This window comes from Protomyctophum parallelum (genome assembly GCF_964188405.1).
Source record: "Protomyctophum parallelum genome assembly, chromosome: 19".
NCBI lineage: Eukaryota > Metazoa > Chordata > Actinopteri > Myctophiformes > Myctophidae > Protomyctophum > Protomyctophum parallelum.
In genome coordinates, this window is record NC_139717.1 from 8,546,308 (window position 1) to 8,608,007 (window position 61,700).

The 61,700-nt window shown below is 43.2% G+C and overlaps 2 protein-coding genes across 2 annotated transcripts; one reads left to right on the forward strand and one right to left on the reverse strand.

Annotated features, from left to right (window-relative positions):
- Positions 1-4,227: 4,227 nt before the first annotated feature.
- On the forward strand, positions 4,228-6,706 carry LOC310876547 (E3 ubiquitin-protein ligase TRIM21-like; the record flags this gene model as incomplete). The annotated part of the gene is made up of 1 exon (XM_083790112.1): positions 4,228-6,706. One exon carries the CDS (start codon positions 4,228-4,230, stop codon positions 5,863-5,865), a length of 1,638 nt encoding a protein of 545 aa, XP_083646238.1. The 3' UTR covers positions 5,866-6,706.
- A 28,998-nt stretch (positions 6,707-35,704) lies between these two features.
- LOC310876606 (homeobox protein Meis2-like) lies at positions 35,705-58,467 on the reverse strand (the record flags this gene model as incomplete). Its single annotated transcript, XM_083790188.1, has 11 exons — positions 58,256-58,467; positions 57,733-57,874; positions 57,448-57,498; positions 57,040-57,090; positions 56,645-56,791; positions 52,095-52,209; positions 42,901-43,040; positions 39,109-39,185; positions 37,074-37,132; positions 36,387-36,476; positions 35,705-35,763 (listed from the first exon to the last, which is right to left on the reverse strand). Exons 1-11 carry the CDS (start codon positions 58,441-58,443, stop codon positions 35,705-35,707), a joined length of 1,119 nt encoding a protein of 372 aa, XP_083646314.1. The 5' UTR covers positions 58,444-58,467.
- Positions 58,468-61,700: the final 3,233 nt, after the last annotated feature.

The window sequence follows — 61,700 nt, forward strand, 5'->3', positions numbered from 1 at the left end:
TGAGGAACAACACAGGGGGTAGAAGTGGCCTGTGACAGGGGGGGGGGGGGGGGGGGGGGGGCTAGCAGTGGCCTGTGACAACATAACCCACTTTGGTGACGATGGGGACAGGGTGCATCATGAGCTGCCTGTAGGCCCACACATCCCTTTTGCTGCGTCACACTAAAGTGGTGTAGCGTTTCCTGCGTAGACGAGTGACCTTGAAACACAAGAAGACCCGAGCAACGTCCAAACAAGGGCCAGACCATGGCCCTATAGGGAATCCATGCAGGATACTTCCTAAAAACTTCTTCCCTGGTTTCTACCGCCCACCCAAGCTCCCAACAAACAGACAGACAGTTAGAGATGCTTGGGATTCTTGTCCAGGTCTCAGAGTTCTTGTCTCTCTCACACACTCACTCTCTCTCTCTCTCTCTCTCACACACACACACACACACACACACACACACACACACACACACACACACACACACACACACACACACACACACACACACACACACACACACACACACACACACACACACACACACACACACACACACACACACATGAACCCACCGACCTGTTGGAAAGGTTCAGTGCAGTGGTTCTCAAGATTTTAATTTAACACAATATAACTCTAACTCCTAAGGGTCCATATTTAGTTCAATTTGTACACTGAGTTACAGACCTGTACGGTTCCCTCAAAGTCGGACCCCACTTTGAGAAGCACTGTGACAGAAGAGAAACAGAAGAGAACACAGCGCAGCCATGTGGTTTGTGTTGGCCAGTGCAGTGGGGTTCTATCATTCCACCCAAACACTACACCAGGTCCGAAGTAGACTTTATGACGGAAGCATTTGAAAGTTGTGAGTCAACAGTCTGTCAGATTACTCTACTCAGACAGCATATAAATTGACCTAAATGCACCTCCCCATATTCCTCTTTCAGACACAAAGCTCCTAAATTGCTTCCTACATCATTATTATGCAACAGTGTGTCTAGTCTACATGTGATGGGATTACAGTAGGCTATACTGCCATCGGGAGTAAAAAGCTTTAAAATTGCTTGTTGTGTTAAAAGGGGGGGGGGGGATAAACCCTTAATATTCATGCATCATGCAGGGGAGGGTTGACCATCATTGTTGTATCATAGCATATCATAGCATTATTTTAAAAAACTAATCCCAGTTCTGCCAAGAACGCTAGCCTGCACGGCCATTAAAAAACTCTGGAACGCTAGCCTGCACGGCCATTAAAAAACTCTGGCCATTCAGGTCTGGTGACTATAGGCCTACGGCAGTCTCGGTTGTTAATCTGATACTGCAGCTACGGCCAATCAGCACTGGTTCAACTCCATGATGTCAAACAACAAACATGGCTGCCCCCACTGTGGTAACTTGCGTACGTATCAATCGGACTATTAAATCGCCCTATGATAAATCGTTTAAGGCCTCACTCACACCTAAGACACACTTGAGTCCTGTGTCTTGTGTGTGTCATGGCCGCCTCAATGCATTTCCAATGGGAGTCACACGGTTTCATGACACAACCTTGTTGCATGGCTGTCTTCTGCCCCCCCCCCCCCCCCCCCCCCATGCAACAAGGTTGTGTCTTCAAACCATGTGACTCCCATTGAGGCGGCCATGAAACACAGAAGACACAGGACAAAAGTGCGTCTTGACTCTTGCGTGTGTCTTAGGTGTGAGTGAGGCCTTACAGAAAAACGACAGGTTTTAGAAACATCATCCGACATATTTTACCGTGTTTGTTTACACTTTACATGCTAGTAGCACTGGTTGGCCGTGTTTGTTTGGTTAGCAACCAGGTTAGCCACATTGACAACGACGTTGTCTGCTTTGCTACTATTTTGATTGGTTGGTGTGAACCAATCACCTCAACTGCCGCTTTGGCAACGCCCATCCCAGAAACGACTTCCGTGGAAAGGGCTTTCAGTCTGATTAATGAAGTGAAACGAAATGAATATTCTGAGAACTGCACTTCAGCTAAACCCTGCTCAAAGCTACTGCTCTGATGTTTGAGTGATCTTCTTTAATATCAGACTCATAAAAAATGTATGGACCTGCTGTCTAAAGTTATTTTCGTCAAGGTCCGATGGCCATGTCTTTCTTTCGGCCGGGTGATGTCTGTCAAAATACAGCCAGACAACCATGTAAACAAAAAAAGCCTTGGCGAGCTACCAAGCCTCACCAAGGTGGCTACATGACCTTTCTATAATCAATGAGTCTAAATATTACTGCAGAGAAACTTAACTCCTTAACCACATGAAAGCGTCCCTATTTTGGGTCAAATGGAAAACAACAAATGGAAAATGACAGTATAGGAGATCTACAGGTTCACAACATCTCACAACGTGACATGAGCTTGTAGATCGGCTATATTCGAGGTAGAGGGGGGAAAATAATAGACTCGGGAGTATAAAAGGTTCAAGTGGTTAACGTATTAAAACTGGGAAAGCATGTGTCATTGTACATGTACATGTATACGTTGGCAAAATAGTTGATATACTTGTACATCTGATATTTTTGAACATTTTTGAAAAATCTTGAAAGTGTGAGAACTACTGATTTTGAATGCATTTGTAGAATCGGCCTCAGGTTTTAATGGGTTATAGTTATATAAAAGTGGCTAATCCATCACATTTAGAGCCAATTTACAATGTAGGCATTAATTTTAGCAGACACCCTTATATCCAGACTGAGAGCGCTTTACAAGTGTGAGATTATCAACAAAAGACAGGGTAGGCCTAATCGTCAAGCAGAAGTGCAAAGAAAAACACTTTTCAAAGAAACTATAGGATACCAAGTAAACAATAAACATCAAACCTAGCATCTGGCTAAACAACGTGCTACAATCTAAATAACATTCTTGGCATTTGTTGTGAACAAATAATATATCACATATGATCTGAATAACAAAACATGTGTGATCAAGTAAACAACATAAAGTATATCTTGCATTGGATTTATACCAATCTATAGACCAAGAACAGATGCAAGGCAAGCCGCAAGAGAAGTGATGGCGGTGGGTTGGAGTCTGAAGGGATTCATATTCGGACTGAAGTGGAAAATAGGGAGTGAGTCTGAGTGGGAGTTTGTTCCACAGCTTGGCCAGAGTGTTTTAGGGACACAGACTTCCTGTGTTAGCTGATATGAGCGGTGAGGGAGGGCTGTTTGCTGAATCATGTCTTGACGGTAATGGGGTGCCGTTTATCACCAATGTTTTGTAGCCTACTGGGTGCGGAGATGAAAACCTCTGTGCAGTCTGGCCAGTGCTTAACATAGTGGCTAAGATTACTTCAGCACCAATTATTTCAGCAGGATTCTGAATGGTTAAGATAATTTGCTACAATTTACAACTTGAAGGCTGAAGTGCTTGCATGGCCTTCAGTTCAATTTATATCCATATGGAACTGGAAATAAAGGTGACATATTTGAATTGGCCTTGATGCATCAATGAATGGTAGACAACCAGATTATAATCACTTTATTCAACAACTACAGTAAACGCACCTGTTCACAATATTAACAGTATAGTCATAATAATGATTACATTTAAGTGAATAGTGCCACATGGACAGTCAACAAGGCACACGTCAAGTGCAGGACTGACATTACCCGTGAGATGCGAAAGGCAAAACTGCATGTCATTAGCATTGTCAAAGCCAAATTCATTTATTCATTCATGTCCGATAATTCACATGTATTTATTCATCTACTCTACTCATAATGCTGTACCAGCCATACAGTCTATATAGTGTACATATAGACCAACCTCAAACAAATTACTTTTATGTGCAAACAAATCTGATTCTGATAAGTCGCATATAGACACAATGCAAGTGTGCCTATTGGTCACTTTGAGCTTAAACTGAGTGTGATCAGAGGGGAGTCTAAACAGTTAAGTTTTCCTTGTCTTTTTACCAGGCGTGGAAGCAGTCAGCAGTTCCCAGTGTTGTCACACTTGCGCTGAAACGAAACTGAAAGCTACATTCGAGTTGTGTTGTCTGACTGTACAGTACACCACAGTTACGCAGCCGAGGTAAGCCGAGGTTTGTCAAACGTTTTATTATATATAACATAGCTTGCTCCACTTGTTTTCAGAATGTGTGCTCTATGAGGTAAAACCACATAGCCTACTTTGTTTAAATGTAACTACAACTAAACAACAGTAGCTTTTAACTTGCATAGAATAATTGTGTGTTTTTCATTCTTTCTATCCAGAAATGGCAACTGCAAGCATTTCTTTCTCAGCTGAGCAGTTTCTATGTCCTATATGTCTGGATGTGTTCACTGAGCCGGTCTCAACATCATGTGGACACAACTTCTGCAAGGCTTGCATTCAACACTTCTGGGACAGCAATGACATTTGCCAGTGTCCTATGTGTAAGAAGAAGTTTTCCACCAGACCTGAAATACAAGTTAATAGTGCGATGTCAGAGTTAGTTGTTCACTTTAAGGAGTCGGCTCAAGTTAGCCCCTCAGTTCCAAATTCATGTGCTGTTGAAGTATGTGGTGTGCTTTGTGATTTCTGCTCTGAAACACAGCTCAGGGCCGTTAAGTCTTGTCTGATATGTCTAACTTCTTTCTGTGAGACACACCTGGAGCCTCACCAGAGAGTTGCAAGCCTCAAGAGCCACACCTTAATAGACCCTGTATCGGGTCTGGAAGACAGGATGTGCAAGAAGCACAGCAGGCTCTGTGAACTCTATTGCAGGACAGACGAGACTTGTATTTGTGTCGTTTGCATTAAGACAGACCACAAAGGTCACCAAATTGTACCGCTTGAGGAAGAATATGAATCCAAACTTGCAACGCTGCCTCAGACTGTGGCAAAAGTGCAGGACATGATCCTTGCAGGGTCTCAGAGGGTCTGTGAGATCGAATGCTCCACCGATGCCAACAAAAGGGAAGCCGAGAGGGAGATAGCAGAGAGTGTGCAGGTCTTCACTGACCTGATACACTCCCTTGAGAAAAGCCGGACAGAGCTTGTTGAGGTGATCAAGGAGAAGTGTAAATTAGCAGAGCAACATGCAGCAGGCTTCATCAGAGAACTGAAGATAGAAATCGCTGAGCTTGAGACAGCATGTGTTGAGTTGGAGCAACTCACACACTCTGAAGATCACTATGGCCTTGTGCTGCTGCTGTCGCGCCTGACCACTCTGACAAACAAGGAGCAGAAGAGCAGCGTTGTCGAACGGAATCTGTCTGTTGCCTCTTTGAGAGCAGCTGTGTCCCGGCTGCAAGCGACACTGGATCAGGAAATGGAACAGCTCCCTGGCATCAGACTGAAGAGGATTAAAGAATATGCGGTGGATGTGACCCTTGACCCAGACACTGTGCACTGCGGCCTCATCCTGTCCCGGGATGGGAAAGAAGTGAGGCATGCAGCCACGCCTCTGAATCTCCCTGACAATGAAAAGAGATTTGAGGTATGTTTTGAAGTGTTGTCAAAGGAAGGGTTCACGTCAGGGAAGTTTTACTACGAGGTTCAGGTGAAGGGAAAGACTAAGTGGATCTTAGGAGTGGCGAGAGAGTCCATTGAGAGAAAGGAAGACACAAGTCTGTCAGTTAGTAATGGGTTCTGGGCCTTAGTGTTGGAGGAGGGCAAATATCTAGCATATGACACACGTGTGTTCAAACTGTCACTGATGGAGAAACCCCAGAAAGTGGGAATCTTTGTGGATTATGATAAGGGCCAGGTCTCTTTCTATGATGTGGATTTAAAATCTCATATCTATTCTTTCACTGGCCAGCAATTTAAAGAGAAACTGTTTCCTTACTTCTGTCCCGAAGACATCCAAGAAGGGGCAAACAGTGGCCCCCTAATCATAACTCCTGTACATCGCCCAAGCTTAGTTTAGTTTACTTCACCTGCAGAATCAGAAGAAGTGGGTGAAATCATTATTTATGCAAGCTCCATTGTATTTGTGTCTTCAGAAAGAGAAAGAAAATAAGGTGGTGTCATGTACTGTATCACCATTGCCATACAAATAAAGTCTCTTTATGGTTATTTAGGGGTTCTCTAATGTTTCTTAGCTTAGCTGGGGAAGGAGAAATTAAAATAAAAACTGCATTTAGATTCATTCATCAGTGCTATACTGTAGCACCTAAACACAAAGAGCCAAAGAACCACTTTTAGTACCATTTCACACCATCTTTGTTTAGTGTGTATATCATTTATTTAGATGAAAATCTTTGTACCACATATGTTACAGTATCTCTGCTGAAAATAGCTGATCTACAAGCTTACAATGCAGTGTTGCAAATGCGTTGTGAGCTTGTAGATATCTGCTATACTAGGGAGGCTAGGGTTCATGTGGTTCAAAATATCCATTACAAATAAGTAATAATAACCAGCATAATAAATAATCACATTACGACTGTCAACTAATAATAACAATGATGTGATCTTATAATGATTAACTGGGAATGTAATCTTTACAACTATTAGGCCAACTACTGTCTACTACTACATTTGGCATAAGGTGTTTTTTGTGAAAATGCTTTATTTATTTATATGATGAATTAAGCACAATTATTTAGTTCTAGGGTGCATTTAACAGCATCATTTGATGTATAATATAATATACATATACATTCTAGCAGAAAATGCATGTGAATGTATTCAGATTTGCCTCTTGATTTAATACTACAAATGCATGCCAAGATACAGTTTATAATGTAGGCCTACATGTGTTATCATTATCCTTTTAGCATTATTGTACCTCTGTGCCTTTTGCAAACCGCTAATAAAGTATTCAAACCTTTCACTGCAATTGCAGTAGTAGTTTATCATAATTATGTAGGTCTACTACTTAATTCCCTGTCATTAAAGTTACAGTAGTAGTGGTGTAGGCCTACTTCTCCCCTGCCACAGTAGTACAGTTATGTGTAGGACTACTCCCCTGCCACCTTGCTTTTAGGGTAAGAAGAACCAGTTTACATGAATTATGTGCATGTCAATACATAGTAAACGTTTCAGACAGTCAAATCTGTGCTATTGTGTCCATTTGTAACTGTGAGTGCGCACAAATGGAACCAAACTGACCCGTAATCCACTTGCAGTGCAGTCTCAGAGTTAACACTGAGAATTTGACAGTGTAGATGTAGATGCACATTGGGCGACACGGTGAGTGCAGCATGGGGTCTATAGGCTATACGGGAGTCTCTCTAACACCCAATCAAACCAAAAGCTGCCCAGGTCAGGAAGGGGCTCTCATAGGATTAGCTCTCATGTCTACATACACACCACACACACACACACACACACACACACACACACACACACACACACACACACACACACACACACACACACACACACACACAGACACACACACAGACACACACACACACACACACACACAAATGTCAAAGATTAAATTACCCTGTAATCACCAGCTGACCTATAAAATATGCAGTTGCGATGAGTCAGGGAGCAACATAGCGAGATATGATGCTGTGTCACTAAATTCAATAAATAATTCTTTAATGATGAATAACAGGCTATTTATCATTTGAATATTTTATTTCACACTTCACATATGCACCATAATTGGTATGTTCAAAGAAGTCTGTATCAATACAATCTGAATGAAGAATTTCTTCAGTAAACCCAAAGTAGAAAGATGGTGCCACCTTGTGGTAAAAGAGCAGCACTACAAGCCATTGTGAATTAAAGTGCCGAATGTGTGTGATTTGACTTTTCAGCAGTGACAACAATAATCAATTGTTATAACAAATTGTGGGGAAAAAGTGGAAAAAAAGAATTGTTTAAGACAATTTGGTCAGGCTACTACTACTCACACCTAAAACTCATCTAACCCCAGCTCATTTTGCCAGGGTGGGTGGCTCAGTGTAGAAGACAGCACTTAGCCGCAATTTGATCCATATAGAAATTTCTGATATGATTTAAACAACCTCAAACTCACCAACTTTGCAGCTGAGGAAAAGCTTGAATTTTCCTCTTTAAATCTGCAAAGCATTTGTTTCACATGCCACAAGCTACTTTTTGCCAAGAAATTCTCTGCCGTGATATTTATAAGTGTCGGAGTTTGGAAGCGCTTGTCGGAAGTCACAGAACGGCCCTCCGTACTACCCGCTTAGAATTTGCATATGCAGGAAGCAGCAGCACGACACGTTAATGCAAACGAGTGCTTCCAAACTCCAACACTTAGACAAAATTATCACAGCACGGAATGCCTTAGCAGAAAGTAGCTCATAACATGTCTACGGTGGGTTTTTATGAAACAAACACTTTGCATATTGAAATGAGGATAATTCAATTGCCCTACAGCTGCTATACACTACACCACAAAGACACCCATGAACCTGTCAAAGCTACTAGTCTTCAAAAAGTACCACAGAAGTACCACAAACACAACACAAGGGAGCTCCACACATCACAACCCAGATTAAAATTGTTCTACTGCTAACTTCCAAGCCTATATCAAACCACCTCCACTTACCAAGTGCATGTATAATGTACTAAATAAAGCTAGTGTTCCATCTGCACTCTGCAGACATAGTGACAGAGTAGACCTATCCTACAACAATCAGAACCATAACATTGTATCATGTCTGAGTTATATTAAAGAACTAAAAGAAATAAAGGTCCTGCACCTGCGTCAGTAATTCTTTATAATTGTAACCAAACTGTAGGCCTATTGCAGACCAAACAGATACATTTGTAATATTTTTATCTGATTTAAACCTGATTAAAACCAAAATAATAATTCACTTCAATTGAACAATCAATATAGATTTCAAATGAAAATGTTCAAGCTCCGATTTCTTTAAAGGTATATTCAGTGATTTCACTCAAAAAACCTTAGGTTTCGTTTTTGGCTGTGGGACCCAGCCTTTCGTCCAATCAGGATAGAGAGTCAAAAACGAAACCTAAGGTTTTTTGACCCCCAGGGGTTAACTGGGGACAGGGAGGAACTCCTTATATGGTCAGCACACTCTAGGGAGGATTATCACAACAAAACAAAAAAATAAGTGACATTTGAATTAAGTGAAATCACTGAATATACCTTTAAGTCCCACAACGCAAAGTTCCTTTCAATGTCTCTAATGAGTCAAGTATCAATAAAGTAATCCCAAATGTAATCAAACCAAAAATTGTAGATCTTCTATTTTCCATCAAATCAAATAATCCATAAAATCAGAAAATGAAAAGCCAATGCATTGCTCAAAAAGGGAAAAATCTATATTCCTCACCCAACCTTCAAGTCAGGAAGCCACAGCAGGTTCCCCTTTGTCCAAAAGCTCTGATGGCTAAACCCTCAGAAATGTTCCTTGTCCAAACCTTTCTTCTTCCAGATTTACAAGTTTTCAGGCCCCACTACTTGTTTATCAATGTCAGATTTGGCCTTAAAAGATTCTCTTTGACAAACCACCACCAAGCACTCTTTTTGATACCTAGGCCCAATCCCAATTGCCTCCCTCAAGCCCTGAGCCCTGGACCCTCATTGACTTTAATGACGTCAGCTGTAAGTGCTTGAGGGTGAGAGGCTGCAAGGGCTCCACATTGTTGTGAAAGAAATGGGACAGCACTTTGAAGATGAGTCCGCCATTCATGACACTTTGCATCACTTTATAAAGACTGTCCTTATTCACAGCCAGTGCCTACCTACATGCTTTGCCTATTTATACATGTACATTATGTTTATTTTAGTATTTAAGCTGATCGTTTTATTATTAGTTTAATAAATACACTTTCCTGTGTGATATGAGTTGTAATATTAATATATAATACTATTCATTATACATTTAATTTCCATATTATTTTACTTTGCTACTTTTGTCATTTCTCATCATGTTTCCCTTATTATTATTATTGTTATTAAATATATAGCCTATATCCTTCCATTCCGTCTCCTTTTGAGAACAGTGAGAAAGCACTAGTGTTTGTTGACATTCTAATCGCGATACATAACTAATTTGCATAATTAAATGATTGACGTTCGGAGGATCCCCCTCATTCCACTGGTAACGCTATGAACTGTGGGTAATTTATTTGCTAAAGTCAGCCCAAAGTCAGCATCGACGCTGACTTTGGCAAAGGGCACATAAAGGGGCGGGGCTGAGCCCTCACTGACTTACCGATTTCAAATGGGACATCCCTCAAGCCCTCGCAGACTTCACATGAACGCGCAGCTAAGTCAGTGAGTGCTCATTGAGTCAGCAAGGGAGTGGATTGGGATTGGGCCCTAAATTGGAACCCCTGGCTGCCTCACTTCCTGTTTTTTTGTAGCTTTTCCTGGTACCTCACTTCCTGGAACTATTGCTAACATGCTTTTTTGCCACAGCCCCCCTTATGATCAAACCTTGTCAACAGAAAATGAATGACGTTCAACTCCACAAAACATTTTTTTTCTCCATATGCCTATACACTACATTTTGCTGTTAAATATTCAACCATATGTTAACCAATATATTATGCCCTTGTTATCACCCAGTAGGCTATGTTATGTTTCTTTTTTTTCTTTCAATACGCAGGAAATATTCTACATTTCTTCACACATTTATGTAGCAGTGTCAGTCACAATCCTAAATAGCTTTAGGGCCAGGCTCACAAATTCAATACACTAAAACTGCTCAATTGCTCAATTAATAAAATTGCTCTGAACTGGCAGTGTGCGGATGTCCCTTCTTCCACATTGTATACTCTTTGTCATCATCGCACCTGCTCCAAATTGCCTGCCGGGTGTGCGGAAGTCTTCTCTCTATAACAAGTAAGACGCGCAAACGCGGGAAGCGAACGCAGCTCGTGTGTGTGTGTGGTTGTGTGTGTGTGTGTGTGTGTGTGTGTGTGTGTGTGTGTGTGTGTGTGTGTGTGTGTGTGTGTGTGTGCTACAGCTGCGCCCTGTGTGTGTGTGTGTGTGTGCTACAGCTGCGCCCTCTGGTGGCGGGCGGGTGGTGTCACAGCGGGACAGACACACACACAGACACACAGACACACAGACATGATCAGCAGGGTCTCATAGTTAGTGCTCACTGCGTTCGCAAATACACTAAAACTAAAAGAGTTTTACTTCTAATGCTTTCGTTGAATATCTATTTTAGTAGCCTATACTTACTACTATAACGAGAATAAACGATCGAGGCCTAATCCAACTTGCGATGCCACAAAGCAACTGGGAATTAAAGGACTGTGTGTCAGGCAGCTATGTGCTCCTCGGTAGGTGACATGACATCAGGTCCAGGGTCACGGGTGCACGGCTAAACTCGCCACTCTGTCAGACCACAGAGAGGCAATAAGTCACATGAAGAGCGCACGTGAATCGTGAGGTAGGTACAATTTAATTTCAATATATGGTGAAAGTGTTATGCAGACACTCACTCTGCAGCCCTACTTGATTTTCATAGCAGGTTCCTAAACAATATGACAATTGAAAACCAACTTGCAGATCTCTAAAACTATAAATATCATCTTTCTTTCGTTCTTTCTAGATTTCAAATGGCTAAAACAAATATCCCTTTAATAACAAAATTTAAACGTCCCTGGCTTAGCGGCTTATTACCCAATTATGTTTAATTATGTTAGGCCAATATTGACTCAATAACTGGCGAGATTAACAGTGAAATTAAATAGTATAGTTCAGGCCTATGATGCAGGCGTGGTGTATGATGACTGATGATTTAGCAGTCTTACAGTGCCATCTAGTGGCCCTAATAGAGAGCTTGCCTTAGACTATAACCTATATCTGTGGACATTGGACACTACAAACTAATATGTTATAGGGTACCAGTGCACACCTGAGAGGAAAGGTTACATTAATAAAGTATTAGGTAATATATGTGGGCGTTTGCTGTGGGCTTTCTTCCCCTGGTTTTGTTTGTACCATGGATACAATGACAGGGGACAGTAAAAGCGGAGAAGTGGCAGGCAGAGAAAGTCCTGGACGGACAATATGAAGGACTGGCTACGGCAGGGGTGTCCAAAGTGCGGCGTACGGGCCAAATGCAGCCCAGCTCAACAGCATGGGACATTTTTTTACATTTAAGTTTTTTATTCACCTGCAGAGCATTTCCCAAGGTACAATTTGTCAGGATTCCTTGTTCCTTGTTGTCTCATTCTGAAGGGGTCAAAGAAAGGCTATTTTTTTTTTTTACCTTGCATGTCACGTTATATTTGGTTAAATGTAGTCGGCCCTTGGGTGATTTAATATGTTCTAATATGGCCCCCTTTGAAAACAGTTTGAACTCCCCTGGGCTATACAGCTTCCAAACCTTGCTTTCGCACAACAGAAGATTGAGAGTGCTGGAGATCCCTGACTGGCCAAGCATCCACCATGACACCCCTACGGCCCCCTAGGGCCTAGGCCATGGGATGAGTGAGTGAGTGAGTGATAAAATAAAATTAAAGACGTTCCACTTCCATAACCCCCCCCCCCCCATGTATGTCTAATCTATGTCAACTTAAAAATAAATATAACTTGCTCATTTTTTTTATCAAATTGAGAGACACAAACATCATATTTAAACTTTAAAGTCAAATGAATACTGTATGTGTGACACAACTTTAGGCTGTGCCTCTTGTTATTTGCACGGAATTATATATATATATACTGTATGTATATATATATATATATATATATAATTTATTTATTCATTTTTTATTTATCTTTCTAACATGGATAAATTACCATAATAGAATACAACAATAAAATGAAATGCCACAATGATGAGGGATCGCACCCGGTTATGACAACCATCACCAATCTGTTGTCTTTTTTGTGGGCTATTCAAAAGGGAGGTTTTTGTTTAGGGTACAATTTGAAAAACGATGCTTTTTTGTTTTACACATTCTGTACTGCAAAACTTGCCCGTGGGACATGACAAGGCTTGGACCCATCACTCTGGGCGACCGCTTCTCTGCAGAGTGATGCAAATGATGACAAATTCTTTCATCCCTCATCATGCAAGTGCAGCTAATCGGCGTAACACACGAGGATGGGCAGAACTTGGCACTTGGCTGAGGGGCAATAAACTGCCTGATTGAATCAGTCAAAGAAAGCCTCCCTCAGACGTGCCCAGTATCATCAGCGTGCTACTGCTACAGTCTTCTGAAAGCATTCAAAGGGCCTGCTTTGTCGCTGTGTGCGAGTGTGTGTGTGTGTGTGTGTGTGTGTGTGTGTGTGTGTGTGTGTGTGTGTGTGTGTGTGTGTGTGTGTGTGTGTGTGTGTGTGTGTGTGTGTGTGTGTGTGTGTGTGTGTGTGTGTGTGTGTGTGTGTGTGTGTTTTAGGAGAAGAAGAGAAAGAATCACATTATTCCCATTTGTCACAGAATGAGCAAGTCAATTCTGTTCAAATCCTACTCCCATCAATGTAACGGTGAAAGCAACAACCTCGATTGTGCATTTCTTTCTTGTGACTATATATACAGAGAGAGAGAGAGAGAGAGAGAGATTGCCTATGTGTAAACATGGCAATATGTTTTTGTATATAAAGTTATAGTAGTTGTAGTGTAGATACAGTATAGAATGTCCTTTTTTCTTTGTCTTTGTCTATATAATCATCGCTAGAGGGCAGTAGCAAGTCAGCACGTCCTTGATGTCAACTAACTTTAAAATAAGTTACACCCCCCCATACACGCACACACACACACACACACACACACACACACACACACACACACACACACACACACACACACTGCACACACCATTTCCTCTCTCTATTATGAGGAGGAATATGTAATCTTTCACCCAAGACGAAGATAGTCAGAAAAGCTCATAACTATAATGTTTAAAAAACAATGTTGGTGAAGCTCCCACCCCCCCTTCACTGTTGGTGAAAGGGGGGGTTCTGCCCAGACCATGCTGCATGGATCAACTTGCTCATGTCCTTACAATTAATTCTTACCCACGACCAGTCTCATCTCCTTCGACATGGCAGGACAGGGCTGCTCGTGATGGATGTGACATTAACGGGAAATGAAGCCGGGGAGATGCGACGCCCCAGTCCAATAGTGGCATTTGTCACTGCCCTGGTCATGCAGATTGGGCTATAGCCTTGCCCACTGACTAAGATTAATGATGACGGTGTCCCCGTCTTTGTCTCCCCTGCGTGGCTTGCCTCGATCTGTGCCACGGCACAATCTCCCCGAAACATGACCCGTATCATATTTACTGTAAACCCTACACAGATTGGGCCTAACATGCACAATAGTAGGTTACAGTATGTAAATGTTATGTTGTCTATGGCGTCGCATCCTTTGACGACACAGTTTAAATAATGAATGAATTGGTGAAATGTCAGTTCTGGAATCCATTAACTGAATATTTCCCCTGTACAATTCCCGTAATTAAAAACACTCATATCAATCTATAAAACGGAATTCGTTTCAGTGGCATCCCTACTGGCTTGCTGTATGGGATATTGGGAGGACTGCATCCTGGTTTGTAATAAAGAAACGGAATAACCTTAAGCACCATGCACCAGTGCACAGAAAATGGTTTTTCCCTGACAGATGAGGTAGCGGGGCAGGCTCAGATGGATGGGGGATTGGGCCGCTTGTATAAGACTTCAGGGATCCGGCGCATTCCCCTGGTCATCCATCATTCGCTGACACATCCACTTATATCCGCGGCGCACATACAGATGTAATCCGCTGTTTGATCAGAAGTCGGGGGGCTTTTCCTACACAGCACACGTTCTGGCCTGGTTGCTCTCCTCTCTGTTGCCTCTCTCCATCTGTTTGGAGGTGCCTCTTTCTCTCTGTTTCTATCTATCTATCTGCCTGCCTGTCTGTCTGTCTCCCTGTCTAACTCTCTCTCTCTCTCCTCAACGTTGTTCTTTGTATATATTTCATCCTGTCTCTCTCTCCTTCATCTTACTTTTTCTCAGACTCATTCTCATTCTCTTTCTCTCTCTCCATTCATCCCGCTCTCACTATCTCCTGCTTATTCAGTCAGTGTGCTTTAGAAGAAATTAAAGATAAACCAATAAATAAAATTACGATGCATATATAATGAATATATTAAAGAACAACATTGACTTATTCACGCAACATTAGCCACCAACTGCAATAAATCCGCACACAGTTGCTGCCTCGCTAAGCGAGGGATCCCCGATAAGTAGGTGAATAAATCCACAAATGTAACACCCGCGGTATAGCTGCATGCTAAGGCAATTTTAACTCCCAGCCATGGTAATAAACGGTGGCCAGTGACAGCTCCGTATGAAGAAGGAGCTCATTATCATCCGTGCATGTTTGTTAAGTCTCTCATGCATTTCTCCAGCACATCCCAGATGCCGTGGAGTCATCTGCCCTCCATGCCTCCCCCGCTGTGAAGGGAAATCAGTCTCCACGCTGCTGTCACACGCACGCATGCACGCACGCACACACACACGCACACACGCACACACACACAGGCTGGGGACGTGCACACAGACACACGCCGAGACGCACAGATGCACAAACATATAGACGTGCGTGTGCGCACTGTGCTGTGCACCCGTCCCACACACACACAATCTGACCCCGTGACACTGTTGCTCTGTCTCTTTTCTGTCTCTTCCACCCTTGCTTTCTTTACGATTATGCTAAAGCGCTGATAAAAACGCATGCAGGCTTTACACCCGACTCCACTTCACTTGATCTGTCACCAGCCGTGGCTTTATGGAGAAGAACAGCACCACTCCTGCTGTGTGCACACCACCTTGCTCTTGACCCGAACCCTGGGATGGTTGAGGAGGGATATGCGCTGCTGCTGCTAGGTGTGTGTGTGTGTGTGTGTGTGTGTGTGTGTGTGTGTGTGTGTGTGTGTGTGTGTGTGTGTGTGTGTGTGTGTGTGTGTGTGTGTGTGTGTGTGTGTGTGTGTGTGTGTGTGTGTGTGTGTGTGTGTGTGTGTGTGTGTGTGGTGATGCATGTACTATACAGGGGTCTCTGGTGGTAATGGGGAACTTGGTTAGTATTCTTGACCTCTCGGTGGTAGATGGATCGATTGCTCAACCTCCCAGACAGAGATCCCCCCACCCCCCGCCGTGAGGTTGACTTGGACTCTGCCATGTGCAACGCAAGGGCCGCGAGCAGGATGACACTTTCACCGTTGGGGTTTTTGGAAGAATGTAAACAGTGCAGCCCCCTTGCCAAGCACAAACCCAAGGGAACGGGATCTAATGTGGCCGGGGTTGGCGATGCAGAGTGGGTCTTCACCACCCCTTGGGGATATAAATGTTGATTAAACATGTGCTCAGCCTTGGATATTGAGTAATTGGACGTGGTGCAAATGTCAAGCGTTTGTTAATTTCGGCGCTGCGCGCCGGAGAGGAGGGGGTTTATGGCCTGTGATCAGTGAAGGGAGTGTGGCTAAGGGGCCGAGGGCCGACGAGGCGTGACCGCAAAGCAGTTGACGGGCGAACGGAGCTGAGGAGGAACACACACCCATGCTGTTAAAATGCAAACACTTTGGCTTTTTGCTTGTTAAAAGGAGGTAATATATGTATCAAAACGTCTGGGATACGAACTAAGATAAGCCATCTAACAACATTCAGTGGATATTTTCGGTTGTGCCGCATGAAGTAAGTGCAGCTGTGTACATACCAGTATACAGTATAGTATACAGTATTCCAAACGGATCGCCACCGTTTTGGTCATTATCTCTGGAACGCAAGGTCCAATCTGCTCACTTTAAAGCTTGTTGGACATTTGATTGGCGGGCCAGTCAAAATTGAGGAAGTGCCCGGAAGTGGCCCGCGGGCCGGATTTTGAGTATCACAGGCCATATGCTCTGTGCATTACTGTAGGGCCAGTTTTCAGAAGGTGGCACATCCATTTCCCGTTCCAGTTCAGTGGCCTATAGCTTTGTTTGATTGACTCTGCAGCAGATTTGAACAGGAAACATATTTCAAGATGTTCCAGTTCAGACCTGCTCATGAGCCAATCAAACGAAGCTATGGGACACTGAACTGGAACGACCCCCCCCACACACACACACACACACACACACACTGTACGACGGTGACACAATGCATTGCATTATGGTGCGATATAATAACCCCATTCAAAGCTTGGAAACAAACACATCCCTGCAACTGCGGGTCTATAGCCTCGGTAACCAGGCTTTTATTTTCGTTCGCATTTGGCTCAAAAAGAATAGCCCATGCAGGGGAAACGAGCCACATTTCCTGGTCTGCATGGAGGGGGAGTGAACTACAGTGCAGAGGGGCGTCGCTCCACGTGGTGACGCCAGTGTTGTTCGCTGTTTTCTACCAGGGAGGGGAGGAGCGGAGGGGGGCGAGGGTGGGCGCTCAGATAGATGAACCAATAGGATCCTGCACCGCCGTGATCCCAGCAGCACCTGCCCCTCTATAACAGAAATCACCTGCCCCTCTATAACAGAAATCACCTGCCCCTCTATAACAGAAATCACCTGCCCCTCTATAACAGAAATCACCTGCCCCTCTATAACATAAATCACCTGCCCCTCTATAACAGAAATCACCTGCCCCTCTATAACAGAAATCACCTGCCCCTCTATAACAGAAATCACCTGCCCCTCTATAACAGAAATCACCTGCCCCTCTATAACAGAAATCACCTGCCCCTCTATAACATAAATCACCTGCCCCTCTATAACAGAAATCACCTGCCCCTCTATAACAGAGATCACCTGCCCCTCTATAACAGAGATCACCTGCCCCTCTATAACAGAAATCACCTGCCCCTCTATAACAGAAATCACCTGCCCCTCTATAACAGAAATCACCTGCCCCTCTATAACAGAAATCACCTGCCCCTCTATAACAGAAATCACCTGCCCCTCTATAACAGAAATCACCTGCCCCTCTATAACAGAAATCACCTGCTGCCCCTCTATAACAGAAATCACATGCCCCTCTATAACAGAAATCACCTGCCCCTCTATAACAGAAATCACCTGCCCCTCTATAACAGAAATCACCTGCCCCTCTATAACAGAAATCACCTGCCCCTCTATAACAGAAATCACCTGCCCCTCTATAACAGAAATCACCTGCCCCTCTATAACAGAAATCACCTGCCCCTCTATAACAGAAATCACCTGCCCCTCTATAACAGAAATCACCTGCCCCTCTATAACAGAAATCACCTGCCCCTCTATAACAGAAATCACCTGCCCCTCTATAACAGAAATCACCTGCCCCTCTGTAACAGAAATCACCTGCCCCTCTATAACAGAAATCACCTGCCCCTCTATAACAGAAATCACCTGCCCCTCTATAACAGAAATCACCTGCTCTCTATAACAGAAATCACCTGCCCCTCTATAACAGAAATCACCTGCCCCTCTATAACAGAAATCACCTGCCCCTCTATAACAGAAATCACCTGCCCCTCTATAACAGAAATCACCTGCCCCTCTATAACAGAGATCACCTGCCCCTCTATAACAGAAATCACCTGCCCCTCTATAACAGAAATCACCTGCCCCTCTATAACAGAAATCCCCTGCCCCTCTATAACAGAAATCACCTGCCCCTCTATAACAGAAATCACCTGCCCCTCTATAACAGAAATCACCTGACCCTCTATAACAGAAATCACGCTGGCTGGGCCAGGCTACTGCGGGTCAGTCTTACAAGCCTCGGCTATACTACACTTTTCTCTTACGAGGAATTGGCACGGCGGCCAGTGCAGCGAACAGTTTCAAGTAGGCCTACAAACAATATATTATATAGGGAATTATATAAGCAAGCTATAGTGAACTTCAATTTAATAACATTCTTGCAGGCAGTGACAGTACTGTACTGTAGCCTACCTGTTAATGTTTTTTGGGCAGCTGTTGATGATGATTTTACCAGCGTGAGCCAGCATGAGACTTATACAATGAACTACTCTACTATTCTATGTTTAACGTACGTCCAAAATCTGTACATTGTTTAAGTCACAGATGCATGGTTTTCATACCGTAAATACATGTACTTTGGCTAAAAGCCTGTGTTTAATCCACGTGGGTTTTGTTTACTACTTGGTTAGACTCATAGACATTCAAAGGTATGTCTTCCAGCTCTGGGGCGTATGCTCTGAAGTGAGGCCAGGCTTCCGCGTTCAAGCAAAGGAAAGTAATGAAAGGAAGGGATGTGAGTCACGTGACTGGACACCGGGGATGCGCCATATAATGGTGCACTTCCGCCCTCAGTGCGATACATGTCGCTCCAATGAATTGCAGCGTTGAATAAATAACCTTTCTGTCTATATAGTTAGACTATATAGAGCTTGCCAGCATTATAACAACTTGCCAAGTTGCCATGCCAGCTTGGCTATAAACAAAACAGACTTCCTCTTCCTCTTCAAAATAAGAGCCACTTGTAATGATTAGTCAACACTAGTCTACTTACAGGACATACATATAGAGCCTGAGATAATGCTTTGAATGGGCCTGCTGCCTGCTGCTGTGCCAAGAGGCAGGGCTTGCAAAGTGCGACCTATAGTAAAGGTCGGTGACTGTGTGATCGTGATCATCTGACAGCTTGAAGGCCGGGCCCCTGGAGTCCCGGGCTGGGGAACGGCTATACCAGAGTCAGTCACCCCCAAACAAGCTGGTCCCCACGCGTACTAAACATTCTTTGACCATTCCTGTCACATTTGTGGCTGGCAAGGGAATCAAAACCTTAATTAACCACATGAACTATAGCATATCTATTCTGGAGTTGAACATTCGCCAAAACAAGAACTATAAGCTCACATACTATTTTCACAATGTTTGCTCAATGTTAAAATTGTAGGTATTAATAAGGTCTTAGAAGTCCTTAAATTGTCACTTTATACCCTCTCTACACCTACACTGTATGTTGGTTTGTTTACTGTTGTGTGAGAAAACACTGTTGCCAATTAAGCAAACCCCATGGAGGTCACGACCCACAGGCCAATGGCCTTTTAGGGCCTCTGCGTATGCTACCCAGAACGATGTGGGCACTCAGGCACTAGGACTAGGCCTACTCAGGTTTAAGGCATGTGTGAGTCAAGAAAGCACCTGTGGGTATTTTGATATTGATATTCATTCATGTATAAAAACTTCAAAATACAACATAGAGCATAGCAGCGGCCGTGGTTTTCTGGACCCACTGAAAAATCGACCATTCATTTTTCCCATAGAGATTTACAAAAATATTTATATCAATTATTTTAAGCCTAGAATCAAGCCATCCAGGATCCTGTTGAGTCATGACCATACAACGATTCGTCCCACGACTTCAAATTTGACACTCGCGTTCCACACCAGACAGTGGCCTTGTGGTTAGAGTGACCGCCCTGAAACGGGAAGGCTGGCCGGGTCATACCAAAGACTGTAAACATGGGACGCAATGCCTCCCTGTCGAATCAACTTATCAAATGATTCCCGATCATGGCACGGCTGCATCTCGACGCTCCTTGGCTGCAGCTCACCACCTCCAAGAGATGGGTCAGATGCGGAGAACAAATTTCACTGCGGTAACGTGTGAGACAAATCGTACCCCCACTGTCGAGTTTGTATAGCTGGTTGTCCAGAACCAGCACAAAAGCCTTTGCCCGGGCTCTGGACTTGATCTCCCCTGCTATATCTCCATATATGAAGCTGGGCTGTTCTGTTGATTCACCATGGATCCTGGATGGCTTGATTCAAGGGTTAGAAAAGATTATACAATTATTTTTGTAAATCTCTATGGGGAAAAATAATTGGAGAGTTTTCCGTGGGTCCACAAAGCCACGCCCACTGCTATGCTAGATATTAGTTCTGTTAGTCAGATAAAGGAGTCATAAAGAAGGGACTTGTACTACAGTGTGTAGCCTATAAGGGACCCACATATTTATACCTACTATATACATTTTAGTAAATTGATCATCCTCACAGCCCAGGGACCTCCAAGGGCCCCTGGTAGTCAAGGGCCCCAGGGCACAGGCCGGTCCGGAGTCCTGAAAGTCGTTAATTTAACTGTATGGAACCATTTGTACACTCTCAGGATTTTACTGTGTAGGCCTATGCCATCTCCATTAACACTTAAACACACTTTATTTGGATCCAGGGGTCTTGTAAATCTGCCAGAATAGGAATGCTATAGGGTTCATGTGGTTTTAAAGCCACGTGGGGCTTCCATTCCTTCAACAAGTTCGAAACCACACTCACCTTCCATTTCCTCGCTGTGCATTGCCTTTGTGTTGTGCTCTGAATGAGAAGAACCTGTGAGCCTCGCTTTATTTCCCCTCCAGTCCAATCTAATGAGCATCATCTCTGTCTCGGGGATGCGAGCTGAGGAGCCTCCCGACTCTCCTCTCTCTCCCTTTGTGTGGCTGGACAGGTGTCTAACTGAATGATGAATGTCCCTGCTTCTCCCCACATAATTGGCTCCTCGCTGTTTGGCCCCTCAGACTTGCTGCCTGGCTGGATGTCTGCTCTGGTGCCCAGCCACCTCCATCTGTCAATCAGCCCAACCTGCTGCTGCAGCCGCGCGGCCGGGCCACTCCTGATAGCTATGCTAATGTGCCGTGCCCGCGCCCCATTGGCTGGACCACGCGGGTCCAAGCTAATCCATTACGGCTCTGACAGTAATAATCTCCCCTCAAACAGGCCGGTCCCCCCGCGTGCTAAACGCTATTTGACCGTTCCTGTCACGTTGGCGCTGCCAAGGCACGACCAGTGGAAGGTGATGGATGACCCGGGCCGCGGCTGGCTCATTCATCACCTGACCATGACTTGTATTTGTGTGTGTGTCTCGTTCTTTAGACATTCGAACTGTTTCAGTGGTTTTTGATTAGTTTCAATTAGAATGGGGCCCCAGCGCATAAACCCGCCAAAATCAAATTCACACCGGAACCGTGAACAGGTTTACATGTGCCGGTATGGCCCTTTCTCACCTCCTATTTAACGTACAGAACCTACAATGAAACTAGATGTTCTGGTGATGAATTATCAATAGTTGGGATCAAATGCACTGGCAGCCAATAACGGCAGGGAGCAAGGACCCGCAGGCGTGTTTATTTTTCAGAGTAATTGCGCGCAGCTCAATGTGATGGATGCAATCAGCATCAAACGACCTCACCTGACAAGAGCAAATATACAGCGCGTGCACTTTGGAGGAACCCCATTAAGACCAACGGTTTATTTTGCTTTCCGTTTCAGCTTTCAGCAAAAGGTGCAGCGGAAAGTACATTTTTCATCATAGACTTCAGTTGTCCCATGGTTTAAATTGTTCATTTGATATCTCTTAGCTCATATGTTTCCTTTTTTCTGTCTATTTTTATTGCGTTTTATACCATGTCGCAAGTAAAGGTATTTAAATGTTGGCATTTGGGATACATGGATAGTTGAACTCTTGAACTACATTTCAAGGTCGACTTACTTGGCCCACCTGTGGGAGAACCTTTTTTCACTTATAGGCCTACTCATGATAGGCACTTTGTTTAACAAAGTGAAAGAAAAGAAAATGTTGCCAACTTAACACTGCTTGGTGCACAAAGGTGTCACGGAAACGAAAATACACCAAAAGAATAATCAAACACACGACATGGCCTTTGATTACATTTCTAATTTTCTATGAGAGGGAGGGAGTCAGTAGGGTACAATTGTCCTACGTTTTTGCAGCAAATCCAGCGTCAGATTTATGTGATGCAAGTGGTGCGCAATGTGCGCAAAAGTCAAGTTGTCCCCGTCAACATTTGCCGCGGTGGGGTGTCCCATATTGTCAAGACTCTAACTCATGGACTTGTCAAATGCGTTCCAACTCCTCACACGTTTACTGCAACGACGACTTTGCTGGCAGAGAAGCCTTGAATATAAGCGTTAATAAAAGGGTGTCATGAGGAACCTTGGTATCTCAACTGTAATGACCATATTACAGCAATGTTGTGTGTCTAGGTTCAACTCCTCGCTTCCTCGTCTCTCCTCACTCTCCCATAATGCAGACAAAAAAAAAGAAGAAGAAAAAAACAGCCTATGAAAACGGACATGCCATCAATACACCCTCCTCCCACGACTGAAAGCATAGAGGACTGGTTCTCTGTTTATAAACATGGCCTGACTCAATGATTTCTCCCGAGCCGTGTCCCCTACCTCAACCCTACCATGCCCCCCTGAGGAGGCCCTCCATGTTCCCTCAGTCTGCCCTCACCATCCATCAGGACCGGACTTTGTTGTCGTAACATAGAACCAGATGAGCTCAGGCCAAACCAAAGTCCCTGGTGCTGCTGAACCTTGTCTCTGTGTTGGTGTCTCACTCTTGTTCTGTTTGCCTATCTATTTATTTTCTCTGTCTATATATAGCATTCACTGTCTCGTATTCTCCATCTCCATCTTCCCTCCCTGGCTCTCACATATCTCTCTCTGTATGGGGGTGCAGTGTCTTAAGGCTAAGTTCAAGTGTCTTGATGGTGCATAAGTAATAATTGGCTCCATGTTGTGTTGTCCGCAGGAGAGATATTGACATCCTCCACAATGGCGGACTGCTCAAGAAATTAGCAAAAAGGTACATGCTTTATTACCGTAACAACAATGTGCATCTATCAACATGACTCTGTATAAACAATGTGACTGTAATACTGCATTGTAACACTTGCTGCTATATATATTTTATATATATATATATATATATATACACACACCGGTATATGACGTAGTTCACAGGTTGATGCTCTCTATTTATTAGTCAAGGATCAGTACAACACCATGGATGTTCCTCATAACTTAGTGCTGCTCACACACACAACAACATTCCACTCCCAGCACACATAACATCCGTCACTCACTCCCCAGTCTCGGAAGTCCCACCCCAAAGTCCCTCCTATTGGCTGAAGCCATAGCCGGCCGCTACAATATATACACACACACATATTGGTGGGGAAGCAGATAAGTAAGCCTGGGACCGAGGCTAGTGGGGAAGGCACAGCATTGCTGAAGTTTGGTATGGGGGCCCAAGATCCTATACTGAGCACATCCTGACTGGCTGTATCACTGCCTGAAATGTACTGACCTCATCCGCAAAGCAAAACCCAATACATGCAGGCAGGTCATGCAAAGATTGCAGACAGCCGAGTGAACAATACAAGTGGATGTGAGAATCCCTCCGTCCAGGACATACAATGGTTGTTGTGTGACCAAAGCTCAGAGGCTTATCAAAGATCCTAGCCATCCCAACCACAAACTGTTGTAGAAGATGATTGCCAGGAGGAGGCAAGTGTGTCGTATAGCCAACAGAGACAAAGTCAGTAGATTGCTTAACAACTACTTCTTCTGAACAATCAGGTCTATGTACAAGCCAGGGGAAAGAATATTAATCATTGGAAATAATGTGAATCCCCTCAACTGCCTATCTGTGGTAAAGGCTCAGCCTGTGTGTAAAACTGTCAGAATTCACTCAACAGTTGTTATAATCACAAATAAATATACGTAAATAGATTATTATTTTAAAACAAAGCACTTTCAAGCACCTCAAGTGCACTATTATAGGACCATTGTACAAATTGTCTTAATATTGCTGCTATTCTTAGATTATGCTCTTTCTTTCTTTCTTTCTCTTTCTTTCTTCAAATTTTCGTATGTGAATTATTCCTGCTGCCAAAATGTATGAGGACAGAAATAGAATTAAATATTTTTACTCTCATCTATCTGTACACAAGATGCAGTAACAATAATAGAACTTTGAATTTTGTACTCTACTATATGAAACACACACACACACACACACACACACACACACACACACACACACACACACACACACAAACCTTCATTTAGTTCAATTTGTACACTCTCAGAGTTATGGGGGTCCTTAAAATTAAAAATGTTTGAGAACCATGCACCGCTTCAATGTTATCACAGCCATTTCGAAGAGGAATTCAAATGCATTTCAACACTTGTGAACCCACGGGTCGTGAACCATGAAAACAAAACACCGTCCCTGAAATATTAATTTGTCTTTTCATCATCGTGCCCTGCGACACTGTGCCTAAACAAACCTCACCTCCCAGTCTCTCCGGCTTGCAGTGATTGCCCCGATGGCTTGAATGTTTGTGACAGTTACAGCCAAACAGAATGGCCTGCTAATCAAAATCGTATGTGCGTTCTGAGGGGTTGGGGTTTGACCTCTGACCTTTAATTTCTCATTAATTTGTGCTGACATAGAATATCTCATTTGTCAGTGCTCGCTCTGAAGCCGGACCATTCCACATGTGTGAGTAATTAGGTTACATGCTAGAAGCCACTAACCTATTTGAACTAATGTGAACCCATCATTAAGTATTTTCTCCTTAAATTAACTTCAGGAATTGTACATTTACTGTTAGGCTATACTGTTGCAACTTGGTCAGATCAGCTTTTGACACAATATGAACTGTAGTAAAACGAGTTCTGTTCAGATATCATGTATTATATCCCGTTTGAAAGGTGGGTGGGTTGGTTTCGATCGGGTTGTCAAACTTGTCATTCAATACCTTTACCAAATGGCATAAGCATCTATATACTTTGTTGTACAAGAAATAGTAAATAAAACAGAAAAAATAGCTTATATGTACAAGCTCACAAAGTGTAACAAAGAGATGCGTTGTAAGCTTATAGATCTGCTAATTTCTATTATTTTTGAAAATGAAGAACAATTTAATGTATAACCATGTCGGCACCCTTAACTTTTAAGCTCTTCTTCCAAAAGTGGCCAAACATAATTATTTTTTAAAATGTAAATATATTATGTAGAATAAAGGTGAATTTATCTGAATCACAATCTGTCTCTCTGACCATGTACTATTCTCTCTCTCTCTCTCTCTCTCTCTCTCTCTATTTCTCTCTCTCTCTCTCTCGTCTTTAAAAATGAATAAAGGGTATATATAGAGAAATCATGAACAAAATAGAACACAGAGGCATGAAACCCTGTTTCAAAAACAGCTGCAGCTACAGTTATCAATTTGATAATGGGTGTATTAGATTTAGGTGTGCCAATGTATGAGCAATGACAATAATGTTGACTACTGTCTATACTGGCACACCGATGGCTCATGGCACTACCAAATCTAACACACCCATTACACATTGCTGCAGCTGCATTGTTTATTAAGCTGCCGTGTTTTTACTTTTATGCAATTTTTCACCTGTACGGGGAAACAAATGACAAAATCTGCCTAGTGTTTTCCCTTTAAGCAATTGATAAAAAAAAAACAAGCAGTGAATCTCTGCATGTGAAAGTGGGCGTTGGTGGTGGGGAAACAGAGACGTGCTAACCATAGTGTGAGATGCCTGTCACAGAGACTGGACAACGGTGCAGACAAGAATGTCAGGTGAAGAACCTGGGACGACATGTGTCACTTTGATTCTGAAGCAATGGTCAGTGTTTGCTGTTCGCTGTCCGTTGTGGCTGTCCAAATCACCCTGTGTCTCTCTCTGGGTCTTGTTGTCCCAGTGAAAACATGTACATATATTCAGAGCAGGCAGATGGACATGGACAGGGCTTCAGGCAGAGACGGCTCGGCTGACACAAAATGTGGGAATTTATGGTAAAAACTGAAAGGAATGGACAATGGCAGTCTGGGTTAAGAGAGACAATATCTTGTGTCATCATTTTAGACTAAGAAAGTTACTGATATGATATGAGTGTTATGTGATGCTCATAATCGTGTGAGGCTCAAAGAAAATAATGCCATGTTGATGGTGATATTAGTAACATTCCAAACAATAAACGTGCAGTTGTATGCACAAACCAATATGGAAAACACTGATATATTGATATTGTGGTATTATTCATAACATCCCTCAAACACATGCATGCACGCACGCATGCATTTACACTCAATCCATACATAAGCATGCAGATTAACCCACTTCCTAGTGAGAGCCAATCATTTGCTAGGACTGTAAGGAAAACAATGTTTTCTTCACACAAATTCATTCATTAGTGTGCATAAGCAACCATTAGTAAGGCCAGGATTGCAAAGATCAGAGCCGTGTTCAGCAATATATTCAATCTTGTGATCCTAAAATTAACATACCGGTACTCTAAGTGTGGAAAAAGGAAATGGGGAAAGTTAACTATACAAAGAGTATAAGTTTGTTGTTTTTTCTTTTCCAGCTTTGCATCTCTACATTGTAGACAAGTATACAAGGTTTTGGAGAGGGCACTTTTCCCCCTCACCAAAAGTGTTTCTTTGGCTCACATTTTGGTTCCATAGGCTACATCTGATTGTGCTATACAGCACCTTTGTCAAATGGTGTACCGTGTTACAGAGTCATTGAGGTGTATAAAATAAGAATCAGAATAGACCCACTAAAGAACCATAAAGGGCCTGGACATTTTCTTTGTAAGTTTTTGTAACACAGCTATACAGCCCTCAACCACTCCAAATAATCACTGAAGAACTTCTTAAGAAACACCATTTTTGTGTGCGCTTTTCTTTTCAAAACTCAAGACAGGGACACACCAGGGTTAATGTGTTTAAAGGCCCTGTCAACCAACTTCATATGAAAGATGCTGTAAATAGACCATTAAGAACCAGTGTTGACAATAAATTGACATTTTGTCCCATGTTGGGAAAGGGTCAAACCAAAGGAGACAACTGAGTAAACTAGCTCCTAACTAGGACAAATGAGCTCAGCAATGAGTAAATGACCCTCATCAGAGGCCTGTATAGGACAGACATCATGGGGATAAAGTGGTAGAGAAGGACTGACCAAAAGGAACAAATGAGCAAATGTTGTCCATCAGACCACTTGCAAGTCACTCTGGATTAAAGAGTCTGCAAATCAGACAAAAAAAGTTTGGCCTTCTAAAACAGTGGTTCTCAAAATGATCTATAGGGACCTCCAGAGGTTGATTTGAGGGAATGCCATTAGTCCCTGAAAATTATAAACGGTTAGATTTCACTATTATTTCGTCATCTAGATCTAGAAGAGAGAATGCATAAGAATGACTATTCAGGCAGACCATAGCCTAACTTTCACTCTACTCACTGATATCTCCCCACCTACAGTAGGCTATGGTATACTAGGGGTGCCCAAAAGGTAGTGTGATCTACCAGTAGATCACAAAGGGTATGTGTATGCAGGTAGACCACAAGACATTCCCCGAAAAAAGTTATATAAAAAAACAAAAACAGCGATTTTCAGCAACTGGATAATATTGTTTTGGTGCGTAGATCTTGTTGAGCTGGTCATTTTGAAAGTAGCACTCTGTGCTCAGCCAATTAAATCATCACATTCAGTGGTACACAACACAGACCAAGCCCCAGAAGGGCTGTCCAATGTTGAAGCTGCCACTACCTACTGGCCAAAAGTGGATTTGCAGCACGTTCATGGAGGTGGACGGACGTCCAGTGACGTAATGTGCGTAACGTGCATCAACCCTGACCTCAAATTTGAGACCGCTCGTCGCTCGAGCCATTGAATTATAATGGTACTTCCGGCAGTCTCCCGGGTGCTTCAAAACGCCACTGAGCAACTTCCATTGAAAGGAATAGCAGGGGGTCGCTCCCGGTCCTCACTCTATCCCTTATAACTCTATGACACGACACACAAAGCTGGACATAGGAGGGGCTAGTGCCCCTCAAAAATGGGGAACAGAGTCAGACCACTATAATGTATCACAGAGTATCTTTCTCCATTAACTGTTAGCCTGGTAGTCCCAGTGGGAAGTGCACACCTGACCTTGCAGTTGCAGGTAATATTGTTTGAGATTGACAGACAGGAGCACCTAAACCTTAGCTTGACCGAGACATAAAAACAAGTCAATGTCAGCATATAGGAATATCTGCAATGTATCTCCAATTTGATAATTTATCCTCAAAACTATTGCAACCCCCCCTGAACCCCCAGGGTATCCTATAACGACGATAATGATCTGTCTGCCTTCCAGAGTGGCGCTGAAATATCACTGGGCACTTTCCAAAATGGGGAAGGGGAAAAAAGAGCTTCGTTGAGACGCCATTTGATATGGAGTAATGCAATGCAATAGCCCGGCTTAACGCCACTAGACATTTCAAGGTTGAGAGCAGCGAGCGTGCAGAAAAGAACTGACACATCAAACGTCAAGCATCAGCTCCCCAAGAAAGAACCCGCACCGTTCGGCGGCCTCCACGCCATGGCCATTTTCTCAACTCTCACCCCCTGACCCCGAACATGAATCCCCGCAAATAAGACTGCGAGACTCGAGGGAGGCCTCCCTCTCTCCGGTCTCCAACACATGACTTTCCTTAACGCACGTTTAAACAGCAGCAGACTTACCGTATGCCGCCACGGGTCCAATGCCTGGGAATAAACAAGCCTAGTTCATGCCGCTGAACGTCTCAAAGAGAACATGTCGCCATTCCGGAGGAGAGGATGTACATGTGTCAGATTGTGTTTGACAGCCCCGATCTAGAGGTTCTGTCACGGCCGTCCGGAGCAATTACACACAACTCCTTCCACCTGGGATCAAATGGGCCTGAAGTGAGGAGGAGGGACTATAGTGTCAACGATGCGTTTAAACAAACCTCAACATTTCGTGGATTTGAAATGTTGTGCGTTGATTAGCACGTTCTTTTTAAGAGATTTCTTTTTAATGCTCCCTACAAAAACTTACATTTTTTACCCCAGTTTTTAGACGGCCATTTAGACGTCTAATAGACAAAAAAAAGCTCAGTGGGCACATTCTAAATATGCAAATTTTTATATGAGATGAACATGAACATGAATCAATAAATAGCCTACTTTTACTTCCATATGCCGGCCCACTGTACAGACCTGCACTATATGCCTCTTTGGCTATTTGAGCTTGTAGATCTGCTAATCAACTTTTTTTTTTCTTTTTTTTTAATGTTTTTTAAATTCGAAAAACTTGTGAAACGGGACATTCTGCATGACTACTTTAAGTATATTTCGATGCCAATATAGTATTAAGACATTTTGAATATCGAACTTGTACTTAGTTAACAAACTACTGTATTTCTACAATAGGGTATATAGGCCTATTGATACTTTATTTAAGTTTTTAAAAGTGAGCCAACTTCTTCCATCACTGCATAGACTACTGAAGCTTGGGTGAAGTTATATAGGCCTATAGCTGCATGCTACTATAGGATCAGGGTGTTCTGCATGGAACAATGACGTCAGCAACAAATATCTGGGACATTGGCGCGCTTGACAGGAGGAAGACATGATGGGACTGATGAGCGGTCACGGTGGTTGTGTGGTGAAGATGATGATGGTGATGATGATGAGGAGGAGGAGGAGGAGGAGGAGGAGGAGGAGGAGGAGGAGGAGGAGGAGAATGATTCGTCCCGTTACCGGCGGCTGTAAATGCGCCGCCACCCGCGTCACCACTCACCACCTCCTCACCCTCCCTCCACCTCGTCAAAGAGGAGGGGGGAGAGAGAGAGAGAGAGAGAGTGAGAGAGAAGTCCCCGGACCCCACTTTGAGAACCACTACCGTACCAGCTGATATAAAGTGGTACAGGCCTATACACACTCATGGATCACGAGATAAGATCAAATAAGATACGACAGGTCGTAAAATATATAAGAAAAGAAAAGGAAACCCTTCTTAGGCTATATAGGCTATCCCTAAAGAGAACTTGGGTTGCATATAGGCCTATGAATATTTTATCGTTTGCAGGGAATGTCAGTCGAAACACTGAGGTGAAACACTCGAAACAGTAAACACTGGGTGCATGTGCTTTAAATCAGTCAGACATATTTATGCTTTGTTATAATGTTCGTTGAATTGTTATAGCTATATCAGTATGACTAAAAGATAGGCATTATATAGGCCATTTTTGGAAATGTTTTGTTGTGAGTTTGTGACTTTCCAAACGAAACGTTGATGATTTGTTTTTCTTATAGGCCTACCACTTTGCTATTTTCTGTATACGGCCTATATAGCTATAAAGTGCTTCTCGAGTAGCCTACTTTCAAATGAAAATCAGTCAGTCTTTTGGGGTCTTTTCAGATGTTGCAGCGATGCTTTTATGCACACAACCTCGGAAAACACTTATAACAGTGAGGACATTGGTTATAGTCCTAGGCTTGTCCTCATGATAAGGCCAATATATATGTGCTCTGAAAAATAACAGTTATAGCAGAACGTGCACGGGGCTGCTTTCTGCAGGAGGGATGAGGATGACCCATATTTCATTTGTATATAGGCGCCCGTTTCCGGCAGCCATCAAAACGCATTTATTTTCGCGAGCAGCGAATGACTGCGCGGGGTAGGCATGCAAGGCTACAGCAAAACACTCTTTGTTTATATCTGAAATACGGTATACCACATACATTAGTCTTCACGAAAGGCTTGAGGTTATTATTATTATTATTATAATTTTAAAGAAGAAAATTACTGTTTTTTATTTTATTTGTTTGTTTTCCCTATATACACAGTTGTCTGGCTTTAGGCGATTTTTCAGGAAATTATTATGCTTAATTTCGTTTTCATATATACCATTGAACATTGCCTATAGGCTATTAAGTAAAATAGAATTTTTGGAAGTTGCTATATTTTTGCCCCGACATGGTTTATAAGTTATCATGAAATTCTAATTGGAATATAATTAATTTGAGTATGATGAGAGGGAAGTTTTGTAGGCTATACACATTATGCAAAATGGCATCTCGTATACGTCCTCTCAACAACTGTTACTTATGGCGTTTAATGAAGAAAAAAAGCTCTTAAAGGAATCTTAATATTTATCTTTTACGTCAATATCACATACATATATTTGTTTCTGTTATTTGAAAGTAGAGGCTATACGAACAATAATTATCATAGTATATTACTATTACATTTCTTCTTAATAATAATAATAATAATCGAAATATCCCACCTTAATTAATTAAATAATAGGCCTATACTATACTATTCGGCCAGGGAAAACAAAGGCTAAAGTTCTAACTTGCGTATAGTAAATTAATTTTCGCTGCAACTTATTGAAATGAATATTTATCAGTGATCATAACAGCACATTTAGAAGCAGCAGTGGCCCAGCAGCCTCCTCCCTCATCAATACGGCACGCATTGAATCGTTATGTCGCTGACATTGATAAATGAGCTCCAAGCGCTCTTTTTATTTTTTCTTCCCCTGCCATGGAGGCTCCCTCGGCAGCCAGTGTGTATAGCCTATATCCAACATGGAGATGCAGATAGCTTGCCCCAGTGAAACGAAAACAACACTCAATCGAAGGAGAAGCTAAAAATCAACAAGACTTATTGAAATGGAACGAAATTATTATATTGGGGAAATCATAACACCTCTCTCTCTCTTTCGCTCTCTCTCTCTCTCTCTCTCTCTCTCTCTCTCCTCCAGGACCATTAGGCCTATAGGCTCATTCACGCATGCACTCGCGCACACACGCACGCAGTATACGCACACACTATCCCCATCGTCACGGGCCGATATAGGCCTATATATATGCGATCTATGAAAGTTCCAGCGAGGTTTTGTTAAAAGGAAAGGTAGCATGGGGGTCTCCTCCTCTCCTCTCTCCATCCAGTTTCTTGAATTCCGAGTAGGCCATCCATCATCCCTGTCACCATCAATCGAATAAGCCGAGACAACTGCAATTCCATCCCGTATCGACCAAAACCTCGGTACGTGACCTGGTGTACAAACTAATGTTTTTGCTTAAACTGTTTTCCCTCCGCGGCGGCGGACGCCGACCACTTTTTAAATGCCCTGTTTCCACGCTGAAACGTTTTGGAATTTGAAACGAGTGAAATAGCGCCAGCCCATGCAGCGGATGGAACAATCAGTCTTTCTTTTTTTATATATATATATATAGGTATAGAGGCGGCTCTCTCGACAAAGACTATTCCCTCTTTTGTTTTTCTAATTGCGTCTTTATTTTGGTTTTAGTGCAGAGATAATCTTCCCTTCTCTTCGTGGTGCTATATAAAACTATTTGAAACACAAAAGAAAAAAAATCACTCCGATATCTCTTACAACTTTTATCTCCCAGCATATTCCTTTTTTTTTTTTTTTTAGGGAGAACAACATGTTTGTTCTTTTTTTGGATGGAAGTAAAAAATGATACGAAATTGATGCAGTGCATGGACAACAGAAAGTAACAAACTCTGGGTACAAAATTGGCTTTTAGAAGTCTTGGTCTTCTCTTGTGTGTAGTAGGTTGTAAAATATCGTCGCTGGTCGCCAAATGGAGAGCAGATCCCTTCCCAACAGATACAGGAATTAACGAAGTGACAAACTCTCACTCTAAAATCTAGTGGTCACAAGCGCAAAACATGGACACAAACAGCCAAAAAAGAAAAGAGCACAAGTCTATACACCACAACAATTAAGAATACTCTTATTGAGATTTTAAAAAGATATTATTCCACAGTGTTTCTTTTTAAGGATGAGAGTGTCTTTGTGTGTCTCTGTGGGATGTGCACGCACGCAGCACTGTATACTGGCGCGCACATATAGGGTTGCTTTCCTTTTTTTCAAATTGTTCCACTGTACAATTTCTATAGGGTGAATACGTTTTTGGGAAAGCTTTACTTTTTCATTTGTTTATTTTTAATATAAAAAAAAAGTTCTTGTCCCGTGGTCCACAGTTGTACAAAAATAAATAAATAATTTAAAATGGAAACTAAAAAGATGTGTCAAACTGCAGTTTTGAGGTCACACTTGGCTTCCGCTGTTCATTTTTAGAAGTCCTTTTCATTTGTTTTTGGAAAAAAGATTTGTGACAGCTCATGGTCCTCTTGAGTTTCACTCCATAGTTAGGTTTTGTGTTGTGGGCGGGGTCTGTGCAGAGTGGGCGTTTCCTCCTGGCTGGGTAGCTACAGTGAAGTGGTTCCCTCCTGGCCGGGTACAGTAAGGTGGGCGTGGTCAGGTGGGTAGTAGAGTAGTGATGATATGTGTCCTATCACTTTTCTTATTGGGTACCACAGCCAGATGGAATTAATCCCTGAGCCAATCATGGAGGCCTAAAAGCAAAAGTAGACAAACAGTCATAAATAGTTGCACGCATTTGTATTAGAAATGATATAATCTCACACCAACTATGGGGTATCTATAAAGCAAGAAACAATGGCGGGCTATAACACATATTTTATATAAATGCATAGATAATCTAGAATCTACTTTCTTACACCAGAGGTCAGGTATAGATTTTCTGAGAGAAAATCAAAACAAAATATAAAACAAAACAAAAAACATGAAACATGAAACCAACAAACTGTATGGGACAAAATTGATTAGCAATCTTGTGCAAACATAATTAAATAAATGAGGGCTTTGTTAAAAATAGAAGTTTCATCTTCTCTTACAAAGTGACTTAAAGCTCTAAATGGATACAAACATGTCACTTTTCATAGGATAGTTTTTGACTTGACCAATAAGCCCTATAAACTCAGCTATTTTCACAATTTCTGAAAATGTTGAAATGTTTAGAAATTTAGAAGGTTATGAAAATGTTTCGCATATATTTGACATGCATGCCAAAATAAAGTGGTTCAGCTGTTGGTTGGCCCCCTTCTCCATATGTTCTTTAATTGATAATTAACTGCATTCCTAGTGTCGTTGAAATAACAACTTCAGCGCAGCGGTGATAAAGCCATATGCTCCAGCCAGGTAATTCCCACATCAGAATTAAATAGTGCAGATTCAGTCATGTTTTCTGTAATGGCTAAATGTTATGGCTGTGACTTTATAGCGCGTGGCATACTCTCTCATATTATACTCCAAACAGCCATTCATGCAGTCCTGGCTAAAATTTACTGCCTCAGTCAGCATACGGTCTATAGCAGATCAAATTAAGGGAGGGCAAAAAAGCATGCGGCTCTATTGAGCTATTACTGTAACTATAGTCAATGATCATTCAATGAGAAATAATTGGATTAAACAGTTGCTCCCTGCAGAAAAAATATATACTATATAGCCAGCATTTATTCAGATTTAGAGTGCGATATCTTTATGCAGCAGACCTGCTATCTTCAAATTTCATTAGCAAAAAACAGGAAAATTATCAGTGGGGTGAAGGGGCTCCAGAAGTGGGTTGTGTGTGTGACTGTGTGTGTGTGTGTGTGTGTGTGTGTGTGTGGGGGGGGGGGGGGTCGCTGGTGTTGGTCGAAAATTGGCCCCAGTGAAAAAGCGAAACCAATGCAAGCTCCCCCTATTTACATATAAAGAGCTCTATTAATCAAGGTAAGTGTCATTACTGCGTGGCTCATTGAGCAGTGGTGGGTGGGTGTTAAATAAAATTCTCTGTGCTCCGATGCCTCCGGCAGGCGATACGTCTTGATTTGTGAACTGTCAGTTGGCGGTGGAGGAGCGTGATGGGGGCCGGGTGGGGGGTGGAGGTGGTGGTGGTGGTATAGCAGAGATGTGGGAGGTAGAGAGAATGAGAGACCGGCGTGGGCTGGGGGGGGAGCATTACCCAGATTCTTAATCAGATCGGGGGGCCATAGAAGGAGGGTTGGAGGGAGAGGGAAAATAGTGGTCGGGCGGGAGGCAGCATGACGGAGAGGAAAGGGGGAGACAGAATGGGGGACCGAGGGTAGCGGGGGGAAATGGCGTCGGTGAGGAAGTGACGAATATGGAGCGACGAAAAGAGACTGCGATATGGAAAAGACAAAGTGAATGAAGAAAAGAGAGGGAGAAGGAGTGAGAGAAAAAGAGAGATTGGAATGGAGGAGAGGAGAGAAACAAATAAGAGATATAATGGGGGGAACTGTACTACGCACAGTCCTATTCATGTAAACAAACACTCAGGGCTTTGCAGTGTACTTACATCACCCTGTTCGTCAGGCCTGCCTCAGTGGAGTGGGGGGGGAGCGGTGTTTACATGTAGTGCCACTGGCCGTCCATACCCATGTTCATCCCCATGCCACCCATTGGTCCTGTGATGGGTCAGAACAGACGTCGTTAAGACAGAGGTTTCAATTCTGCAAGTCACAGACACTTATCCCCACTGTCTAGTTTTGAGATTGTTTCGCCTATACAATGACATGCCCAAAATAGGGACACTGGGTTAATGTGGTTAAACTATCAATGGAAAGCCAGATTTGTACAAATACATTCATTGAACGTTACCAGAGATATGATTGTATTGTATATGACAGTATTCGATCCAGTGAATGGACAACAGACTACATCTTTGCTTTTTTCCTCTGATCTACTTTTGCTCATGAGAAAGGTTTAATTTTGTTAGCCGCTTTAATAAAGAAATGTATTAATCTTGTGGAAACTGCAAGCACAGGAGGTAAGGCAGGGGCATGCAAGACTCCAGAGCAGAAGCTTAACCACCACATTATCTCAAAATTCAATAAAGGCGTTTTCCCCGTTTTGCACATGCAAAGACGTTAATAGTATATTGTGTTTGGTGTACGGTGGATGGTCCTTCATTTATCAATACCAGAGTGAACGATGTCTTGGGATTTTGTTCTTCAAAACGAATCCAATATCAACACCCCAAAAGAGAAACAATAAAAAGGAAGTGAGCTCAAAAAGTGATATTTCTTACCGCCAGGTCGAAGGCCCATATGCTGTTGGCCATCGAGTACAAAGCTTCCCATTGGCTGGCCATCGGGACTGTAGCCTGAACCCTGACTCACTATAGGAGAAGAAAACAAGTTAATTGTTACATTTGACCAACCAATGCAGGGATTTAAAATGTCAAGCCATTGTAGGTCAAATACACATTTTCATATGCTGGGGCAATGGTTAGACAGTATAGCCAAAATGGCTGTTTCTCAATAATCCCAAGAACGTAAAGAACATCAAGGTAATGTGGACAGAACATTCTCTCAAGTTTGCTTGAAGTCCACATACCCTCTGTAAAGTAAAGAGATCAAGTTCACATTTGGACTGTGCTTGACAAGATTCAAACTTTTGAATTGAACTTATATCCATCTATTTTACACAAAGAGCAATGCACACCACCAGGTTAGGAGTTTAACATCCCTTGTGTGGGCCGCTCATCTCTTAATTTGACCTGATTTGTATATTAAGTGTCCACCAAATAATGAAAATAGAAGTAGAAGGTGCACTGTGAAATCCTGAGTGTTCAATGGTGCACAAATGGAACCAAATGGACCCATAATGTCCATTTGGTTCTATTTGTGCACTCTCTGGGTCACAGGCACTTAGGTGTCAATTTGACTGTGTGTGTAATGTTTTGTGTGATGAATGGATTTAAACAATGTTATACCTGCTCTGTTTGACTGGTCAATCATCGGTTGTACTATTCTCCTCCTTGCATTGATGAACCTGGAGGAACAGAGCAACGTTATAGAATTATTTACAAATGCCAGACAAATCTGTCGTCCTGTTTTCACAATAGTTTTTGCATATAGGGTATATTATCTCTCTGAAGAAGTGGCCATGCTGTCGAAATGTCAGACAGTATTTTTCGCACATATTAAAAGTTTTTAAGATGATGCGTGTGCTCTAGATTTTCAGGACATCACCAAATGTCACTGCATCAACCAAAACATGCTGAATTGGAAACATGAAACAAGTTTGTGTTCTGTTTTGGAGCCAAGTCACAGCCCGTTCTCTCTCACTGTCCGGCTCTCGTCTCTCTGGGAAATAGACTAATGATGTAGTCTATTCCTATTGACATAATCTCGGGTATTGGGGTGGGTGGGGGTGTAGTCACAGTGCTTTTAAAAAATCTATTGATTTAGGTTTAGCTCTATAGCCTCAGGCTGTAATAAGGCTAACTGCTCTGCCAATGTTTTTTAACTATTGATACTCCCAGATGACAGAAGGCTATGCGCATTCACTCTCTTTGATAACTGTATTATAGTAAGAGAGAGCTGGGACTAAAACCCAGTGATCTTCTTATAAATCCAGCGGATTAGACTAGGGTGTGCTGCTATATAATTAGCGATGTTCGGCAAGAACCTGATAGATAGATGCGAGGCCCATTCATTGAATTTTAAGAGAAGATTAAAATTGTGGTGAGGCGATATCATCTCATTTAATCTCAATTTCAAACCCTGTGGCTCTGTCTGAAAGCTTGGGACTTTATTGTCCCTCAAGGGCTAATTCCTTTCCACAGCACTGTACTTGTTAAACAACAACAATGCATATAACATCAGCAATACAATTGCAATAGGTTGTGTCCCTGAGCAAGACACTTAAGTACTTAAACCCTATTAAACTTTGTTGACCAGAGTCCCCCAGGGGTCATATTATTCCTGAGCTTGTGGATCTGCTATTTTCACTAAATGATGCCCTCAGAATAGACACACTAGGGTTCCTGTGGTTAACCCCAAACTGCTCCTTGAGTGCTGTATTAATAGCGCTCCCTGCTTGGAATAGTTCGGATGGCGTAAAAGCATAGGACAAATTCCATGTGTGTGCAAATGTACAGTGGCCAGCCCAAGGGAGTGGGCAATACATTTTTAGTATCTTCATATTACATACAATGAAATTATATTTCAGATGAGATGATATATCCATACAAAACTGGATGCAGAGCAAAGCTAAAAGCTATAGGACGGACCTGGTTTCATGTGATAATTTAGTTGGGTGCAGGCTCCTCCTTTAACATGCGCACACACGCACGCACACACACACACACACACGCACGCACGCACGCACGCACGCACGCACGCACGCACGCACGCACGCACGCACGCGCGCACACGCGCATAAACAGTCAGACACACACTTATCCAATGGCTAAGCCATCCATAAAAAGGGGTTCTGGGTGCTAAGGCCAGGATATGTTTTAATCCATCATGTCATACATGTAAAATGAGTCGGGGGGGAACTGAGGGGAGAGGAGGGGGTGGTTTATCTTCTCCTTTAATGTTTCTGATTGTCCCAGACGGACAGAGAAGATAGATGGTGCATGCAGAGCAGACAGACCAGCAGACTGCAGAGAGGAAAACCCTCTTATGCTGCAATACTCTGTCTCATTTGCAGCACAACACGTCTGCAGAGGGTTACTCTCTGTTCCAGTCAGATTCATTCATAATGCAAATTATCCAACACTTATTTGTGAATACAGATCCAGAGGAGAGAAAGCCTTCAATAGTTTTAAACACACAGACCTTAGAAAAGCAGGGAGCCAAGGGTAGACCCATGGGGCACACCAGTCAACGGAGTGGTTTTGTGTGTACGCTCCCACGTGCATGTGCGTGTGCATGTGTGTGCGCGCACGTGTGCTCGTGACGACAGAAATAGGTTCTGTGACGTCACACACATAGAGGGGTCGTTCTAGATTTGCTCACCAGTTGTTCACTTGAAGGATCGTGAGGCCGGTGTCTTGTGCCAGCTGCTTTTTCTGTTCCTCTGAGGGGTACGGATGCTGTAAAGGGAGAAAAAACAAAAGCTCATGAAAAAACTATGTCAGCACTTCAGCCAGAAGCATGCAGCATTCATGGAGAACATCTGGGTCCATAACCACATATCCCTATATACTTAGTTAGGGTCCTCCAGAGTTGTATAGGCCCCAACGTTTTCTCTTTCTACACCGCCTCTTTGCCGGAAATAGTTGATCTACAAGCTCACAACGCAGCACATTGCAACGCGCTGTGAACTTGTAAAACTAACAATCTCCCCCCTGAATAGGGACACTCGGGTTCATGTGGTTAAGTGCTGTCTCGTGTACTTGGAAGAAGTCATGAAATGCAATCACATGCTGACACATTGACAATGATTGTGACCGCATTAAGACACCCAACTCCTCTAGCCACGCACGCACGCATGCATGCATGCACGCACGCACGCACGCACGCACGCACGCACGCACACACAGTGAAAAAGGTACCCATCTAATGTCCTATATGACTTGGCGCCGCCTCCCCAGAGAACTTCTGACTAAAAGCGCGTGGCTTTGTGTGACAATATTTGACATTATTTGACATTACTTGACAAATGATCGGATAGAATACAAAGACGCACAATGGCGGTTTTGTTTAAGCTCTGAATGAGAGCCGGCCCCCCAGTCCCCCCACCCTCATGTTCTCCCATGTCCCCTCCAACCTCCCCCCGTGTCCCCCTGACTCTGGTGTCTCTGTGCTGGCTGTGTGACAGAGGGAGGAGGGTGGTGGCAGATGGTAGACAGAGGTGACCTGTGTACTGGGTGCGGGGTCGTGGGCGCGTCCCCATTTTGCTGCTGTCAGGGCAGGCAGCCACCTCCTGTGGTCATCGGTGAGGGATGAGCTACCCAACCACTTCATTTTTAAACTGGCCTTTCAGGCAGAGGCGCACACACGCGCCCACACACACATATACACGCGCACACAAACGCACGCGTGTACAAAAGCAAACGGTGGCAAGCATGGTGCCTTACGCACATGCACAACATGCAAGACCACACATGTAACTTAAGTGCATTAAATGCACATGCGTGTAGGTACACATATATGCACACATAATATACACACAAATGTATGCACGGGAACACACACACGCACACGCACACACACACACACTGTGTGTGTACAGAGGGTGTGTTTCTGGACAAAGGCCATTGTGGTCACCAGTAATCGTCCAGTTCAGGTCCCAGTTTGGTGTCTGACAGTGCAGTGATGGATCACTGTGTGCTCCTCCTTCTAATCACACCTCCAAAATGATGCCATTGTCACCGCCACTGCTTCACACTGGCACAGAGCAGAGTTCTCTGGAGCAGTGGGTCTCAACCTTTCTGTGCACACCAATGGGCACATTTTGTATAAATGTATAATTAAAGAAATAAATAAATTCAAAATAAATAAATGTGCCCCAAATAGGGACACAGGTTGAAAGTAGGTTTTTTCGCCTCTGTATTGGGTAATATTAAGAAAGTATAATATATAGTACTATAGACATTAAAATTGAATAAATTAATATATTTTTGTATAGCTGTTGCAATAGAAATTTGCGGTTGTCAATCCCATGGTGCACCTGGACTTATGGTCTGATGTTGCAGGCCTCAGCACACCGTTTGGGAACCACTGCTTTATCGTACTTCACGGGTTGACCAGATGCCAATGGTTTAGTTCAAAGTCTTTGCACTTCTTCCCCCTATCCCATAATGTTTTGAGTTTCAGCATTATAAGCATTTCAACATTATATTTTAAGGAATGTGAAAGGGTCTTTAGTGGTGATGACATTTCTGCTGAAAGGGTTCTTTTTGTAATAGTAGAATGGTTATTAGAATGCATATGGTCGGGGCGCCTGCTGGCCAAGTGGTCCAGGCGCATGCCACATATGGGCTCTGGCCTTTCAGCGCGTTGTGTTTTCGAGTCCCGTTCATGACGACCTTTGCTGCATGTCTCTCCCCTTCTCTCCCACCCACTTTCCTGTCTGTCTTCACTAATAACTATCAATAAAGCCAAAAAACAAAAAAATAATGCATATGGCATCACTGACCTGTGTTTTATAAAATGATACAATAATATAGCCAATGGTCATGATGATACTCATTCACCATTTGAAATAAATAAATACATAAATAAATCACATCCACTGCAATAAGCCAATTTCTCTTCAGATGCCAAACTGAACGTTTGCCACAGACCTTTGAATTGAATGAGTATAAAGGCCCCGGGTTGAAAGGAAACCAACAGTTATGACCAGGCAAATGAGCTGATAATGAATAATATAATGAATGTACACTTTTCACAGCTGCCGTCTCTAAAGCGTTCCCCTAGAAGGGGACCTTTTGAAGGAACTACAGAGAGATCCTTCAAGAAAGAAGGACCACAAAGGCATGAGAGACGCTGAAGCTAGCGATGGAGAGCAATAGCGTATCAACTCGCGCCCTCTCTCTCTCGCACGCACGCACGCACGCATGCACGCACGCACAAAGGCCCGAAGGCATACACACAAGCTCTGGTCATATACCACTTTAACCCTTGCATCCACATTTTGGGCAGCATGTCATTATAGGCGGAACGTGTAATAAAACATATTATACATTCTTTCTAAATCTATACTCGCTCACACTGTGAGCATGTAGATTGGCTATTTTTGAGCGAGCTTGCAGGCTAGTCAAAATAATTAAGATTTATTTTTTGGTGGTTAACTGGTTAAGTGATTAAGTAGTTAATTAAAACTAGCGAAGTCTTTGTCTCTCTGGATCGTATCTTTATTAACTTTGCAGCAAAGCTGTGTTGTATAATTCAGGCACCCACGCGCAGTCCCACACAGACGCGCTCACACACACACACACACACACGCACACACACGCACACACACACACACACACACACACACACACACACACACACACGCACGTGCACACACACACACACCGCAGAGCGCCGTAAAAGTTGGACAAAACATAATCCAGGCTCCTTTCACCCCCACAGCGTCGCTGATGAATGCTTGATCGCTTGGGTGTTGCAATAGGGCCTTTTCAGAGGGTCCAAAGCTCCCACCCCACCATCACCCCTCTCACTCACTTCTCACAGGCACATCCTGCCCCAGCAAACACTTGTGCTTAACAAATTAGACCTGAAAAGGAGACGGGGAGGGAAAGAGAGGATAATTCAATTATCCCCCCTTTTTCCAAACTGGAAAAAAAAATCTAAAAGGTTTTTTCTTTCTTTTTTTGTCGAGGAAAGGATTATTGCCTGTGCAGGAGATTGTGTGGGCCTTTTACAAACCAAACAAGCGAGGGGTTATAATACATCTAAGAGCGAGAGAAGGAGAGAAAGGAGAGAAAAGCAAGGAGATAGAAATGGCGGTGTCTTTTGGGCCTCTGATGAAAAAGGTTCAACTCTGTATGGGGACTCACTCGGCATCCCACTTTCAAACGTGTGAATCAGTCACACCCGATTCAGAACAGAGGCCTTTTTTGTAAAATCCTGGGTCGAGTTTCCCCAAAAAACAAAACAAAACAAAACAAAAAAAAAAACCAAATGTCTTCAGGCACAAGTTGTTCTTTGCTCCATTCACATATAATAGAACAAAGGCGAAGTTTCGTCTTGAGATGTTTTGTTTTTTGGGGGGAGAGCAAACCACAGCGCGAGGCAAGAGGCGTCGTTTCAAACTGTTGCATTGATGGAGAGGCCGCCGGCGTTCATTTTCCTCACCGTGAGGTGCTGGAAGAGCCACGCTCTCATGATGTTTGTGGCCACTTTGGGAAAGATTCCTCGCTTCTTCTGTCTCTTTTTGTCCTGGTCGTCCTCGTCCCCCGTGCCCGGCGATGCTAGGCTGTTGTCAAGGCCGTCTCCTGGGAATCAGCGGAGGAAGAGAGAGATAAGTCATGTTAGGGGAGGGAGACAGCAGCAAAGATGTACTGGCACAGAACTACCACATCTTCATAATTGTACACAATCTATTTAGGTCTGTATTGTGTTCTTTGGGGGGGGGGGGTCCTTTGTGGTAGGTAGAGATTGTATCTAGAGCACAAGTATTTCACTGTATTATAATAACAACAGTGTGCCCCAGAAAAAAGAACGATGCGTAGCCGCAGCGCAATGGGAATTTATTCACTGATGTTTCAACACAAAGTGTCTACTTCAGAGTTCAAACTGGCCGAAGCAAATCAAGGAAAGTTAAATACCGGTAAATAATACATTGACATTGGACATCGGTCATTAGACAACATTCCATAACAGAAAGGTCATAGGATCGGTTACTGTAGGTCAATATTAGGGCGACATTGACTATAGGGCGAAGATGAAGGACAGGGAAAGTCATGGGGACATTCTAACACCGTGCTATACGTCTCAGACTGCACACTAAGCATTTCCCACTAACATGTCTTCTGAAGACGAGGCAAAGGTACTCCACTGTCTGTCTAGTCACATCAGATCACGTCTAAGTGCTTACATCCCCCATAAACACATATCGAATGGAGGGAACTTCGCGTGAGGTTGGATGTTTACCTCACACAGTAGTTGTGTATACCGACTGACTGTGTGTGTATGTGTGTGTGTGTGCGTGACACAGTCAGCAAGGCTCCTCTATGCTTCTCTCACCTCAACCTCTTCCTCGGCTGTTGTTGGCCACCGCCGTCGGATAACGAAGAGGACTTTAAACCGAGAGCTATTAATTCAATCTGAGCCGCCGCGTTTGACATGAGGTAATGACTTGCGGGGTTAGCCGCCACGCGGCCCTGACAGGAAATAATGAACATTCAAAACCACGGCCCGGCTGGACTCGGGGGCTTGCAGCGTGCAGCCTCCGCGAGCCCTCTTATTTATTTATCCGCCCCCACTGTTTGAAATAGGACTAATGATTTCCTTATAGGGAAAGTGAGGGCCGGAGAGGGAGAGGGGGGGGGATGGAGAGAGAGAGAGAGATAAACTGAAAGTTATGAAAGAAAGAAAGAAAGAAAGAAAGAAAGAAAGAAAGAAAGAAAGAAAGAAAGAAAGAAAGAAAGAAAGAAAGACTGAGAATTATGAAAGAAAGAAAGAGAGAGAAGAGAAGAGAGAGAAGGCAAACACAATAACAAACTCAAAAACCTCGCCGTGGAAACGACAAGCACCCTGCTGTGTTTGATGCTGAAAGCGGGCAGGGCAGGGCACTGCACAAAACACACACACACACACACACACACACAACGCATGCACACGCACGCACGCACACACATCACTGGCCAAAGTAACCCCCTTGTACAAAAAAGGGAGTAAATTAGAACCCGGCAACTACCGCCCTATTTCTATTCTAAGCTCCATCTCGAAAGTGATGGAAAAAATAGTCTATGAACAGGTTGAAAAGTATCTTGCCACTAATAAATTGCTGTACGAGTTCCAATCTGGTTTCAGAACATCCCACTCCACTGACACATGCCTCCTCTATTTGAGCGACCACATCAAACACGAGGTGGATGCTGGAAAATACTGCGGCATGGTCATGCTGGACCTCCAAAAGGCTTTTGACACCGTGAACCACTCCATACTGGTTAACAAGCTTAAAGCTATTGGTTTTGATAGCACATCAGTGAGCTGGATGCAATCCTACCTGGAGGGGAGAGAACAGATGGTGGAGGTGAACGGAACACTGTCCCCTCCCCTCCCAGTGAGCTGTGGCGTCCCACAAGGAAGCATACTAGGGCCTTTACTGTTCCTAATTTATGTTAACGACATGACTTCAGCTTGTGACTGCAACTTGTTCCTGTTCGCAGATGACTCAGCACTGCTGGTCTCGGACAGGAACAAACTGCAGGTTGAAAAGACCCTCAGCTCTGAACTCGGTAGAATCTGCACCTGGCTCGCTGATAACAAACTATCCTTACACCTGGGAAAAACTGAATCCATCCTCTTCGGATCAAATAGTAAACTCAGCAAGGCAGATGGCTTCTTGGTTAGAGTGGGTGACAATATTATCACACGAAAAGATGAAATTACCTACCTAGGTTCCATCCTGGAGGCCAATCTTTCCGGTGATAAAATGGCCACCAACGTAATCAAAAAAGTCAATCAAAGAACAAGATTCCTTTACAGGATCTCCTCACTGGTCAGCAAAAACACCTTGAAGACCTTAACAGGAGCCCTCGTACAAGGTTTCTTTGACTATGCATCCACCTCTTGGTACCACAGCACCTCAAAGGCCCTTAAAACAAGGCTCCAGACCTCTCAAAACAAACTGGTCAGGCTCCTACTTGGCCTCACCCCCCGAACCCACCTCACCCCTGCCCACTTTGACAGGCTGGGATGGCTTAGGGTCGACGACAGAGTACAGCATCTTGCAATGGGTCTGGTCCACAAGATTCGATACACCACCAAGATACCCATGTACCTGTCTAAATACTTCCTTAATGTAAACGAAGTCCACACCCACAACACCAGAGGGAGTGCAACAAACCATGTACAACCCAGATTCGGCACAAACAAGGGACTAAATTCTTTTCGCTCCTATGCCACCAAAATGTGGAACGCCCTACCAACAGTCATTAAGACATGTGAATCCCTTGACTCCTTCAAAACCGCTCTCAAAGGGCACCTACGGATGGCTGCAATTCGAAACTGGCCTCTGTAAAATCTGAATCCCCCCCACCCCCCCACCCCATTTTCCCTCACTGTATATAGTATCTTTTCCCTTTTTTGCTTCCCATATGATGAATTCCTGTTCTGTTCTTTACCTACAGAGAAATGTCTATTTGTATGTCTCTAAATGTTTGTATGTCTTTAAATGTTTTGATGAATTGAACAATGTGGACCCTGTTGTAAACAAGTGTAATGCTTAATTGGGTCGTCCACTCACAGTTGACAGTCTTTGTATTGAGTTTGTGCTTAAAATGTACTGTAAATTCTACAAACTGTTAATAAAGATTTCAATCAATCAATCAAACGCACGTGGCACGCACGCATGCCTTGCCAACTCTATATGTGGCACAGGATCATGCAGAGAGCTCTCCCTCTCTCTCCTCTTATCATTAGCATGGTGTCCTCGTTTGATTCCTGCAGGAAGCCTTCCACACATCAAGGCAGAAAGCTCCCTTTAAACACAGATTTCCGCCCCTCGCGTTCCCTCCATCTCTCTCTCTCTCTAATTCTCTCCCGCCGTGTCTCTAGGCTTGTCTCTCTCTCTCTTTCTGCCCCCCATTTCTCACTCAGCACGCCAGGAGCACTCATCTCTCTCTCTCTCTCTCTCTGTCTCTGCATCGCTCTCACTCTCTTTTTCAACTCCCTCCCTCCCTCCCTCTGTCCCTCTCTGCACATTAATTGTGCATCAGGCAAAGATGATTTACTTTTAACAGTGGTGGTTATTTTTCTTGCCCCGAGGGCAGAGAACCCTTGAAAGCCTGCCTGGAGGGCACTGTGAATAATGCATCTGAGAAACTCCTCCCCCGGGGAGGGACAGGAACCCTACTTTTCTTAAGATTTGCCCCGGCGTGTCTTTTTGTTTTTGGGGATACATCAATCAAACGGCGCCATATTCATGCATAAATATTTCAGCTAATGAATATTGACATTAGAAAGGATGCGCAATGCGTCGTCGGGGCCGGAGGAGGGGGCTTGGTGATGGCGGTGGGGAGGGGGTTATGGTGAGAGTCTTGACGGATGGTGCGCCCATGCAGGTTCCAGTCAAGGACAGGCCATTGGTTTGATGTTGTTTCTACGCTTTACGTCAGGGAGGGTTTACTTCTTACTTCTTGTAAGAAGTAATACTTCTTGTGTGAAATTAAGCACACTCGTGCTTTTTCATTGTGCACCACCACAGCTAAACTTTTACATAATCGGGTCATAAACGTAAACATTTGTTCAAGAATGCTGGTGGATAGATAATTATCAACACAATTCCAATCACCAAATAGGCATTAAATAGACCCCAGTTTTTTTTTCTAGTTTGTGTGTGATTTTCATTTGATCTACAAAAAAAGAAAGAAAGAAAGAAAGAAAGAAAGAAAGAAAGAAAGAAAGAAAGAAAGAAAGAACAAACACGACTCGTCCACTCTGCCTAATTATATCTAAGGCAGCCACTCTGCTCTATCCCCTCACTCACCCTCACCCATCCCTGCCCACCTCTCTCTCTCTCTCTCTCTCTCTCTCTCTCTCTCATTCCGTCTTGTTCCTTCTCCTCCAGAGAGGGGAAGGCCGCAGGGCAGATACCGCGCTACGCTAATCGCTTCTGACTGCTCCCTGGCAACTCGGGCCCAATCTAAGCCAGTGTGTGACGATGCACTCTCAAAGTCAGAACCCCCCCCCCCCCCGCCCCCCCCACTACCCCCACCCCTGCTTGGCTTGCCTGCCTGCCCCTGTGTCTGCACGCGTGACACAGAGGAGGAGGGGGGTTGGTTAAGGAGATGTGTGAGCGTGTGTGTGTGTGTGTGTGTGTGTGTGTGTGTGTGTGTGTGTGTGTGTGTGTGTGTGTGTGTGTGTGTGTGTGTGTGTGTGTGTGTGTGTGTGTGTGTGTGTGTGTGTGTGTGTGTGCGTGTGTGTGTGTGTGTGTGTCTACTGCCTCAGGGAGGGCTGGAGTATCGCCTCGGGGCTCGAGAAGAAAACAGCACCCAAAGATATGAAATACAAGTCGCTCAGATCATTGCTTTCTTGCTCCACTTTTTTTAACCTTTATATATACTGTATACTATATATATACACACACACTTTTTTCTGTCTGTTTGTTTAATGGAGCCCCCATTCGGTCCTCTAGACTATAGAAGTCGACGGCTAAAACCTGGGTAATGCGTGGCACTGAGCGCCGATGTCTGGGGTTTAGGGGCCTTACGACGAGGATGATACGAAGGGACATCGACGGCATGAGTTCGGGGTGGGTTCCAGATCCCCAGAATGAGCCCAGTGTCGGCCGAGGGCGGTGGGGTCCGCGAGGCCGCGGGCGGCGGGTGCAAAGTGGCTAGCAGAACTGATTGCCGTACCCCGGGCTACAGCGGTGATGCAAAGCCATCGCAGCCTGTCTAATGAGCTCTGCATGGGCCCTGATCCATCACTTCTGACACCTGCCAGCCCCTCCCCTCATTACGCACGAGGCACACGGCTGCTAAGAGGAGCAGCCTGGAATGTCTCCAGGACAGACACGCGATGACGTCCTCTCTGTGCCAGGAGACTGATGGGAAGATTATGAGAGTTTGGTTTGTATATGCAGCGGCACCTATTGATTTGGAACTGGTGATGGCTTCAGATTCTCCATCTAACAACGTCCACTCTTGCTCTCTTTCTCTCGTGTAGTCTGTCTCTAGGCTCTCTCTTTGTCATACTCTTATAATCATAATTGCTCCGTGTCTCTCCTCTCGCCCTCTCTCGCGTTCTCTCTCATGGACTGTGTTTTCATTTGTGTTGCACTTGCACCACTCTGTCACACCACCACCTTTCCATCTGTCTACCCCCTACCCTCTCTCTCTCTCCTCCCTCCCCCTTTCTTTCTTTCTTTCTTTCTTTCGACACGCCAGGATGACATATTCTAAAGGTACATTTAGCCTGCAATTCCACTGTGCTGTGATGTCACTGGTATGTTGCCGTATCTCAGCAACTGGATGCCGCCCCGCCCCTGCGTCTTCCGGATGTGACGGAAATATGCGACACATCCTGATTGCAACATTCCATTTTGTATTTAATTTTTGCAAAGTATACAGGTTCTTTGCAAGTCCTACTTGGCTCTCTTTTGTTTTATGTCATGCCTCTGTGACGGGCATTCAAAGCCTTCTTCCGACCCCCAAATTCCCCAGCCAACCAACCTCCCCCATCCCAAACATTCCTTAGATAACTCAGCCCTCAAGCCACGGCCAATCGACAGTCCTCCTGGGGGCTGAGGTATCAAAGACAGTCCATCTGCATATCACACAGATTACAAGGGAGCAAGCCAAAACACGGTATAAGCCTGTTGGTTAGCTCCCCAGTGAGTGGGCAGCCATAACCACGAGCGGCAGCAACATGCGCTGTGGTCAGCCGATAGGTTGAAACCACAATGCCAGAAGTATCCTCCAATCTCGTGAGAGTATGCGAGCGGATATTTGAAGTGAAACCACAATGCCACCACTTTGTGGTCACAATAAGATGGGGCAGTGGATTTAGAAAGGTTTTATCTGCCTAGGAAGGCATGACTAATAACCTTTAGACAATAGAGGCCTTCCAACTAAATGTAGCAGGTGCTTTGAAGAGCTTTAGGGATATCTAAATGCTATTGCATGGTGGTGTTAGTGGTGTAAGACACCACTAACAATGTTTGTACCTGGATGTCCTTTCCCTACTACGTTAAGAACAATTTAGGCATTTAGCAGATCTTCCCAGAGTGGCTCACAAGTGCAAAATTCAGAGGAGGGTTTGTCAACAAACGTGAGGCTAAAAATAATCACATAAGTTCAAAGCGAACAATGTACTGTAGTGCTTCAAAGAAACGGGATACCAGCTAAACATGAAACCAAGCGTCTGTCTAAAGAAAGAACATGATATCTACATAACATTCTCAACTTGAATGTTATTTAGATGTCAATGAGAAGGGAGAGCATTGAACATTGTAGTACTTGGGCAATTTTCTGAGATCTGCAGTGTACCTGTAGACCGAAGAATAAGAAGGGACCTAGAGGCATGTGTTGACCCCGGTCAACTGTATATAAGGCTATAGGGTTTAAAATTACCACCACAAATGGTTTGATAATGTCATGTAAGCCATGTTTGATTAGGCACAAGTTTAGTTGAATATTCCTGCTTTGAAGGCTGCTATTTTCCATGACATTTATCTATACCAAAGGGAGATTACCATGATTGAACCAGTGACTCGCCATTCTTCCCATTCATATCCTCTGTTTTGCTTCTCTAGAATGCGAATACGGGAAGCAGAGAAGACCCAGGGAGGGAGAAGCCAGCAGGTATCATGCTGGTGTATCCTACTAGCCCACCAGGCTGAGCTGTGATCATTCTGAACTCCTCTTCTCCTTTGTTTCTCAATACATCAACTGCCCGGTCCCTCCATACCCACAGGAGGTCTTCTACTCCCCCCCCCCCCCCCCCCCCTGTCCTCTATGCATTCTCTCCTCGGGTCAAAAGGGCAGGGACCATGGGTTTTTCCCCTCTCTGTTGTTTAAAAAAAGCCTAAAGGAAAGAAGCTATTCACACTGTGCTCCTCTTTTCTCAGCTCTGCCTCTCTCGGCATACAATTTAGGGGACCATGTACTCAAGGATGACTTCTTAAACTTAAAGTATACGCAGTCAAATCTCATTTAAAAGGGCTGTAAGTGATTTTTGTGGACAAATAAATAAATAAAAGGTTTTGTTGAAAAGTAAAAGCATTTTTTTGTATAGAGCTTGAGAGACCCCTGTTACTGAACCAACACTATATCTATGGCAATGATGAAAATATAGAATGATTTAGCACATTTTTACAAACACATAACTTACACCTCTTTAACTGGGGTCCAAATAGATTTGTAAAGGTCCATTTGGACCTTTACCTTTAAGGGTCAATATGGGTTCTTTTGAGTTACAAATGGATACATTTAACACTGAGGATTTACTGTGTAGCAGCAAGACCAAACAAAACAAAACAAAGCACTTTCAATGAAAATGAACTGGGGTGGAGATCAGATCTTCAAAAAAACAAAATGTTAAAATCAAAGCGAAGAGCCTAGTCTTGATCTCTTTCTGACTGTTGCCCTTAATCCCTTCTTTCTCTTGTCTTGCAAAAAGCATCCTCCTATTGTTCTCATCAGCGCCCCGGCCATTGATGCCTGATGGGCAGAGCTGGGTGGAAAGTTGCTTTAAAGTCCATTCTATTTTTACTGCGGTTCATAGCACAGAAAAACAAAAACAAGTCATAAAACAGTCACAGGCTCCAATTAGCACATCAGAAATCACATTTAACCTACAGGGACTGGGACAACACAGGGACAACTCACAAAGCCAGGGGCTGGGCCCCAATCACAGAAACAAAGCAGCAGCTGATACTGATAACTGACCAATCAGGCCAACTTGAATGAACTCACAAAAATCTCTTAATTACCTTTAACTGACCTGTCACCAAAGAAGCTCAAATGTAAAGCCAACATTACTAATCTGAATGCTATAAAACCAGGAGCTTCTACAGCAGTCAAAGCCACGTAAATGCAATGTTGAGATTTATTTTCTCTCTTTTTTTCTTATTTGAACTTATAGTTCACATGGTACTTTTTGCCTCAACAGATCTGCAAAGGCTATTGGGCTGAGGCTCATTATTTAAAAAGAAATACACAGATGTCAATGTAGCAATGAAATAAAGATTATTTGCTAGATTCCTAACAACATTTCTCCTCAACACCAGCAAGTCAGGTCTTCGGGTATTTATTTATTTTGCGAAGCAATGCCTTGAGGAGCTACTCTCAGTGGTTCCTTAACCAGACCATAGATTACCTTCTTAATCAGTATAATTACTGCAAGATAAACTATCAGGTGAGATAACTGCATAGCTTTCCTGAAGGAGAAAAAAAATGTTCCCCCCTAAACCCCCAGGCATGGCTCTTTGCCTTGGAGAAAAGGTCACTCATAAGTCAAACCTTTGATATGGGAGGAGGCAGCAGGTTCTCAATGTGAGGTCCAGGGGGACCCCCAGGGGTCCTTAGGGGGGTTCCAGGGGGTCTCCAGCTAAACTGATTGATAGTTAGGAACCAAATGGACCCTTACGGGTCTGTAACTCATGTACAAATGAAACCAAATAGAACCTTATGGGTCAATTTGGTTCCATTTTGTACTCATAGTTAAATGTAACAATATGAGATTGTTGGCCTGGAGATTAAAAACCCATGGCATGGCTCTTTGCCATGGCGAGGGGTTCACTCATAAGTCAGACCTTTGATATGGAAGGAGGGAGAACACAGGAGGCACTACAGGGTTTGGTTCTCTTTCACTCTTACCGAGTTCACTGCTGTTGTCTCCACTCTGGGAGACGTGTCCTCCGCTGGATGGTCCCGGGGTGCCCACGGAGGGCGTGGAGTGAGTGTCATCCATATCCCGCCAGGAAGCAGGGTTCTGTGGGAGAGAGGGAGAGGTCAGAGGTGAGGGGTCAGGGAGAGGTCCACACACCAGGAGATACCAGATACAGGAAACAAGAGTGGGAGAGAAGGTGAGAGGAAGAGAGGCAGAGGAAAGAGAAGAGAAGAGAAGAGAAGAGAAGAGAAGAGAAGAGAAGAGAAGAGAAGAGAAGAGAAGAGAAGAGAAGAGAAGAGAAGAGAAGAGAAGAGAAGAGAAGAGAAGAGAAGAGAAGAGAAGAGAAGAGAAGAGAAGAGAAGAGAAGAGAGTAGTGAAAAAAATAGATGAGCAACAGTCAATAATAGATGTTAGATGTACAGTTTCCATAAAGCCACGTATAAATCAGGATGAACATAGTAACGTCATATGAGAGGGATATCAAATAAGAATAATTAAACAAATAAAGAAAAAGCTGCATTACCATTTTCTCTGAGGATGAGCTTTAAACCAATAATACAGTTTAGAGTTGCTTGATAAGCCAAAGTTCAGTTCTGATTTAGAAGCGGTGTGAACCCTCCTGTGTCCTGTCTGTTTCTGTGACCAAGGACTGCGTACATCCCTCCCTATATATCGGTACCACCATAGGCCAGGACACTCAAACGGCCATAAGCCCCAAGCCAAACAAGCATTTCTCCCTCTTCAAGCTCTCCTGCGTCAGCTGTTTGCCGTATGGTCATCAAATGAAGAGCTCGGCAAATGACAGGAATAAGCACAGTGGACAATGGCACAGTGTGAATGGAGGCCTCTCGACCACAGTCCCTCCTTTTCTTCAGCCGGGCGCACAGTAATTACAACTTCTCTGTGTGCACAGCGCACGGCTATTCAAGGAGGTGCCATGTGTTTCCGCGTTTATCAAGCTAATGAAGGTCTTATTACCCAACGCCCCATCTGTTAGAATCCAATTACCTGGAATGTACGTGTATCGTCGACACTGTATACTGTATTTGTGTGGGTCTAGATGGGAAATTGTGTTTGAGGAGGTGAAGAAATTGAGAAAATGACTTAGGTTAGTAACATAATATAGGCATTTAGCTGATGCTCAAGTGTCTTAGTGACTTTATATGGAAGTGGAATAAGCTTTAATTTGTGGATCACCTAAATTACATGCAGGCGCCCCTGCAGCAGACCACCAAGGAACGATGGCTATTCAAATGTGCACAACACGTATTTCCAATAACAAAGCAAATAGCCTAAATAAAAGGGAATGCCTTGGGTGCCATCAAATCAAAGCGGCTCTTATTACTCTAAGCTCTGGGGTATGTTATAATGGCACAGCAAGAGGACCATTACCTCAGCTAGGCTGCTAGATTCACTATTAACAATTTAGAGTTCCAATTACTGTACCATACAACAGGGGATGACCATAAAGTCTCATTTATATTCCACAGAACAACAGTGAGTGTCCATTGCCTAAAACATCAGTTATTTTTGGCTAGACTTTGTTATGGAGGGAAAAGGCACATTATGAGACAATACTATAGTGTGTTGCTACAGGTACATTTATACATTTAGCTGACCGTTTGCACTTTGTAGATATGTTGCAATGTACGAGGACTGAGTCTTGCTCAAGGAAACTTTAGTCGATATGTGACTGCTGATGGACATAAGTTGTGGCTATCGAATCTGACTTAGAGAATGGTCAACCAACTACTAAACTAGACCAATGCTGTGATAATATCCATTATCCAATACCATGAATGGGGGCATAATATATCCTTCTCGTTCATTAAAAAAGAGCCAAACAAGAAAATACTTACAAATAAAGTATTTTCTCAACATATATGGGATGTTTGCTTAATTGAGAGGTCGGCATAGAAATTGAATTGCTATAGGAAACAGTGAAACACGTCTAGTCTACTGCATAAAACAAGAGTACTCTACGTACCCATCACCTGTCCTATAGTACACTGGCATGCTTCAGGGAGTAGGGACCCCAGGGGTCCTTGAGGGGGTTCCAACTTCCAACTAAATGATTGATTATTAGGAACCAAATGGACCAAATAAACCTGTATGTTCCATTCGGTTTCGATCTAGACTGGCATCCCAAAATCACACCTGTGTGAAGTGAGGGGCGCTATATATACATATTTTATGACGTAATTATCAGACAAAACAAACATGGACAAAACAAACATTAAACTCTGTCCATGCCATTGGTTTTTAATGTTTGTTTAAGGAAAAACAAACATTAAGCCTGTGGGGCTAGCGCCCCTCAAAAATAGTATCAAATGGGGGGTCCATCCATGGCCTATAAGGGGTCCTTCAAATGAAAAGGGTTGAGAATCACTGAGCTATTCATCCGAATCCTAGCACATGCAGCCAGCCGCTAACATTCATGTCTTTGTACCCAGTGCAGTGTATCCACAGCAGGTATAGGAGGAAAGCATCACAGGAGGACCAGCACAATGGAGGCTTATTTTTAACTTGTGTCGAAATCTACTCATGAGATCCACAATGAGTTAAACTAAAGCCTGATTCATACTGCCATACACGTTATGAGTTTGTTGGTCTAATATAGCATAAATTAGGCTTAACACTCATTTCACTTGTGTTCACATTGTCCGGTCACTTAAACTGGCTTTAATTAGGCTCACACATAAGCCTATATACATATATACCAAATGTGTAGTGACATTTTGAATTTTTAGTTTATCAGTCAATTGTTAATTAAGAAACATGTGGTTCTACTGGTTTTCTAAAATAAAGGTAATTGTGTCTTTTTTTCCTCACAGCATATTTGGGAACAAATGTCTTCAATTAACAACAACAACAGCAACAACAACAACCCCACCACTCCATGAGTTCAGGCTTGCCAAATGGACAGCAGCTCACTGTATTAATATTTACATAACCTCCCTCACACTTCTGCACTGCAACAAGGAATCAGCATCTCAATTTGCTACTTTGTTAATGAGTGGAGGTGCAGAAAAAGGAAGAGCGTAATGTAAAAGACACAGCAGGGGGTAAGGAGCTAACAAAGACTCCCTCCTTACAAGCAATAATAATCCTATTGGCTTAACAGTTGAGTCAAACACAACAGTGACAGCTGCAGCTGCACTTTAAGGCACACTGAAATTAATCATCCTCATAGGCCTTAATTTTGTACCCTAGGCTCGCAGAAAATAGTCGCTCCGCAAGCCTCAGATCAGCTATTTTTGGCACGAGATGCCGTCATACAGCAAAATATCAAATCAGGCCAAACATGACACCGACAGCTGCACTTCACACTAACATCTTCTTTTTTATCATTGTCATAATCACTTTCATAATCATTTTGTCCCCAAACTCATCCTCAACATAACCTCCTATATCATCATCATCATTATCATCATCCTCAAGATCATCTTCATCAATCACGATTCACTAGTGACTACTAGTCTACCACCACCACCACCACCAAGTCATGTTCATTGTCATCACATTCACACACTTGAAAACATTACAATGCATATCAACAATGTAGAATGCCACACTCTTTAAATATATTCTGTGTGTTTTTTCCATATCAAATATATCTGAGGTGCCCAGCTTTTGATTGTTCTTAAACAAAGAGCCAACATATAGCGAAGAATGAAGGGTCTCATACGGTGGTCCACGCAGGCTCTCAGCAAGACACACACCAGCCATCAAACAGCAAACACAATTAGCCTGAGGCTACACCAACACGTCGCCATAAATCAATAATGGACTTTCACCAAACTTTCAACAGACTTTTGCAAACCTACTACTGCCTGGTCTATATGTTGCAAAAATAACAAACTTACGTCTGACTGATTTAGACTAATGAATTATTATTTACGGTGCGCACTGCCCACAATAAAATAAAATATGGAAATTATATCGCACGTGCGGCCACCACCCACGAGGCATATTTCCACTTTTCCAGGGCAGAATTTGCAATTGTCATTCTATAGTTATGACATTTGATGGTCGCTCCACAACACAAGCCCATATAGTTTTGGAAAGGGATTGTGTGTAAAAAGTAAAGGCGCTGGATATGGAGGGTAGAATAGCAATAGGCTACAGTGGGATACATAATAAAACCTATGCCAAGATTTACGAGACAGAGCCTTGTGGAAAGCCTCTTGCAGGTGCACTAATTAGACAGATAGTTGATGTCACGTGCATTGAGGAGACCTGTTTTCCAAATTACTTCTGTGTAGTGTAGAAGGCCTACTAAAAGCCTATCTGATAAGAATTTCCCACAAATTATTTTCCTATTTAAAAAGAATAGGCCTAAATAAGTATTGTCTAACCAAGATAGGCCTATACGGACCTAAATAAAAAAAAGTATAGGCTAATACAATTTTGACTAACTCGCGGTCAGACTCATCATATCATATAGACCATATAACTTGCATGGGATGATTGGCTCAGTTCGATTTACTTGACAAATTCCACCGGCAGAAAGATCAGGCTATAGGCCTATACTCACGTGTTCTGCGATGTTTGTGGAAGACCCGGAGAGGTCGTCGAAGTCTGATTTGCACCCGTCCCTGTCGTCTATGACCAGATCGATGGGCATCTTGCCTTTCAGACAACTGATATATCGATGGCAGAAGTTGTCGCAGAGCTCGTGCACCTGAGAAATATTCAAGTATAAAGCTGTGATTCAATTCAGGGCAGGCCCTATTGAGCACCGACCATGAACAAGTTAAGTAGGCCTATATAAATGTAAGTTTATAAATCTATTAAAGTTTATAGCCAGCAGCAATAAATGTCAAGCAATGATTGGTTGGAGATTTACAAAGTGCCATCAATAAAACACAGGAATAATTAGCTGGCTAATATAGGCCTCTATACGGTTTTATTTTTTTAAATCATATTTACCTTTTCTAATTCCAATAGATGAAATCGTAGGACTTGTATAGCTTGAATCATCTAAAAAAAGAGAGGAGATAAGATGTCAGTTGGAAATTAATTTGCCCCGCGATCACAAATGTATAATACATGCAGCATAATGTTTCATAGATGTGATTTAGCATGATATAGATAATTACATTTTTCTATATTGAAATGCGGACATGCAGGTTCTCAGAATTGAAGGCTGCTTTTGGGCCTATATGCCCGGGGCAAAGTGTGCATGTCGCATCCCGCCGCAGAGATGCCAAAACGGCCTTTGACATTTTAAGTTCCCCACTATCTCTCAAGTTGGGCTTTAGGCTATTATGCTAAATCAGACAAAAATAAAACACAAAATAGGCCTATATATAAAATAATAAAATAAATAACGCTTACCAAGTTATCCAATTCTGGATTTGAAGAAAATAAAGGTTTTTCTGCGCGAATCTAAAAGAGAGAGAGAAGCACAATATAAATGCAGTCCGAGCCTCATCCATTATGACAATTTCATATTGCAGCTTATATAAAAGAGTTGTGCACAAAATTAAAGCTTTTAATGAGGCTAATTTTAATTTCCACTTGCCAAAAAGAGCAAGCGACTCCGTCGTATAGCATATGGGCTATAGGCCAGCTACTAATGAGGAGGCTATATATTAATAGGCGTTAAAGTCATAGGCCAACCTGTTTCGCAAAAACTGCTATGTCTTCGTTGAATGAGTCTGATGAACACACGTCACCCCCCGCGACACCAGGCTCTCTGGGCGTGCACGTTGCCAGCTCGCACTTCTCAAACACGAGGGCGAGCAGAGGGAATAATGGATGGCTGGAAACACAGGTGATACGGCCATTGTTATTTGCCTATACACATTAACCTAGTATAGGCTATCAGATGACATTTTCAAAATAAGCCCATTATTTAAACAAAGGGAAGTTTGGTATTATTAATTCGCCCTAATTGTGGTTGAAATTGAGTTGAATATAGAAATGTAGAAATTAACGACACGGCTCCAACTCAATTTGACATTTATAAACGTCCATAAAACCAGACAAATCCTCAGTGTCCAATTGAATACAATTAAATTACATTTTAAACACATCCTTTTGAACAGGAAAAAGTTTAAGAGTCACACTGGGTTTTATGTCGAGAGAAATATGCACACACACACACACACACACACACACACACACACACACACACACACACCCGTAGATCTGGTCCTTGTCTCGCTTGAGGGCGTCGTTCACCGCGCTGCCCATGCTGCTGGGCATGATGCTGTGCGGGGCGTGGGCACCGTAGTGCTGCGTGGGGTGCGGCGGCGGCCCGTGGCTCAGGTGGTGGACCTGGGGCCGCGGCGCGTGCGGGTCTCCGTACATGGAACCAACACCGTCCATCACACCACCGTAGTGGGCAAGCTCGTCATACTGGAGTGAAAACATTCAACAACTCAGGTGACTTTATAAGTGCAAAGAGAATTATCAATATATATATATATATATATATATATTATATACACACACACAATATATGAATGTTCTGCAACGTTAGCCTATAGTAATGCTGTCTCGTCGATTAGAAATACTGTAGACATTTTAAACAAAACAATGGACAAACTCCACACATACCCTTTGCGCCATCCCCGTGCGCAATGTCCAGCAACAACACTCTATATGGGAGATGTGTTCAGTTCAGCAGCGACGTGTCGCCCCCAAAAATACTTTTACATCCACCGGAGAAAGAAGCAGCCGTAAAATCCTACAGTCCAAGTGGCATCAAATCAACCAGCAGGCGACACTACGACAAGTCACCAGCAGCATGAGAGAGAGAGAGACACCCCAATTGAGTTGTGTTCCAGTAATAAAGCGCGTTGACAACTTGCGTGCGGTTAATTGTAGGCTATACTCTTTGCAGCGAGAGGACCTTGTCACAGTAATAACTTTGTTGATATTAGTTCCGGGGGTGGAGTAAGTTGCAGTCCTGTCTGTCCTGTCTTGTCCTGTCTTGTCCTGCGGTGATAAATCGATTAGTTAACAACCGTCGTTCTCGTGTCCATGGCCCTCCTCGCGCGCTCCGACCCGGCGAATGATGATCAGGTTGAGTGTGAGCGCGCGGTTATACGACTGGTCCTCCTTCCTCGCTGTGTGTGATCAGCGATAGGTGCTGATGAGCCAGCCCCCCCTCCTCCTCCCCTCCCCTCCTGGAGTATAAGCTCCCCTCCCCTCTCGCCTGTACATCCCATTGCCCGGAGAATCCCACGGTGGTCGCGCTGTGATTGGCTGTTTTAGATGGAGTTTTTTTTAATTAAAGTGGCGCGTTGAAGCTAATTAGCAAGTTAATTACACACGCACGCGCGCACACACACACACACACACACACACACACACACACACACACACACACACACACACACACACACACACACACACACACACACACACACACACACACACACACACACACACACACACACACACACACACACACACACACACACACACACACACACAGTACATTCTGATGACATTTTACCCTGGAGTGTAAGCATACATCTCTTTTCAAAGAGAACCCTTCATTTATTTACTTATATTTGTTTTTATGATTGTGTGTAGGAATGGCTATTGTTTTTGTCTATAGTCTATACGATCACACAATAAAACTAATTCCAAGTCATATTTAATTTCATTGTAAATCATATGGTCATCATAACCTACATAGCCCAAACTACATGTTGTGTCCTTTACAGTATATAACTCTATGGTTGTGTCCTTAACATTCATGAATATGGATTCGTCAACGTCATTATTGTCAAATTCTGGGCTATCAGTTTGCTAAACTGTCAACGAATGCCTGCATCGACTAACCAATCAAAGTGCTACCATTCCCCCCGGTTATGGGATCATCAGGCAAAACGGCTGCTTTTAATTGGACGAGGCGCTTGGTGACGCAGAGGGACTGTCAGAGCTTGTATTATTAGGCTATTACTGCACCAATGTGTATTACGGTAACTACTACAACAATAATACAAAAAGATAAGTATCCTAGGCTATAGTACTATAGTTGACATTAAGGCATTTTCTTTCTTTCTTTTTGCAGCTACAGGAATGACACACCCCTTTTTATATAGGCCCATTTGACTTATTTTTATATGGACTACGTTCAGTTCAGTACATTGTATTATGCTAACAAACTTGACTGCACAAGTTACCTAGAGTTATTCACGATTAACACGAACTGTGTCTGTGTGACTATATGTTGGCTATAATAGAAATCAATGTTTGAACTGTCCCCTTTGTTGACAGAAACCACGTTTAGCCGCAGTGGAATCATATGCACCGGCGAGCAAGAGCAAACTTCGTACAACAGCATAATTTCAAGTAGGCCTATTGTATGGTCCAGTGGGTGAGCGCCTATATATGCAGACCTAAGATGCAGACGAGCTGATGGAATATTATATAGCCAAGGGCGTACGTGTGATTGCATATAGCCTATTAGACCTACGTTTGGAATGTTTGTCAGCTGGACGGCGCAACCTTATTCCCAGCCTTGGACGCTAATAAAGTTCCCTTAATTCTAGCCCGTGACCAACGAATTCTGCACCCTATTGGAAAATGAAAATCCATGTAAAAGATATAGGCTAATGCAGATTATTATAAATTTATAAAGTATAGTCTAAAATCGTTTCAACAACAACAGCAAATATACTGAAGGCTATATTGTTTGTTTGCCTGAAAATGTATGAAATATATTATCAGCCTGCCTAAAGTTAAACAAGAGACGTTTTTAATAGCCCAATGTTCTCATTCTGGCATATGAACAAATTATATAGACTAATGGCATAGGCCTGCCGCCTATTGCACTTTTAGACTTTGTGACTTAATTGTGCTGAAATCAAAATGATAACATCAACAGTCAAATAAAAACGACTATTTCATATAACTGCATGGCTTCTTCATACGTGCATGAATTCACAAAAAAAATGAAAATCGTCGGAAAATAATATAGTCTTTATAGGTTTTTGGCTATAGTAGTAGGCTATAGGCCTATAGCCGTATAGTCTTGGCACCGTCACGGGTGGTGGGCAATTCACAACAACCACTGCTTGATATTGGCAACACAGTCAAACCTTGGTGTTGTAACCTATAACAATACCCCCACCCCACTCCCAGGATATAGAAATTAAACCCCTTTCACTCAAACTATTCCAATATCGGCTGTTGCTCCTTTTCAAATAACGATTTAAATAAATAAAATATGCCTACGTATACATTCCTGGAATAACTCCAAACGTTTGTAATCACATTGCTATGAATCAAATAGCAATGTGATTCCAAGCGTTGATTTGGCATGATTTGGCAAAGCGATTAGCCTTCTGTTGGCGATGCCAACTACTTGGCATATTGCCTCAGTTCAATAGTTGAGTAAGTCACGCCTTGATAATAGAGAAGAACGCCTCTACATTGTGAACTTGACGTTTGAAAGGCATGTGTGAATTTTGTGTTGCCATTGCCAAGTTGGTGTGGAGTCTATAGCATGCAGGACTGCCTTTCATTGCCACCTAGTGGCTTGCACAATTAAAAGCACACTTCCCAGAACATCAAAACATTCTAAACGTTTAGGCCTACTTCGTAGGTTTCGTAGGTTTGAGTTTATA